The 72,089-nt window shown below is 36.9% G+C and overlaps 2 protein-coding genes across 3 annotated transcripts; both read right to left on the reverse strand.

Moving 5' to 3' along the window:
* Nucleotides 1-16,406: 16,406 nt before the first annotated feature.
* On the reverse strand, nucleotides 16,407-18,693 carry LOC143543842 (uncharacterized). The gene is made up of 3 exons (XM_077036071.1): nucleotides 18,559-18,693; nucleotides 18,314-18,477; nucleotides 16,407-16,607 (listed from the first exon to the last, which is right to left on the reverse strand). The coding sequence occupies exons 1-3, from the start codon at nucleotides 18,650-18,652 to the stop codon at nucleotides 16,524-16,526; spliced, it is 342 nt and encodes a 113-aa protein (XP_076892186.1). The 5' UTR covers nucleotides 18,653-18,693; the 3' UTR covers nucleotides 16,407-16,523.
* Nucleotides 18,694-21,377: 2,684 nt separating this feature from the next.
* On the reverse strand, nucleotides 21,378-24,543 carry LOC143543843 (histone-lysine N-methyltransferase ASHH3-like). Of its 2 annotated transcripts, XM_077036072.1 has the most exons (14): nucleotides 24,442-24,543; nucleotides 24,264-24,342; nucleotides 24,029-24,155; nucleotides 23,584-23,701; nucleotides 23,388-23,487; nucleotides 23,220-23,298; nucleotides 22,975-23,146; nucleotides 22,810-22,890; nucleotides 22,552-22,729; nucleotides 22,391-22,418; nucleotides 22,223-22,310; nucleotides 21,974-22,022; nucleotides 21,820-21,900; nucleotides 21,378-21,720 (listed from the first exon to the last, which is right to left on the reverse strand). In XM_077036072.1, exons 2-13 carry the CDS (start codon nucleotides 24,279-24,281, stop codon nucleotides 21,829-21,831), a joined length of 1,110 nt encoding a protein of 369 aa, XP_076892187.1. In that variant the 5' UTR covers nucleotides 24,282-24,342; nucleotides 24,442-24,543; the 3' UTR covers nucleotides 21,378-21,720; nucleotides 21,820-21,828. The 2 variants fall into 2 exon arrangements, with proteins under 2 accessions (XP_076892187.1, XP_076892188.1); XM_077036073.1 differs by lacking the exon at nucleotides 24,442-24,543 and having other exon boundaries at nucleotides 24,029-24,150; nucleotides 24,264-24,331.
* Nucleotides 24,544-72,089: the final 47,546 nt, after the last annotated feature.

Here is a 72,089-nt window from a genome sequence, read left to right on the forward strand (position 1 = left end):
ATTGATGATTTTCCTTTTTCTTAATAGTGTCTAGTTACTACTTACTAGAGTTGTAGTTGGTAACATTTCCTTCTGTTATTAAAATATCCAACACTCTTGCTTAGCTTATGGGCTTAAAATGAGCTTAAAAAATACTCAAGACATCAATTCGGTTGTTAGAAGTAGAAACAGGGGTGAGCAACTTAACCATTATAATCGTTAACCATAAACCATAACCGACATAACCGGATGGTCGGTTTAATGAATTTTCACAAACCGTCAAATGCGGGTTGGTTATGGTTAATGATAATTACAAACCTGCTAGAACCAAATCGACCCATTTATTTAACCGACAATTTGTTTGGGATTAACTTCCACCAAACATATTGTCGGATAATACCATTTTGATGTTTTTGGTTCAACATTTTTTATCGAATTAACTTGAATATCACTGTTGATTATATAATGCCATTTTTTTAAATATTTAGCACTAATAATATGGATTATATATTTTGTTGCAAAAAAATGTGGAAAATTTTACGCACCCGATTCGAACTCCACTTTAAGGCTTCACCTTTCAAAACACTGTCAAGCCGTGAAAACCAATTTGGCCCAGATTAAGTGCAACTTTTAACCAATAAAGCCTACATTTGGGTTTTCGACATCAACAACATTTGTGATAGATGCCAAAAAAATTTATTTAAGAAGGCTTGCTATTTGATTACTTTGACAACCCGCGTTTGACATAGTTGGTTTAAGAAATACTCCAAACTCAATATCAACACGTAAGTCGGACTACCGTAAGACGCCATTGTGTAAATATGTGGAGAAAAACTAAAAAAGAATTATTATAGGTTTTGAAAACTTAAAAACCAGTTATAACTTAAATACCAATGTTTAGTCGGCTCTACACGGTATACCGTTTTCGTATCTTTGCGTAACCACGCATTAGGTTAATCCCGACACGTGGCAAATGATGAAGTGTACGATTACGTTTGAGTTATTTAGTTATCCTCATACCGCCGAAAACTTTTTTTATATTTTAGATGGTGTTATACAAACTTATAAATTACAAGAAAAGCTTATTCCATATCTTTCGATAAAACATCAAAAAACAATGCCGCGGTTGAAAAACTAAAACTAAAATACCAACCAATGTGTGACATGTTTTTTTCATACTCGATGTATTGCACATATCATTAACTTGATTGTGCAAGACGGTTTAAAAGTTAAGCAAATAAAAAAAATTAACCGGTCGTTTTAGAATAATGTTAACAGAAGTTTTTAGAACTAGTAAGCAAAGATATACAAGATATTTGCGATTGTGTACCAAAACGAACTCCATCATTTTAGGTCTGCATTTTGACGTACCTACTAGGTGGGAATTCGAAGTGGAAAATGCTTGATAGCGCGCTAAGACAAAGACCAACTTTAAAATTATTCCAAGACAATCTTTCTCTTAAACGAAAAATTAAGGCATTTTCGTCAAACGGTTGGGAAACGATTAAAAAGTTAAGCGATTTACTTAGTGTTTTTAAAAATGCAACTGCTTATTTATCGGGAGTTTATTACCAGACGCCTCCTTTGGTTCTTCACCAAATTTGGTTAGTTTGTGTCAAACTAAATGATTTTGAATATGCCGATCTAATGTACGATTATATGATAGCTCCAATGAAATTAAAATTAAAAAATATTTTAAAGAATTGTAGGCGGATTTTATTGTGCCGCCGCGTTGAACCCAACTTTAACCATGACCGGGGTTGAAAGTTAATCGAAAAATTGTTTAGTTTTTGGATTTGCATTTAAATACCTTAAAAATGCATCCAAACAAGTAAAAAAAAAATTCTTACTTACAAAACATGTTTGAAGTTTATGCTCTTAAATATTATCCGATACCAAAAGTTTGACAATCAATGGGTTTTGGAGAAAGCTCGTCATCAAGTAACCTAAACATAAGTTTGTTTAATAATATAAGAAGCAGTGAAACTAAAAAAGCTTGTGGTGGCACCCCAATTAACGAGCTAAGCCGGTATGGTACAACCGATCTTTTATGTTCACGACCGATGATTTTGGAAACTTAGATATTTATGGTTGGTGGAAGCAAATGGAACCCCAATTCTGTGACATCTGACCCGATCCGACCCGACCCAGGTACCCGTTTTTCTGACCCGATCTCTTTCTTTTATAATTTAATATTTATTTATACTTATATTTTACTTTTAATAATAATAATATATTTTCCTTCCCGCCTCTTTCTCTCTCTTTCTTTCCGCCGTCCCGTCCCTCTTCTCTCTTTCCGTCTTCTTTTCCCTCTTGTCGCCGTCCCGCCCTTACGCCTTGTTTCCCTCTTTTTCTTCTAACTCTTTGCTTGTCCTTTGTTCCTTCCCGCCTAAGGTTGTCTGCGCAGCTCCACGCGCCAGACTCCTTACAAGGAATCCTGCGTGAAGACCACCTGTTACAGCGATACGCGAGACGAACTCTTCTCGCAGCGCGCTAAGAATTGTAATTCTTCTCGCAGCGCGCTAAGAACGGTAGTTCTTCTCGCAGCGCGCTAAGAATCGTAGTTCATCCCTCGACGCGCGAAGAATTATAGTTCTTCCCGCGGCGCGCTAGGAATTTTAGTTCCTCCCGCGGCGCGCTAAGAAATGTGATTCTTCCCGCGGCGCGCTAAGAAATGTGATTCTTCCCGCGACGCGTTAAGGTTGGTTCTGTCTGCCTTCGCGCTCGCGCACTTTTGCCTTCGCGCTCCAGCCTTCTCGCGCTATGTCTTGAGTCTTTTCTTCTGTTTAATCGAGCCGTTTGCTTTTGTGTTGTCTTATCTTTTGAGCCGTTGACCTAATCTGCTTTATGTCTGAAAAGTTACTTTCGGCGCAGCATGCGCACCAACCCCATTGGTTGGCAGAAAAAGTGACTGACATTATCTTTGGAGATCTGCTTTTGCCATGCTTGACCAGTACCTTTTTCTGATCCGCCCATGCTTTTTACTGTTCCCTGTCAGCTTTTCCTTGTCCCCTGCAGCTGCCATATCTTTCCATATCTTTTGCTTTTGGATTCTTATGCTTTTTGATATCTTTTGCTTGATCCTGTTAAAGATCTTTTCCCCTTTTTCTGGATTTATGTCTCCTAGGGTTTCCCTATAAATAATAGTATTATTTTTCCTAACACTACACACACAAGCACTTAATCTCTCCTGTCCTCCTTGCTCTCTCTGCCGCCTCCCTCTCTGCCTCCGTCTTCCTCCCTGTTCTGCCCTGTTTTCCGGTAATATATATTATATATAATAATTTACTTATTAATTATGCTAACTGGTAATCAAGACTTAAAACAAATCATTAAAACAATAATCTTATTTATAGGTTAACTTGTGCTTGTTTAAAAGTTGGTTCTTGCTTTATCTTTCACCGCATCTTTATCAAGTGAGTAATCTCGTACCTAATCCCTTTTTATTTTTAATGTTTTGGGATGTTCATGTGTTCATACAAACTTAGAGTCTTAAACTTGTTTATAAACTTTAGTCGCGCAGTATCCCATGTGTTGAGGACGTTTACTTGGCTATTTATTTGTATGTGTGTATCATTAACCGCTTTGTTCGGCCTATTCCGCAGTTTTCATGGATCCATTAGATGAACACGGGAGACCTATCGTTTACGGTTTTCTTTGTTTACACTTGCACAGATGTTTTCTCGTTTTTGTGCTCAATTGGGAGCACGGATTGAACTATGAACTATGAGCTATGATCTATTTAGGCTTGATCACAATCTGATTGCACCCTTGTTAAACACCAGACATACACGTGTTGCGCGCAGATTTATTGTTATCTATGTATTGTATTAAACTTGATTTCTCACCAACACGCAAGTGTTTGACGTTTATTTTAACACATGTTCAGGTTTGCAGTAGCTGTTTTGGAGCTTGTGGACACGTAGGAAGTTTTCTTTATTTTGGACCTAGATTAAAATGTATCAAGACAAGTTTTTGTTGTTCTAATATTTTGCCTTATAATATATTGATCTTGTGTTTACTTTGCGCGTGCGCGAATGAATGTATTTATTAAATATTGACACCCAATAGTGTCACGAGTAATGAAACAATATGTGGCGCCCCGATGTATAATCCGCCTTTGGTCGGGGTGTTACAGATTGGTATCAGAGCTCGTTGACTTTAGGATAGGTGGTTAGACGTAACGGCCTAGAATACCTAAGAGTCCCTTCTCGCGCATTAGAGAAATCTCATGTTTGCGCGCTTATTGTTAATTACTCGTTATTTATGAATATGCTCGCGCTTGCGCAGTATATGATCTTATGTTTTATTTCGCAATATTTCGATTTTTGATTGAATTTCGATTTTTATTGATTTTTCTTACATATTCGTTTGTTGGATTTGAAAATCCGAAAAGTCATGGTGATACATGAATAGTTGATTTTCAATTTCCATTTACGATTATGTTCTAAGGTTGGAGACTTGAAAAGTCATGGTGATACATGAATTGTCAACCTCCAATACTCATTTTCTTGTATATTTTATGTTGAAGATTGAAAAGTCATGGTGATACATGAATCGTCAATCTCCAATACTTGTTTGCTCGTATATTTTAAATTGGGAATTCGGAAAGTCATGGTGATACATGAATTGTCGATTCTTGATTCGAATTTGTTACCTTTATTAAGTCTGCATTTAGGGTCAATTATTTTACTTTAACTTTGGACAGTAACTGACTCCGTGAAACCAAGCTTTTCGAGGTTATACTTTGCGATAAAACCAAGATATTAACTAAAATTAAAATTTTTATAGAATGCCTCCGCTATCAGCTCGCCATCTCAAGAAGAAAGAAGCCGCGCGCAGACGTTCGCAGCAACGTTCCCAGGAAATGGCCGCCGCAATAGCCCAAGCTTTGAGCCAAAACAATACCAACACCTCTGGTTACAACATTAAGTCCTTTAACGCGGGTAACCCTCCAAAGTTCACAGGTCTTGAAGGAGCCACCGTGATGCTCCAGTGGCTTGAGAAAATAGAAAACACTTTCCTCCACACCCAATGCCCCTCAGACAGACGAACCCTGTATGCTTCCAGTGTCCTGGAATCTAGAGCGCTTACATGGTGGAATGGAGTAGCTCATGCGCGTGGCGCAGAAACTGCTTCTAACATGCCCTGGGAGGAATTCAAAGAAATTCTGACGCGAGAATTCTGCCCTCCCAACGAAGTTAAGCGCCTGGAGGAGGAATTTTGGAACTTGAAGCAATACAGCGGTGAAGCGCGCGAGTACGCGACGCGCTTCCATGAACTAAGCCTGCTTGTCCCTCACCTTGTTACCCCTTCCCGCCGAGCCATAGAGAAATTCCTTGGGGGTCTCCCCATGGAAATTCAAGATTCTGTATGGGCCAGGAACCCACTAACCCTCTCTGACGCCATCGAGTTGGCCGCTGTGCTCAGCGACAACCATGTCAGAGCAGGAACCCTGTTCCTGCGGGGAACTGAGAAGACCAAACCCACCAAAACTGTCCCTGAACCCGCAGAAACCAAACCTGAACCCTCAAACCATAACCAGAAACGTAGGCGCAGACAAGCTTACGCGCTTACCAACCCGCCCATAGTCCAGCAACCCGCCTACCAACCTCCAGTATACGCGCCTAACCCTCTGTCAGCCTACCCAACACCTCCTGTAGTCCATAACTATGCCTTAACCAATCCAGCACTCCCTGCCCCGCCACTTAAGAAACCTTACACAGGAAATCAACCCTTTTGCCCAACCTGTAGACTTCACCACCCAACCCAAACCCCGTGTCGACAATGTAACCGATGTGGCCGTATTGGTCACTCTGCCGAATACTGTAGAGTCCCTCTCGCCAACCCAATTGCGCCAACACCACCAGTCTACCCGCAGAACCCACAACCAACCTACCAAAACCCACGACCCAGGTCGTGCTATAACTGCGGTGATCCCAGTCATTTCCGGAACGCGTGCCCGAGACTACAAGTGCAAATCACACAAGCGAATCCGGTGAACCAAATTTCGAACCAAGTGACACGCGGACGAGCTTTTAACATAACCGCGCACCAAGCGCAAGCGAATAATGACGTAGTTAATGGTACATTTTTGCTTAACGGATTTTATGCTTCTGTACTTTTTGATACTGGCGCCAATCGAAGTTTTATCTCTCGCGCCTTCGAGCAGAAGCTTGCGCGACCGCGCGATAATTTAAAAGAAGATTTTTCAGTTGAATTGGCTAATGGCGAAACTGTTTTAATTAACTCTGTGATTAAAGATTGCACGCTTAACCTTAACGAAAATGATTTTCTGATCGACCTCATCCCCATGCCTCTTGGAAGCTTTGATGTTATCATTGGTATGGACTGGCTTACGCATAATCGCGCCGAAGTTATTTGCGCCAAGAAGATGATTCGCATACCTCGAGAAAATGGTGATCTTCATATCTACGGCGAAAAACCCTCCCGCGGTCTTAAACTTATGTCTTGCGCCGAAGCCCGAAGGCTCATGCGGAAAAGGTGTATTGCTTTTCTAGCCCATGTGGTTAAACCTGCTGAAGAAAAGAAGCTTCGCGATATCCCTGTTGTGCGTGATTTTCCTGAAGTTTTTCCTGATGATCTTCCTGGTATCCCTCCCGCTCGTGAAGTCGAGTTCCGTATTGATCTTGTCCCTGGTGCTTCCCCCGTAGCTAAATCTTCTTACCGTCTTGCGCCCGCTGAGATGCAAGAATTGGCAAGCCAACTTCAAGAGTTGACGGCTAAAGGATTCATTCGCCCTAGCTCTTCGCCCTGGGGTGCTCCGGTGTTGTTCGTTAAAAAGAAAGATGGATCGTTTCGCATGTGTATTGATTACCGCGAGTTGAACAAACTCACCATTAAGAACCGGTATCCCTTACCGCGTATTGACGACCTCTTTGATCAACTCCAAGGTGCCTCTTGTTTTTCCAAGATCGATCTCCGCTCTAGCTATCACCAGTTGCGCATCCGCGATGAAGATGTTCCGAAGACTGCTTTTCGAACTCGTTATGGCCATTTTGAATTCTTGGTCATGTCCTTCGGTTTAACCAACGCACCCGCCGTTTTCATGGATCTAATGAATCGGGTGTGTAGGCCTTTCTTGGATAAATTCGTGATTGTGTTTATCGATGACGTTCTGATTTATTCTAAGACCAAGGCCGAGCATGAGCAACATCTCCGATTGGTATTGCAAAAGCTTAGAGCCGAGCAGCTCTTTGCCAAGCTTTCCAAGTGTGAATTCTGGTCTGATGAAGTACAGTTTCTTGGCCATGTTGTGAACAAGATGGGTATTCATGTCGACCCATCCAAGATTGAAGCAATCAAGAACTGGATTACGCCATCTACTCCTTCTGAGATCCGTTCCTTTCTGGGCTTAGCTGGTTATTACCGGCGCTTCATTTCGAACTTCTCGAAGATCGCTTTGCCTTTAACAGCTCTAACGCACAAAGGTAAACCGTATATTTGGGACTCGAAGCAAGAAGAAGCCTTTCTAACGCTCAAGCGTTTGTTGTGTGAAGCTCCTGTCCTTGCGCTACCTGAGGGTAATGATGATTTTGTCGTGTACTGCGATGCCTCCAACCAAGGTCTCGGTTGTGTTCTTATGCAACGAGGCAAGGTTATCGCTTACGCATCAAGGCAACTTAAGGTTCATGAAAAGAATTATACAACTCACGACCTCGAACTTGGTGCAGTTGTTTTTGCCTTGAAGATCTGGAGACACTACCTTTATGGTACTAAGTGTATCCTCTACACTGACCATAAAAGCCTTCAGCATATCTTTGATCAAAAGGAACTTAACATGAGGCAACACCGATGGAACGAACTCATCAGCGATTACGATTGTGAGATCCGGTATCATCCTGGTAAGGCTAATGTGGTAGCCGATGCGCTCAGCCGAAAACCCTGCCAGCTTAACTGTATCTTGCCGCGCACCCAGCTTCACTTCGCGCCGATCCAAAGCAACCTTGAATCGCGCATTCGTGACGCGCAGCGCGCATCCATCAGTAATGGTAACCGTCGCGCCGAGTTGGCGTGTGGCGCGGAAGCGCATTTTGTGCCCAATCTGAGTGGAATTCTCTGCTATCTTAATCGCATCTGGATTCCCTTTGATGAGAATCTTCGCGCTGATATCCTGAGTGAAGCGCACAAATCTCGATATTCCGTTCATCCCGGCGCTGATAAGATGTACAAGGATTTGCGCATTACTTATTGGTGGCCCGGTATGAAGAAGGATATTGCTATGTTCGTAGCTAAATGCCTGACTTGTTCTAAGGTAAAAGCTGAACACCAACGCCCATCTGGTTTGCTCGAACAACCAGAAATTCCTACGTGGAAATGGGAATGTGTAGCGATGGACTTTATAGCCAAGTTACCTTTGACAGCAAGCAAACATGATAGCATTTGGGTAATAGTGGATCGTTTGACTAAGTCTGCTCACTTTCTGCCCATTCGTGAAAACTACCGTGTTGAGCAACTCGCGCAGCTTTATGTCAAGGAAATTGTCTGCCGTCATGGTACTCCTTTGAGCATCATATCCGATCGCGATGGCCGTTTTATATCTCGCTTTTGGAAATCTCTCCAATCTGCGCTAGGAACTCGCTTGGACATGAGTACGGCATATCATCCTCAGACTGACGGTCAGTCTGAGCGAACTATTCAAACTCTTGAGGATATGCTCCGATCTTGTGTTCTTGATTTTGGAGGTAATTGGGATTCACACCTGCCTTTGATTGAGTTCTCTTATAATAACAGCTATCATTCCAGTATCGGTATGGCCCCATTTGAAGCACTTTACGGTCGTAAGTGCCGCTCCCCGATTTGTTGGAGCGAAGTGGGAGAAGCTCAAATCACAGGACCCGAACTTGTTCAAGAGACAACCGATAAAATCGCCAAGATCCGTGATCATCTGCTGACTGCCAGAAGCCGACAGAAGAGTTACGCAGATCGTAGACGGAAGCCTCTCGAATTTCAAGTTGGTGATCTTGTTCTCCTCAAAGTGTCGCCCTGGAAGGGTGTTGTCCGCTTTGGGAAGAAAGGTAAGCTTGCTCCTCGATATGTTGGACCATTCAAGATTCTCGCGCGTGTGGGAAAAGTTGCCTACAGACTTGACCTGCCGCCCGCGCTCAGTAATGTGCATCCAACGTTCCATGTATCCAATCTCAAGAAGTGTTTAGCTGACGAGAACCTTCACATTCCACTTGATGAAGTTCAAGTTGATGAATCCATGCATTTCGTTGAGAAGCCTGTTGAGATTATGGATCGCGAGGTTAAGCAAACCAAGCGCAGTCGTATCCCTATCGTGAAAGTTCGCTGGGAGTCCAAGCGCGGAGCCGAGTTTACATGGGAAAGGGAAGATCAAATGAAGATCAAGTACCCACACCTGTTCTCTGCGCAACCTACTTCGAGATAAATTTCGGGACGAAATTTCTTAAAGTAGGGGAGACTGTGACATCTGACCCGATCCGACCCGACCCAGGTACCCGTTTTTCTGACCCGATCTCTTTCTTTTATAATTTAATATTTATTTATACTTATATTTTACTTTTAATAATAATAATATATTTTCCTTCCCGCCTCTTTCTCTCTCTTTCTTTCCGTCGTCCCGTCCCTCTTCTCTCTTTCCGTCTTCTTTTCCCTCTTGTCGCCGTCCCGCCCTTACGCCTTGTTTCCCTCTTTTTCTTCTAACTCTTTGCTTGTCCTTTGTTCCTTCCCGCCTAAGGTTGTCTGCGCAGCTCCACGCGCCAGACTCCTTACAAGGAATCCTGCGTGAAGACCACCTGTTACAGCGATACGCGAGACGAACTCTTCTCGCAGCGCGCTAAGAATTGTAATTCTTCTCGCAGCGCGCTAAGAACGGTAGTTCTTCTCGCAGCGCGCTAAGAAGCGTAGTTCATCCCTCGACGCGCGAAGAATTATAGTTCTTCCCGCGGCGCGCTAGGAATTTTAGTTCCTCCCGCGGCGCGCTAAGAAATGTGATTCTTCCCGCGGCGCGCTAAGAAATGTGATTCTTCCCGCGACGCGTTAAGGTTGGTTCTGTCTGCCTTCGCGCTCGCGCACTTTTGCCTTCGCGCTCCAGCCTTCTCGCGCTATGTCTTGAGTCTTTTCTTCTGTTTAATCTAGCCGTTTGCTTTTGTGTTGTCTTATCTTTTGAGCCGTTGACCTAATCTGCTTTATGTCTGAAAAGTTACTTTCGGCGCAGCATGCGCACCAACCCCATTGGTTGGCAGAAAAAGTGACTGACATTATCTTTGGAGATCTGCTTTTGCCATGCTTGACCAGTACCTTTTTCTGATCCGCCCATGCTTTTTACTGTTCCCTGTCAGCTTTTCCTTGTCCCCTGCAGCTGCCATATCTTTCCATATCTTTTGCTTTTGGATTCTTATGCTTTTTGATATCTTTTGCTTGATCCTGTTAAAGATCTTTTCCCCTTTTTCTGGATTTATGTCTCCTAGGGTTTCCCTATAAATAATAGTATTATTTTTCCTAACACTACACACACAAGCACTTAATCTCTCCTGTCCTCCTTGCTCTCTCTGCCGCCTCCCTCTCTGCCTCCGTCTTCCTCCCTGTTCTGCCCTGTTTTCCGGTAATATATATTATATATAATAATTTACTTATTAATTATGCTAACTGGTAATCAAGACTTAAAACAAATCATTAAAACAATAATCTTATTTATAGGTTAACTTGTGCTTGTTTAAAAGTTGGTTCTTGCTTTATCTTTCACCGCATCTTTATCAAGTGAGTAATCTCGTACCTAATCCCTTTTTATTTTTAATGTTTTGGGATGTTCATGTGTTCATACAAACTTAGAGTCTTAAACTTGTTTATAAACTTTAGTCGCGCAGTATCCCATGTGTTGAGGACGTTTACTTGGCTGTTTATTTGTATGTGTGTATCATTAACCGCTTTGTTCGGCCTATTCCGCAGTTTTCATGGATCCATTAGATGAACACGGGAGACCTATCGTTTACGGTTTTCTTTGTTTACACTTGCACAGATGTTTTCTCGTTTTTGTGCTCAATTGGGAGCACGGATTGAACTATGAACTATGAGCTATGATCTATTTAGGCTTGATCACAATCTGATTGCACCCTTGTTAAACACCAGACATACACGTGTTGCGCGCAGATTTATTGTTATCTATGTATTGTATTAAACTTGATTTCTCACCAACACGCAAGTGTTTGACGTTTATTTTAACACATGTTCAGGTTTGCAGTAGCTGTTTTGGAGCTTGTGGACACGTAGGAAGTTTTCTTTATTTTGGACCTAGATTAAAATGTATCAAGACAAGTTTTTGTTGTTCTAATATTTTGCCTTATAATATATTGATCTTGTGTTTACTTTGCGCGTGCGCGAATGAATGTATTTATTAAATATTGACACCCAATAGTGTCACGAGTAATGAAACAATATGTGGCGCCCCGATGTATAATCCGCCTTTGGTCGGGGTGTTACAAATTCTCCGTGTGTGCCGCCACGACCCGTGATTTACTAACCGCCCAAGCTTCTGCGGTAGCTTCGAAAAGTGCTTTTTTTAGTGGTAGGATATTACGGATACGAAGGACAAGGCTAACACCGGAATCGTTCGAAATGTTCATTTGCTTAAAAGACCACTTGGATGCGTCGGACCGTATCCATTATCTAGGAAATCTTGAAGGAGAGATCTACGTTGAATGAAAACTACACTAAGAAGTGGAAATGGGTGTCACACAACCACTAGTCGAGGAAGAACAAATTTATGATGAGCCAATGAATCAAAGTAGTCACGAACCAGAATTGCGAAGACCAGTTTAATGTAGACGACATGGAGAATGAAGAATAAAAACATTAAATGATGAAGCCAAAGCCCGAACAAAAGAATAAATAACAAACGAACGAAGTTCACGTCACGATGATTATAAACGTTTATTTTCAAGTTATTTATTTATGAAATATGTAAAAAAAAATCAATAAAAACCTAAGTGTTTTTGGTTTTCTTTAAACTTTTCTGAATTTTCCAGATTTTTTTATTTTTATGATTGTTTTTGAAAATTCTGATTTTTATAACATGATATCGGTTAACCAGTTCGGTTAATACCCGAACTCGGTTAGACCGGTTAGGGGTTTTTTCGTTGAATAATTGGGCACTAACTGACCCAATTAACATGTCTACTTGGTTATTATTCCGTGAGCTATTAACCGATTACCAAATTAACCAGTTATTGGTTGACCGACTAACCAGTATGTTCATGTCTAGTTGCACCAAGCCCAACCCAAAGGGAGGTCGAGGCTTCCCAGACCTACTCTCTCAAAAGCCCATAATTGAATATATATATATATATATATATATATATATATATATATATATATATTTCAGTTTTAAAACAAAAGCCTACTAAATTAATTCTTAGTGTAATGAAAATAGTGCTAGGGTGTGGAACCAAAGGTAAAATGATCAAATTCCCATTAGTGTTCTTCTTTTTTCCTTTTTTTTAAGATATAAACTTTCTTTTGTGTTTTACAAAGATTATCTTAATAAATTTACTACTATTAATATCTTTTTGCTTCGGTCCGTATTAGGCACCGGAATTCAACTCGACTGACATAATTGTCAAATTTGTTATTACGTAATTAAAAATTAAAAAGGTGATTACAGAGGTCTTTTCTTTACTCGTCCCATCTCCCAACCTCGAAATTTAAAGAAATTTTCAGAGACGACCCTGAGTTGCAACCCAAACAAATGTGACTTCGCAGCGAAGCCGAATAAAACCAATTCCTCAGCGACAATACATCAATGCACAAAACCCAATCGGGTGATAAACCACACTTCGCATTGTGGTTTGATTACCTAGACAAGACAATTTTTGGAATATAGACGGCTCAACCATTCATTTAATTACATATGGGGGTAATTTGTGCATGATCATCTCTAACTTGTGGAGCGGTAAAACCAAGGTATTTCATAAGATCTTCATTCTTAGGGTATCTTAATCCTCCGGTGGTCGAGTTTTGTGCTAGGCTTTCAAAACTAGTACTCATTACTCCAAGCGTGTTATAGACAATTTGGGCCAATTCCAAAATAACTTCTTGCATTTGTTGTTTGCAAAATGGAGTGCCGAGAGCATAATCCTCGGTATTGGGAGTGGGCCGTCCAAGGTAGGGGTTGTGCATGAGGTGGTTTTCGGGGTAAGAACACTCCCTCTCTTTCCACGGCCCCAATGATATCTTCAACAAACCCCGTTAATATATCTTACATATCAGCAAATTGAGTAGCGTATGTCACCAATAGCAGCCCCAAAATCATTATCAAAAACTCGGCTTCAGTATTAGCAAAACATACCATAGGGGGTTTTGATTTGGTTATCCCAGTCGTCACTCGAGAAAAACCGTAAATTGGGTAGCGTGCCACCACTACCATCGTCGCCCTGTCTGGCTTGTGTTCGTTTTCGTTTTCTGTTTCATCTTATTTTCCATTCTAAATAAAGTCGTTGTTTTAGTTCCATATTTGAGCCATTGATTATCAATATTTTTTTACAGACAACCTTACCTCTCACCACTGCCATTAGCCGAACTGCATCCCTCCAATTTTCCAGCAACCAAAAACTTCTGCAGAGCTTCCTTGCCACACACCACCTTAGTCCGGTGCGTGAGTTGTTTCACCTGCTTACGATTTGGTTTTCTTCTTTCGTCGTTGACATTTTGAGCAACATGTTTGTCTGCTTCCTTTAATACTTAAAAAAACCCCATAACACGAATGACCAAACTAGTAAACAAAAACCTAAATAAACCCCAGTAACACAAGGGACTCCAACTAGTAAAATACATAAATACTAAGCCAAACTAGAGATATATTGGTAGTTAATCCTATATATAAATCATGTGAGATGGTGAGAGTTGGCATACCCTCATCCATCTCACAGAAAATAGAAGTTTCCTAACATCGATTCATACGCCTTCATGAAATAAATAATGCCAAAATACACTTGAGTACCAAAATGGAGACGTTAGTTTTGTTTGATCTGTTGCGTTACTTGTAAAATAAAATGCGCATGGACGCAAGGCGACCAACGATGCTCTTCAACCGACCTAAGGCGAGGGTTGTTCAAGAAGCGACCCCATTTACACGCTCCGATCAATGGCGCAAATCAGGCACTTCTTGGACAAATCGAACCTACATGTTCTTATTGCTTCTTCTGAAACGAGAAAGTTTAGGGTCTTTGTTAGCTATAGAAAAGGATAAGGATGGTGCTATTCTGGTAGTAACTGTACAAAATAGTAAAACGCTGCAAAAAGGTGGTTTGTACAAAACAATAAAGCACTGCTAAAAACTAATTTGTACAAACTATAAAGTCACTAGGCACGTGAGATGTCACATCCCAACCGACAACGGATTATACGTCGAGACTGGGCAATTGTCCATAGCACATGACACTAATCAAAGTTCCAATATATTTAACCAAACCATATTCAGTTGCATAACAAATAATTCCAACAATAAAACATACCATAAAAATAATAATTGTCTTTGTTAATTAATCTAGATCCATAGCATATCTAGATGTAGCATCAAACTCTTCAAACAATCAAACTTGATTTCTTGTAACATGTATAAAAATAAAGTGTCGGCTATAAATAGTTAGTGAGTACACATAGTTTATAATATGTATAATTCATATGTTATTGGTTTAATTCCAATAAGTTATGAATAAACAAAATGTATGATCAAGCATTTGTTGACTTGTGTCCTTAACTTGAAAGTTAAGCTTAGAATGATATGTTTCAATCGTTCAATTGCCCTCTATAGGGTCAAAAAGAAGAATGGGCGTCACCCAATATATCTATCATTGTTATCGTATGCCTGTACAGTTAACGATCACACTTGACATTTGACTTTGATTAACTAACGCATAGTGTAACACATCATAGAATGACACAAAGATTTAGAATTGAATCGCAGTTTATTAAAATAGAGTTTGAATTTTTTTAAATAGGTAGACATGTCACACCTCAAAAATTGTAATAGTGTAAAAGGAGTTATGGATACTCACCTCATTAAAGAGGCGATAAACTAGACTTTGTATTGAGATTTACGTAGGCGGTAAATTTGTAATACTTAATTACTTATGTAAACATAATGTTGTTGCAATAACTCGTTAAGCTATCAAGATTAAAGTGTTGGGATGTATGTTAAATAAAATTTTCATTTTACCAGAAATGGTGGAGCGGCTAGAGATGATGGCCCGAAAATCCGAAATGGTGGAGTCCGGGGATGATGGCCGGAAATGCTGGGATATATATTTTCATTTTACCCGCTCAATTTGACATAATGACACTTTTTTGCTCCAAAACTAATTATGTTAGTGTTTGGTTAGTTTGTTAGTGATACAAGAAAACAAGTTTAAAGTATAACTAGGGTTATTAAATTCCAATAACCAATATTTCTCTATTATACTTTTGTAGTTTTGTGTTAAGTTTATTCTATTAGCAAACTATGCTTCTAATACTTTTTTTCTGGTTCATATTTGGTTTTTGAATCCGTGAGTCTTCTTGCAGGTAGTCTCTCTTATCTTTAGAATAGAAGTACGTTTTGTCTACATCTCACCCTTCCTATACGCTATCAATAGCTCAGTTACGAATGAAATTTTACCATGCACGGTTGTTATAAATGTCCTTGAAGCCAATCAGCAACAAAAGAAAATTAGCCACCATCTGCACAACTCAGAGATGAATGTGACAATACAATTTCTCAAGTTCAGTTTCCTTTTACTAGTCATTATTCATAATATTGTATCTGACTTGTATATGATTAATATATACATTGAAAATTTTCCTTTTTTTCTTACTAGTTACAGCTTACTAGAGTTGTAGTTGGTTAGATTTCCTTCTATTAAGATTATTTTAAATCTTTACTTATGATCCAACATTCCAACCCAGAATGGATCGGAATGGGCCGAAGCCTGTACTGTTAAAAAATCATATCATCAGAATCCAAAACCCTGGCTTTCGTTAATGGGCTTAAATTTTCTTCAAAATATTCAAGACAGCAATTTCGTTATAAGAAGTGCACGAAAAACACAGTTCCGGCCCCGCCCTGTCTTACTCGAACTGAGACTGGACCTGACCCTACCTGAACCGTGGGTACGAATTGATTCCAGTTCCTCAGAGAAACGGAACCGAAACCAGAACCACCGGAGCTGGTTCCAACTAGAACCTCTACCAAGTCAAAAAACCAAATCCGAACAGACCAAAAACCAATAAAACCTGGTGAAAAACCCAAACCTACCGGACCTGTTCCATTTCTACCATGTTCTTGACTTCGTTGACCAAACTGAAACTGGTTCTTAAAAAAGCCCGCTTTGTGCACCTCTAGTTATTTGTTAGTAGGGACTAGGAAGTAGGAATGGGTTTAATTGTTGGGCCCACTTTGGCCAGCAAAATCATTTTCAACAATGAATAATTATTATCTTCTTGTTTTGTAAATCCGACAAATGAAGCTTTCATGGGTCCAAACTAAAAGACAACATGCATAGTATCATAGGAGAATGTTTTAACATGTCTCATTTATTGGTTTTTGGAGGTTCAATTCGAGGCCTCCAAAGTCCAAGCCTGTACTTGTGCGCGTACTTCAATATCAGCTTCCTCTGTTCAATCAAATTCAAAAACTTGAAATCAGTGATAAAGAAGCGGACTCATTCACACACATGACCCTTTATGCTTAGCTAGTTTTAGTAAATGCAGCCCGTTTGCACGTTTGAGAAAGACGTAACCCTAATCGACCAGTTCATAACTAAATGAATAAAAGATGCAACCTCTAATATATTATCCCAACCTAATTTATGAAAGAAACACTCAACTTGTCATGCAACTACAACCAAGACATTGACAGGCAGTTCTATCTCTATCCCGTCGTGGGGTCCACTCAGGAGACAATTAAATTTAGAGACACAGGCTTAATATGCATATAACCTAACCTTAGCAGATCAGTCAAATATCATCTAACTTGTGGCATGTATTAATTCATGGTACAGTTGTGGCTGAAAGGTAGTAAGGTACACATCATGAGTACATAATTGAACCCTTGGGCCACAATACTACATCAATATTTCACAAAAAAAGGATTATGAATCGTTCTTCATTTAGAAAGAAAAAATATATGAATAATTTAAAATGAAGGATCTTTATTCTAAAATACTGGATCACAAAGAAGATCTCACCATACAAACTAACTCAATAATTTCTAACCAAACTTAAATGGCCCACTTAACTTGTAGTTCCTATTCAATATCATCTTTAAAGTTACTTTCTTTATCATATGATCAAGAAGATTCCTCCAAGCTTCAAGAGCTCATTGATTGATGAATAAAAGCTCTAAAATGGTGGATTAATCATCACTTATGTTTTGGGAAGCTTAATAGTTGATTCACCGATTAACTGTTAATAAAAGCAGTAATGCCTACGAGTGTAAACAAGCCAAGCCGCTCACGAGCTACTCGAGATCGGCTCACAAAAGGCTCAAATCAAGCTGAGCTTCAGCGAGCTTGAGTTCATGAGCCTAAATAAGCCCATGGATAATATAACTTGTATCTATTATACTTAATAGACATTTATACTATGTAGTTAATGCGGAAAAATATCGGATATAGGTCAAGGACCGATATTTGAGATGTCGGTTATCACGGTGGGACATCGGTAATGTTAATATCATGCAGAATGTATATATATTGCAATTTAACACTGCAATTTCAGTATACTCTAGTCTCCTACCGATAACAAATTCACATTTTGCAACTTACAAAACACTTTCAATTGTAGCAAGTAGGCACTGATTTAAGACTTAAAACACTAACATTAAACTCTGAAGATTGATAATTAAGACTTAAAAAACTGATATCCGGAAAATGGATGATATATCGGTCAGTATCACCGATATTATCGGATATTCTGAACGATATTGTGACAGATATTCCGCTAGTCCGGTAACTGCTATTGACTGCATAGCCCCTAAGAGCATAATAAACTCAAGCAAGCGTGCACCACGTGACTTGTATGATGAATATTATGATTCACATTCATCGACAAGTCAATCCGGTTACATTAAAATATCTAACGGGCTCGCTCAAAAGGTGGATTAATAATCACTTACATTCTAAGAAGTTTAATTCATGGAATAACTGGCAATAACGTCTAGTCCACTTAAGCAATCCTAATCAGAATACTGCTTTAGGTACTAAACCTCGATCGACTGGAACCTATTTACACATAAAAGATCATGGCATTGGCTCGCAAAACCCGATTCACACTCCAAATCCACCACTCCAATAACATAACTTCTTGAAAGTTAACTTACATGTTTGCAAACTTTAGGATCAGCTCCAACATTAAGTTTCTTAAGCTTCATAGAGCGAGCCACCAACAGATTCTGCAAATCCCCAAATTCGGCTTCGAGCTTTTCGGCATACGTCTCCACTCCGTTACCTATTCCGTTTAAAAACTCCGGTATTCCAACCTTCACTGTAACCAATAATAACAAATTGTCCATCAAAATTAACAATTAAAACCCTAAAATGAGAAATTAGCGAACTTGATGAATACCCGGGTACAGATTTGATTTGGATTTGGATGAATAATTAGCGACGAAAGTATTGAAACTGAATGAAAGCAGTGAAGGTGTTTTCCTCCAAGCCATTTCTTCAATTCCTTTGGGTATGAGTGAAACCCTAGACGACAGGGTTTATGGTTTTCCAAAACCCGACCCGTTTGGTTGATTCGGAGGTCCATTACCCATTGAAAAAATTTTATAAAAATGTGTATTTTTCTTTTAAATTCTTTGTTGGATACTATTTCACTATTAATAAAATTATTTTATAAACTTTAATCAAGGATTATTTACTTATCAATATTATCTTTTTTTGGATGGGTTTGTTTCGCGTTTCGCACAAAATTAGAAATAATTTTTTTTTGCTGAAATTAAAAGAATCCATGTTTCTTTTCACGTGGTTGAATGAATCGTTATATGTAATGTAGCCTCCTTATATTATGTGCTTGTAAAAAGTGTTTCACATGCATGCGTGTAACCTAAGGATCGATTTGGTTCATGGAATAGGTGGAAATAGAATTAGAAAATTTTACTTACAAAATTTTGTTTGGTTAGTCGATTAAGAAATTGAAATTTGAAAGTTTTCCTTAATGTGATGGAATTAACTTTGTTTATACTAGTGAAGGGATTCTCAACATTCCAATGGAAAGTTGGAAAATTATCAAAAACCCATTATATCTATATCTAGGGGTGAGCAAATTAATCGTCATAACCGTTAACCAAACCATAAGCGATATAATCGAACCGTTAACCAGTGGGTAGGTTTTGGTTAAAGATAAGCTAAAACCCACCATAACCGAACCGCCCCATGTATATACATACAAATGAATATTCAGAGGACATATTTTATTCACTGTTGTTTGGAATTACCATTTGCTATAAGATTATATTTACTTTTAAATATATATATATATATATACATATGTTTAAGTTCAAGAAAGAAATGAAATTACTGCAAGAAATGCGATAAATGAATATGAGCCACTAGTTTTATTTAAGGTTTTAAAAGTTTAAATATAAATGAAAAATATATAAATGCAACAATAAATGCACACTCTCTCTTCAATTAATACAGCTAATATAACCATAATAAATCTCTCTCTAATTAATATATCTACATAATTTAACTAAAATAATTAAAAAGATAAAACACTAATTTAGTTTTCATAAATAATAAAAAAAAATGTCATACAAATGTGTCCATTAAATATAAACAATAAATATACAACTTACACAAAATTATATAACCTATACTTATTTTGAGCAATAAAAACGTACAATATACAAAAAAACATATAACTTACATATTAAATTCGACATCAACAATTATATAAACTACACAAATATACAGATATCCTACACATGTGTAGGTTATATATTTTTCGTGTGTATGTTATGTTTTATTATTTTTAGAACAAGTGTGGGTTATATGTTATTGTGTAGGTTGTATATTTCACATTTAATGCAAAAATATGTAAGATTGGTTTTTGTATTATTTAAAATCGCAATGTAACTACGTGTTGATAAATATTGATAAGTTGAGTTGGAAGAAATTGGTTTTAAATAGAAATTTTTTTTAATGTATGAATAAATTGTATTTGTGTAGGATAAAGTTTTCATGTGTAGGTTATATGTTTTTGTGTGCGTGTGTATATATTGGCGATGAATTGTGTGTATGTTATATGTTTTCTTATTCTCAGAACAAGTATAAGTTATATATTTTTGTGTATGTTATATTTTTTTGTTGATATTTAATGCTAACACATGTAAAATAGTTTTTTTATATTATTCATCACAATTTAACTACGTGTTGATGGATATTTATATATTGAGTTGGAAGAAATTTGGATAGAAAGAAATTTTAATGTATGAATAAATTTGTATTTGTGTAGGATAAAAATTTGGATAGAAAATAAATGAATTCTTAATAATTTTCAATTATAGTAATTTGATTAGTTATATTAATTTAATAGATATATTAATTGAAGAGAAAGATGCATTTATAGTTTTTTAATTAATCTTGAAACTTTTAAAACCTAAAATAAAACTAATGGTCCATATTCATTTCTCGCAGTAATTTCATTTCTCTCTTGAACCATCCCCTATATATATATATATATAAACAAAACTTTTAAAAACTCTTTGATTGCTTCTTATATTCTTTCAAGCCATCAGATTGCTTTATTTTCACATGAAGGTTTCTCATTCATTTGACCTGAATTTGCGGGTTTAGGTCTCACCAAACCTAGATAGCCCTTAAACGGGTTATAACATCTCATTAAATTAAAAATCAATCTCATCAAATATTTGATATGAAAATTCTATAAAATAGAATAAAATAAAATTTAATATCTAATTTTTTTTAAAAAAAATATTTATAATTAAAAAACAATTTTATAGTAAAAAAAATAAACGGATCATGGGTCTCACTAAACCAAGATAACTTTTTAAACCAGGTAATAACATCTCATTTATTTGTGAAACTCTTTCATCATCAAACCTTAAGTATATTATTAACTTTCTTGCAATAAATAAAAATAAAATCCAAAAAAATATATAAATATTAGAAACCAATAATATAAAACAAACTCCACAATACAATGGATAAATGCTATATCAAATAATGAAAGCTCTCAAAAAACTAAAAATATGTGGATACATGTTTGGATTGCCTCTTTTGAGAGTCAAAAACATTTTCTTTATTTCCTCTCCTCCCTTGACATCCTTTAAAACGTTTTAACTAAAAGAAGAAAGTCTCCCTGCATATACGCCGCATCACCTCCCTCATTCAGGTGAGCGTAAAAGTGCCCAAGACCGAACATGGGACAAACACATAACATTGATGACAAGTTGACAACGATTTAAAGGGAAGTAAGTTCACTGTAACTGTCATCAAACTATATTCCAGGTATCGGAGACACAGAGTATAACCAAAGATAGATTCTTTTATCTATCAGATTTACAAAGAATTAAATCGGTTTTTAAAGAAGCTGCTACAAAACAAGATACACGAAGAGGACAGATCCAATGATTATGAATTCAACAGCGCACATCAGAACCTTCGCTCCCAGTCAGACCGTTTAGTCACTTATGAGTCCGATTAAAAGAATAATACCCTGGTGCACCAATGTTTCAGCACAGGCGTTCTCATTTTATACCTGCAATCAATGCATTGAGCAGTGATGAGAAAAATATAACATAATAATTTGGATAAAGTTAATAGGTTCATAAAACATAACCTAGATCAAATGACTTACCACCATAAGTTAACTATTACAAAGCTCCCAGTCAACTTGTGTCAAATCAAGAAGCTCAGAGCGACCGGTTTCAAACATGATCTGTCAGTACAAAACTTGGTCAATGGTCAAACAACCATAAACTAGCTAAAACATGATACAAAGCTTTACTAACCAAGTGTTTTCTTGAGTCAATGTTAAACCTCTTGATGATACCAAACGATCTAAAAAGAGCATCAACACAAAACTATTCAGCAACTTTGTTAACATCAAAATGGCATATTTCAACCCGACCCATTTTGACCCATTACCAACCTGTCCGACCCACCCAGCTTGCCCGCGGTTCAAGTTTGACCACAAGGTCAAACCACTCGATCAGGTCAAATCAACAGTTAAATTATAGTCAAACAAATTGAAGTGATACCTCTCTGACTCGGGGCGTGATATTACAAGAACATTTCCAATGCAATTATGAGGTATCCTTGTCTGATCAACAGAATGCCTTGAACATCCTACAAACATGATAATAGAAAATTGAAATTTAAAACCACTTGACTATTACAAATTAAACTAAATATCAAACAACTAATACCTGCTTGTCGAGCACCATTCTTGTAGGCCTATATAACAAACAATAGCTCAATTTAGTTTACATTTTACATGAATAACACAAATATTTGAAAAAATATTACATTTAATATTATATCACCATAACACTTATTGTTCAATCATCATGAGAAACGCCATACATACATCTTTACCAGAAAGAACCGCTTTTAGTTTTGGAGAATTTATAGCCACCTGACATGCAACCATCTTTAATGTTGCATCTGAAGATGGGGGCTTTGATTTGTTAGGCTTCACTCCCAGTTTCCGTCTACATCCAACTGCACCACAGTGACAATCTTGGTCTGCACCAAACTGCACAAACCTGCTAATTCTATTAATACCATTTCACAAAGTACATGCAGATATTCGAATATTCAAGAATGGTGTGTAATGTGCACATACTGGTAATCATAGGTCAGGTGGTCACCCTTCTTTATATCCTTGGTTGCAAAAATGCCAATTCTTGTTTCACCGTCAATCCTCCTGAAACAAATCATTTTTATAAGAAAATGGTGTTTGCTATAAGTTAATGAAATTCAGAATTTTAAATAGAATAACATGGACAACCATTTCTGCATCTCTGTATTTGGAGAACAACTATGATTTATATATCTTGATTTATTCCCTTTGAATGTAGCATCAATCACCATGTCTCGGTTAATCTCACACAAATAAAAGTTTGTTTCTCCTTGATGTTTCATTGTCCAAAGCCTTTCTTCACATTTTTTGTCATCAATGACTGCATTGCACATGCCGAAAATCAGATATGACGCGTTTGAGTGAAAATTTTACTTGCAGCTTAAAAACATCACCTTCTCCAACATATTCAATTATGAACTCCCCTCTCCTAATATCCTCTTCAGCAACAACTCCCGAGCCACATTTTTCGGTCTAACAAAGGCAAGTTAGTTTAATACTAGAAACTGGACAACTATTTAACATAGACCTCAAATAAATAGTGTTCAAGTATGATACAGTACCTGCACTATCTTCATCTTCTTCCTAGGTCGTTGGTGGAAAGGTTTATTAAGACATGATTCATCACATTTACAGTTATCCGAGCAGCTTGACAGTAGCATTCTGCAGCATAAAATTATCTTGTTATATATCTTATTAAAAATCCAACGTAACATAATAAACAACTGAACAATCACAGTTACGGTTGTTAGTTCTTACCCACAATGGCAATCTCTACCACAAACACCAGAAGAACCTGGTGTTGAGCTGCAAGTACAGAATATTCCATCATCCTCCTCACGGTCTCGCCTCTTAACCTTCTTTGTTAGATATATATCTTTATATGTATGTTAATTTCCACAAGCAAATTATAAGTATGCGCATATACAAAACACACACACACACATGAAGACAATGTTGTAGAACTCGCTAGGCGCTAGTCAGGCGGTGGGAAACCAATTAGAGATCAATCAAATTTGAATTTTATATGTAATTTTCCAAAATTATATATATATATACAAATTTTCAAATATTTCAAAATTCTTGACCAATTTTGACCGAAATTTAAACAATTTGGGCCAAATTAGCTGAAATTGCATCGCTCACACTGCGATTACCGATTAACAGGCGACTAATACCAAATCACAAGAATAATAAAGGATACTGCGCCGTATGGTCATATACGGTTGCTTCCAATTATTCAACGAATCGGGAAGTTCAAACTCAACCGGTTCCCCAATCCCATTGCCCAATTTCTCAAACATTTGCTCCATACCATCAGATTCACTGTTCTGGATCAACCAAATAACAAATTTATACCAATTATATATATCTAACAATACAATACGATACAATACAAAACCAATCTAATTATATAAAAAAAAAGTAACCAATTCAACCTGTTTCATTGCAGGCATCACTTCACTAGTATATAAGTATATACAACCCAAAATCTTCCAATCACAAAATTCTTCTAAACTACAATGAATTAAGCAATAATAAGATGAACCCACATCAAGATAGCTACGAATAATTCAGATCTGTAAACAATTGCTTATATCATTAAATCTTGAATACCCGAACCGGCTGAGAACGATGGCGGATTGGATTATGTTGGCTTCGGGATCTGGGTTTCAAAGAAAACGGTCTGACGATGGACCGGATTGGACTGATTGAACCGAACGAACGAACGAACGAACGAACGGGATAAGTAGGATAAAGGATTGGACCCTTACATGATAGGCTGGTCCGGTTAAAATCTACTAAAATGGAATTTTATTCAAAAGTATATTAAAATTGCCTCTTTCTTTTATATTTACTTTTTACTTTTTTTTTAACTTAGTATGTTTTATTTCGGGAAGATAAGATGACCATGGTTTCACAACCAAAAGCTAAAATAAACATGGGAAATTTTTGAATGACTAAATATGATGTTTTAAGAGTATTCACATCCTTTTATCTAAAAATAACTTATATAATAACTTTCTAGCTTTTTTCCCCGTAGTACATGGGTTGTTTTATATTGTTTGTTTCTAATATTTATTTATTTTTTGAATTTTTATTTTTTTTATTGTATGAAAGTTAATAATATACTTATGGGTTGATAATAAGTTGTTTCACAAATAAATGAGATGTTATAACCCAGTTTAAAAGCTATATGGGTTTGATGAGACCAAAGACCCGTTTATTTTTTTTACTACAAATTGGTTTTTTAATTATAAATAATATATATCTTTTTTTAAATAAATCATATATTGATTTTTAGTATATCCATATTTTATAGGATTATTTTATCAAATATTTGGTGAGATTAGTTTTTAATTTAATGAGATGTTATAACATGTTTAAGAAATATATGGGTTTGATAAGATCCATAGCCGTGAATTCGGGTCAAATGCATGAGAAGCCTCCATTTAAAAATCAAGCAAATCTGGTGACTCCAAAAAAGGGGGGGAGCGACCACATCGCGACACCTAGGATTTTTGGGTTTTCGTTTATATATATTATAGATAGATATGTAAGTTATAAGTATATTGGTTTTAAATAATTTTAATTATCCATCTTTTGGTCATAGTCGGTTCTAACTAATAAAATGGTTAGTGACAGTCTCATCTTTTAACATCTTTGCTTCCAATGGTCCATGACTAACGAAAGTGTAACTCTGTTGGTCTCTGGCCGCTGATAAAACGTATTTTGTAAAAAAAAACTCATTTTTGGCCGGAAACTCAACATGAAACCAACACCACCACTTGAACCTCACGGCTGACCACCACCACATGAACACCACCGCCACTTGGACACCACTACTAACCACCACCAACGGTTTCCACTAGAATAAGAAGTTTTCCAGTTGAAAACGTTTTTCAGGTGACCACCACCTAGGGTTCCAGTGAATCGGAGTTTTAACTAAAAAACGGTTCTTAAAGGTCCGATCTAAGGTTTCAAAGAAGTTTGGAACGAAAAGGTTGAGTTTTCCGACGAAAAAGAAGTTTACCGGCCGAAAACATTTTTCGGCGACCGGACACTAACGGAGTTACGCTTCCGTTAGTCATTGATCACTGGAAGCAAACATATTAAAAGATGGGACTGTCACCAACCATTTCATTAATTGGGACCAGTAATGACCAAAAGATGATAGTTGGATTCTATAAAACCAATATACCTAGATTATATAGTAAAAATTAACAAAAGCACGTAATGTGTCACACCCCAACCTACGGCGGAAATGTCGGGGCATGAGCTGATACCCACAGCTCTCAAGGTACTATCATGAAATTATAAAGCGACAATATCTATTTATTTATTATCAAACATTGAAATACAACAAAAATAAATAAAATTACAAATACAAAACCAACTAATTCTTGTATATGTTTATTATTCTAAAGTTATCTCTATGTGAGCTTCAGTTCGATAAACATCCAATCTATAACCTGCAAATGCGTACAAAATATATATTTGCCAACAACACATGTTGAGTGAGTAAAAACACCAGTTCAAGGCACAACAACAATAATATATAATAAATAAAGAAAGATGCAAACTGTTCCTGTGAGAATAAACAATTAAACCATAACACATAAACAAATCACACAAATATAAAGCAAGGGCTAACCGTTGCCATGCGAATGGGCATTGGTTACCAAAAAAATGAGATGTCGGTGAAACCATTGTCAATGCGTCGGACGCCAGCCACTACGACTGTCGTATGATCATACTAATATGCAAATAGGTTGGACCTCTCCAAAATGTATTCAAATAAAGCAAGTAAGTAAATAGCAAGTTAGACACAAAATGATATACACACAAGGATTAAACAGTTGCGGTTTTTAATACTAGATAATAGATAAATACTGTAAATACGCATATGTCCCCAAAAGGATTTAAATAAGTAAAAAAGGAAGTGATTACTCACCTGATTAGATGAACGGAATATAAGTGATGATGTGAGAGAGATGAACACTTCGGGATACACCGACATAGATTCCTGTTTAGACCTTGAATCGATGGTGAATGGTGAAACAGAAGAGACGGCCATAACACGATCAATAACAAAAACTAAGCGATGAAAATAAAATTTGTTTAAGGGCTTTTGATGGCGCTGCTATTAGGGTTGATCCAGTAGGTTTAATTGAGTTATTATGAACGGAATAGATATATTCTAGTTTAGGATTAGAACGGTTTACTTAATAGACTAATACGTATTTGATTTAGTTTTCTTAATTAACAAACACGGTGGAGCCGTAAATGGGATGTATAACAATCTACATGATTTTAATTCCAAGTTTATGCCGATAATTGAGGTCCAAGCTACAATATGGGTAAACGGGTTTTCTAAACGGGGTAGGATCTTGACTATGGGTTGTTTAAATGGGTAAACGGGTTAAAAGATGATGTTCATAATATAAGTTTTATATGATATACAATCTAGCCCCTGAAGTTATTGTGTGGAAACAAAAATGGATTAAACTAGAGTTTATGGGGTATTTTGTGTATATAAGTGCAAGTTATAATATGTTTTAAATAAATAATTAAATATAATATTATAACAATTACTTTAATTCGATAAATACGGTATTTTATTTGATAAAATAACCCGAACATAAAAGCGAGCCGGGTATAATATATGGAGAATCTGAGTATCTACATAATTTATATGGATATATAGGGGTAGGTTAACGTACAATAATCAGTAATCGTACTAGACATGTTCAAAACGGTTTGGGACTAGGAACCGGAACCGGTTCCTAACCGGTTCCTATATTCAAAACCCTCAATTAAACCGGTTCCAGGCTCGAACCGGTTAGGGAACCGAACCGGTTCTCCCACCCTCGGACCCCTAACCTATCTAACCGGTTCTTACCGGTTCCTAAACCGGTTCTTGTACCGTAACCGGTTCCAACCGGTTACAGTGTAAAATTTTTTTTTTTTTTTCGTTTTTCGTTTGCGATTTGGATTCTAAACTACGATTCGTATTTGTATAACATGAAAAATAAAAAAAACAATTAACATAAAAATAAATATAAAGTTGTGACATGTTTTAAAATCTTCAAAAACAAACTAACAAAACATTAAACTTATAAATATAAAGTTGTGACATATTATTTCTAGAAAAGCCTTCTTGTTCGTCGTAATTATTGAGCGGCGACTTCTTCCTCGGAATTACTTGTAGAAATGCCTTCTTGTTCGTCCTGCACTCGAACATCAAGTGGTGTTTCATCTTCGAGGATCGATTGAGTCCAAGTGATCCTTTAAGCAAATGCACATCTCCACCGACTCCGAATTTAGTCTTGTTCTTCTCACCGATATTACCCTGCCACTAAGAGAAAAAGCGGATTCCGAAGCTACCGTAGAAGCTTGGACGGTTAGTAAATCACGGGCCATGGTGGCAAGAATCGGAAACTCGGTTTCCTTTACCTTCCACCAAGCCAAAACATCAAAAGTGCCATATTCCTCTTCGGATAAACCGGTAGAGTAATCATTTGCACTATACCTTCTTAGTTCGCTTGAAGGGGTGTTACCCCTTTGTTTGTTAGCCGTTACGTTGCGAACGGTGTTCATAAGGCTAATCATGGGATCTCGTACTCTAGTAGCACTTGAACTTGATGAAGACCCCCCCGGCATAGGCATGTGTATGTTTGACCCATATTTATTTAAATAAAAGTCATACATAAATTTAAAATTCAAGTTAAAATAATTTGTTTGCCTCTGTTGTTAAGTTTGGGTCAACTTCATGTATATCTAAGGCTGAAAAAATTTCGTCTATCACACATTCAACCCCCGTAACATTTAACATTGGGTTTAAAGCGGCGACGCAAGTAAAAACCGGTGGCAATTCAAGAAAGTATTTTTTTTAATTTAAACTTCATTGGTAATATGATGTTTGAAAACATTGGACTTTTATTTTCAAATTCTTTAAGATTGTTAACGATTAAAAATAACTCCGAAAGAACCAAGGGACTTGTCGGATAATACGTTCCCGATAGTTTCGTAGTTGATGTTTTAAAAACTTCAAGAAAAGTCGATAAGTCATTGATTATTTCCCATTTCTCATTTGAAAAGGGGATTGCCAAATCATTCTCGGCAAGACTAGAATGAAACATTTGTAAATTTTCTATTTGTTTCAAAGCACTTTGAAACATTATGCAAGTGGAATTCCATCGATGAGGTACATCCCAATTAGCTCCCAAAGCTTTTCTTCCCGTATCTTTACAAAATTTTCTATATTCCATTTGTCTTTTTTTACTTTTCTTAAAAACTTCATGTATCATTAGTCTAAAATCGTTTATAACCGATGTAACCTCATCCGAAGCAAGTCCGTCTTGCACGATTAAATTAATGATATGTGCAACACACCTTGAGTGAAAAAATACACCATTGCAAATCGGCGTATATTTTAATTTTAATTTATCAACCGCCGATGTATTATTCGACGCGTTATCAAATGCCATTGAAAATATTTTATTTTCTAGTTTATAAGTTTTTATAACATAATCTAAAATTTCAAACAAATTATCTCCCGTATGTGGATACTCAAAGAGTTCGAAAGCAATGGTGCGTTTCATCATTTCCCACGATGACGGGTCTACCCAATGAGCGGTGACACAAAGATAAGATTCGGGTAGACCATGTGGAGCCGACCAAACATCACTAGTTAAGTTTATTCCCGTATTTATATTTTCAAAATATGCAATTAGTACCTCTTTGGCCTTCTTCCACAATTTTAAACAATAACGTTTAAGAGTATGACGACTTACGTGAGTGTATTGTGGTTGAAGCGTATTTCGAATCATGGCGGTTAAGCGAGGGTTGTCGAAGTGGCTAAACGGCAAAGCTTCTTGAATCACAAACTTCGCCATACGATCTTGAACTCGATCAATTTGGTATGTAAATATTCCGCATTCACTATCCATTTGCGTTTGTTGCGAATCGACGTTCTTTTTCAACGCCTTGTAATACGGTTTTTCGATGTGTTTCTTCAAATTTGAATTCGAAAGTGGGTTTAAATAAATCCCACAAAACTTGCACCGAGCCTTCAATGAATGGTCACTCAATTCAACCAAATCCCAATTGCACCAAATCTCTTGATTACGATTATGAGGTACAATACGAACGAAACTTGGTTCGGCGTTGGAACCTTGACCAACCGATGATTGTGAGGTAGCCATAACAACAAATATGAATATAGAATAAGAGAAAACAAGAGATTAGAGAACTCAAAACGTTGTAATAGCGTTTTTTTTGTATTTTTTTGCGTTCGGGTTTGCGTTTTGAGTGTTGTGATGAACCCATGACACCAAATACCTATTTATACTAGTAGTGGGGTGCTTGGGGGAGGCAAAAAACGGCTATTTTTGACCCCAACGGTCAAAAAACGGCCAAAAAAACGATTTCCAACGGCTATATTCGATCCAACGGCTAGAACCGGTTAGGAACCGGTTCCGGTTCGGTTCCGGTTCCTACCCGCCCACACTCAGAAATGCAAGAACCGGTCACGGATCATCGGGTTGAATCAGATAGGGTCCGATTCCTACAAAAATCGGGTAGGAACCGGTTCGGGTCCGGTTCGGGTCCACCGGTTCGGTTCCAGGAACCGGTTTCGTTGAACATCTCTAAATCGTACATTAGGTACGCAAGCTTTTTGAACGTTGATGTTAATTTCACGCGATGACAGTTTCGTAAATAACCCAAAACAGTAGTTCGCGATCAAATTCATCGAATTAAAATCGATTCCGATCCAAATTCTGAACTCCTTAATCTATCTCATCCAATTTCTAAACTCTAATCACAACTTACAGTATGAAATCTCAAAAGTCAAAAACCAAAATTGAAATAGAATGTCACTGAACATTAAAAATCTTCAAATTGATCAAAAATTGATGATTTAATCAATCGAAATGATGTGTAAGAGGCTTTAGAATCATCAATCGATTATGAAAATACAGATTAACACGCTTAATTGAGTTATGATTAGGGTTCATGATTAAACGTTCTGACCAAAATAAACACCAAAATGATGATATAATCAATCGAATTGATGTGTAGAAGCATTTAGATTCATCAATCGATTATGGAATTGCAGAAATAATGCACTCAATCGAGCTCTGATTAGGGTTCAAAATATTACGTTTAAACTTTCTGAAACAAAACTGAAGACCTTTAAACGTTCTGACCAAAAAAACATATCTTTAAACGTTCTAATACGTTCAATTTTGTTCAATACAAAAACTTTAGAAGTTCTAACAAAAAACTTTAAACATTCAAATACGTTCAGGCTTAAAACTTATAAGTTCTAACAAAAACTTTAAACGTTCAGTTAAAACCCATCACTCAAAACTCAAAATTGATCAATTGAAACTTCAAATTGATGATTAATTGGATCAATTTTAAAGTTTAATTGATCAATTAGTTCAGCAATTTCAATTTGATCAACTAACCTGTGAACAAGTCGTGAAGGAGGAAGATGGTGTATAGTGGACAGAATCGTTGGATGGTGGACGGTGGACATAGTCGTTGGATAGTGACGGATTGTTGAACGGCCATGGTGAAGGTGGACAGAATCGATCGGAGCAGTGGTGGACGAAGACTGGCTCGCCGTTGTTGTTACTCGCTATTCTGATCCTAGAAACCTAGATCGATCGAACGTTCCATAGCCTCGCGTACGTAATGTACAATAAAGGATTTTCGTATTCTATCCTTTATCTGGATATATATGGCTTATAATTTTCACCTCCATTGCTCTATTTCCAAAACTAAAATTACAACAAAAATCACTACATTTTTTTATTCTTTTCAATTAAACAAAACTTTTTATATCTTTACAATTACATGTTCCCTCTCCTCCACTCACAACCGCTTTTAAAAAATATTAAAAAATTAATTTCAAATAACAAAAAATCACTACATTTTATCTCTTATCCACAACATACTAAACTAGTCCTTACATATTAAAAAAAGTCACTCTCATAAAAAAATGGTGGATAGGATGTAAGTGCTCTAAGGGAAGTTAAACTTAGAGCATTCAGCTATTCAAATCTCATTCGCTCTCTCTATCTATATAATTTTTAACCCAAAAAAACATATTTTCTTAAAAATAATTTATATTTTAAAAACCGGTTACCTCACATTCTCTATCTCTATCTTTGTCATGCTCATATAAGCTTATTTTTTTTTCATACACTTACAATAGTTTTTCTCTCTTGAAGTAGAAAAGAAGCTTAACTTCTCTAAACCATATATCTATTTTAGATAATGGAGTGTGGGGGTAAATTAAGTGTTTTGTTGTATTTTTTTTTATATAATTTTTAGATAAATCAATTTTAAGGAACCGGATGTGTTTGCTTGTACTATCTTTTTATAGAGGTCCAACAAAATATTTATAAACTTTTGTTAGTGTATGGAAAAAAGAAAAATAATCTTATGTGTGTATGGTTGAGATAGAGATAGAAAATGAAATGTTTGAGGTTTTTAAGAAATAAACATTTTTTTAGAGAAAAATGCATTTTTTGTTCAATTATAATTATAGAGCATGAGATATGAGAGCATTCACATCTTTTTATGTCTCTATCCTTATAATTAAGGAGCATATTTTTCTTTAATTTTTATATATATTTTTGAAAAACCTTTTATTTCGCATTCTTTATCTCTATTTTTATCACCCTCACAATCACTAATTTTTATTAGTTTTTCTCCTTTTTTTATGCACTCGAAAAAAAATTATAGAAAGTGAATGGTAGCCTCTAAACATAAAGAATTAATGTATAATCAAACTCATCTGTAAAATAAAGAATGGGATAAAAATGTGAATTTGAATACTCTTTAATTTTTTTTATAAAATATAAAGAAATAGCATTTATGAAGCATGGAATGTGAATGCTCCGAGTGAAACGATAAATAATAATTTCAAGAATTTAAATGATTGTTTAGAAACATGATAATTTATTATTAAAACTAATTCATTTCTCAAAGATATTATGTTACAACTCACGTGGAATGTCATATTATCAAATATTATGTGGCATTAGAGGTGACACACATATTATCAAAACTAATTCATTTAAAAAAATTTAAGCACTCTTTGAAAAATAATCAGATCTGTGGACAAAATACTCAGATATGATATATCTGGACGGATTAAAGCAAGATCTATAATCAAAGAAAGGAACTTTAATATAGATCAGAGTAAGAAAATACTTTTAAGCCTCAACAATATTGTAGATCTTTGAAAAATGAAAAACAGGACAGTTGACGTCACAAACCAATGTAACAACTGTCAGCTGACGTTATTCTTCATCTTCAAAATCAGCAATATTCAGCAACAGTTCTTCACAAAAATAGCATAAACAAGCTCTGATACCACTTGTCGGTCCCTCTGGATAGCTACAGCTCACTCTATAGATCACACACTCAATGTCGTAACCCACACCTAAGTGTCGACAAGAAGGTTACGACCTACTATTTTGTGAAAGAACAATAGAATACTAAAGGCCGAATCAATAATATTCTAGATGTTGCACAACAGACACTAAAGTAACAAACACACACAATAACTCAAAAGATTTTCATTAATATTGTGAAATATACAATGAAAATCGATTATGGTATAAAGGTGGAATGTCAGGACTATGGCAGATTTCCGTACAGGAGTGAGTTTGTCGTCAAATGACTATATTCGCTCTGGTCCGTTGTTTCAGGTGTGTTTCAACGTGTGTCTTAGACGTGCCCTAAAATATTCCTTTTATGGGCCTGCACTGACACCTGACATTCCATTTTTAGAAACCCTAATGATTAATACAATCATATTCAAACGTATTACAATAAATGCTAAGTGTAAACAGGTTTTCGGGCAAGCTTTGCAGCATTTGTCTTTAGCGAGCAGATCTGGTAACCATTAAGTGTGCTGGAGAACAGTTCTCCGGACAAGCTTTACTTAGAATATTTTCCTTAGAAAATATTCATCTAGCAGACTTCAATCCTCTTGACTATATCAAACTTTGCTAGATAAAGTCCTACGAGCAAACTTGTTCTTCAGAGATCCCTTCAACCTTTTGTTAATCTTAACTTATTAAGCAAACCCAAGTGTTGTAACACCCCGACCGATGGCGGATTATACATCGGGGCGCCACGTATTGTTTCATTACTCGTGACACTATTTGGGTGTCACTATTTAATAAATACATTTTCATTGCGCACGCGCAGAACACAAATCGTAAAGTAACATAAATCATATCATAACTTAAAATATTCAAATAACATAATTTGTCTTGTTACATTTTAATCTAGGTCCAAAGAAAAGAAAACATCCTACGTGTCCTTGAGATTCCCAAAAAGCAGCTACAGCAAACCTGAACATGTGTTAAAATAAAACGTCAACACTTGCGTGTCGGTGAGAAATCAAGTTCAATAGATATAAATAGATAATAACAAACACTGTGCGCAACATGTGCTTAACTGGGGTTTAACATAGGGTGTAATCAGATTGTGATCAAGCCTAAATAGATCATAGCTCATAGTTCAATCCGTGCTCCCAATCGAGCACAAAAACAAATAATCATACGTGCATGTGTAAACAAAACAAGAAAACCGTAAACGATAGGTCTCCCGTGTTCATCTAATGGATCCATGAAAACTTCGGAATAGGCCGAACAAAGCGGTTAATGATTCACACATACAAATAAACAGCCAAGTAAACGTCCATAACACATGGGGTTTTGCGCACCTAAATTTTATAAACAAGTTTAAGACTCAAGTTGTACGAACACATGAACATCCCAAAACGTTAAAAATAAAAGGGGATTAAGTACGAGATTACTCACCTGTAAACGGTGCGTTGAAAGATAATGCAAGAATCCAATTTTTAAACAAGCACAAGTTAACCTATAAATAAGATGTTATTGGTTTAACGATTGGTTTTTATGTCTTGAATATATGCAGTAAGTATCGATTTTTGTTAGTTAAACAAATTAAAACAAAATATATATATTTATATTTACCGAGATTCTGGGCAGAACAGAAGAGAAGACGGAGGCAAAGAGAGGAGTGGCGTTGCAGAGGAACTACGGCAGAGAGCAAAAGGGAGAGAGATTTGGGGAGTGTTTAAGTGTAGTGTGTGTAGTGTTAATAAACAAGAAATTAGCTTAATTTATAGGAAAACCCAAGGGAACACAATCCCTTGAAAGGGGAAAAGATCTTATCAAATCAAGCAAATGATATTAAAAAGCACAAGAAACCAAAAGCAAAAGATATCAAAAGATATGCAGGTAGCTGCAGGGGATGGGGAAAAACTGACAGGTTACAGATCAAAGCATGGGAGGTGTCAGATAAAGCACTGTTCAAGACATGCAAAAGAAGATTTCAAAAGATTATGCCAGTCACTTTTTCTGTCAACCAATAGGATTGGTGCGCATGCTGCGCCGAAAGTGGCTTTTCGGACAGATGTCGGAACTGACCTACAGTGCTCATACAAAAGATAAGATATTTCAAAAGAATACAGGCTGGCTTAAGCTGGAGAAAAGACTTAAGGTCTAGCGCGAGAAGACTCGAGCGGCGCGAGGGCGAAGGCAGACAGAGAACAATCCTTAGCGCGCCGCGGTAAGAACTACAATCCTTAGCGCGTCGCGGGAAGAACTACAATTCTTAGCGCGCCGCGGGAAGAACTATAATCCTTAGCGCGCCGCGGAAAGAACTACCATTCTTAGCGCGCTGCGGGAACAGTTCGCCTCGCGTATCGCAGGAACAGTTGGTCTTCGCGCAGGCTTCCTTGCAAGGAGTCTGGCGCGTGGAGCTGTGCAGACATCCTTGGGCGGGAAGAACCAAAGGACAAGCAAAGAGTTAAGAGAAAAAGGGGTTCCAGGCTTAAGGGTTAAGCAGAGGGGCGGGACGGCGACAAGAGAGAAAAAAGGAGGCGGGACGGCGGAGAGAAGAAAGAAAGGGACGGGTCGGCGGAAAAGAAATTATTATTATTAGTAAGTAATATAAATATATATATATATATATATATATATATATATGATTTATTTAATGTTAAATTTACAAAGATTAATAATCAAATTTTAAATCATAAAAAGAATCGGATTCGAAAATGGGTACCTGGGTCGGGTCGGATTGGGCAGTTGTCACAGTCTCCCCTACTTTAAGAAATTTCGTCCCGAAATTTATCTCGAAGTAAGTTGCGCAGAGAAAAGGTGCGGGTACTTGATCTTCATCTGATCTTCCCTTTCCCAAGTGAACTCGGCTCCGCGCTTGGACTGCCAACGAACTTTGACAATAGGGATGCGACTGCGCTTGGTTTGCTTTACCTCGCGATCCATAATCTCAACAGGCTTCTCAACGAAATGCATAGACTCATCAACTTGAACTTCATCAAGTGGTATGTGGAGGTTCTTGTCAGCTAAACATTTCTTGAGATTGGATACATGGAAAGTTGGATGCACATTGCTGAGCGCGGGCGGCAGGTCCAGTTTGTAGGCAACTTTTCCCACCCTCGCAAGAATCTTGAACGGACCAACATAACGAGGTGCAAGCTTACCTTTCTTCCCAAAGCGGACAACACCCTTCCAGGGCGACACTTTGAGGAGAACAAGATCACCAACTAGAAATTCGAGAGGCTTCCGCCTGCGATCTGCGTAACTCTTCTGTCGGCTTCTGGCAGTCAGCAGATGATCACGGATCTTGGCGATTTTATCGGTTGTCTCTTGAATTAGTTCGGGTCCTGTGATTTGAACTTCACCCACTTCGTTCCAACAAATCGGCGAGCGACACTTTCGACCGTAAAGTGCTTCAAATGAGGCCATACCGATGCTGGAATGATAGCTGTTATTATAAGAGAACTCGATCAGAGGTAGGTGTGAATCCCAATTGCCACCAAAATCAAGAACACAAGATCGAAGCATATCCTCAAGGGTTTGGATGGTTCGCTCAGACTGTCCGTCAGTCTGAGGATGATATGCAGTACTCATGTCCAAACGAGTTCCTAACGCAGTTTGGAGAGATTTCCAAAAGCGAGATATAAAACGGCCATCGCGATCGGATATGATGCTCAAGGGAGTACCATGACGGCAGACAATTTCTTTGACATAAAGATGCGCAAGTTGTTCAACACGGTAGGTTTCACGAATGGGCCGAAAGTGGGCAGACTTGGTCAATCGATCCACTATTACCCAAATGCTATCATGTTTGCTTGCGGTCAAGGGTAACTTGGTGATAAAGTCCATTGCTATACTTTCCCATTTCCACGTAGGAATTTCAGGTTGTTCGAGCAAACCAGATGGGCGTTGATGTTCAGCTTTTACCTTAGAACAAGTTAGGCATTTAGCTACGAACACAGCAATATCCTTTTTCATACCAGGCCACCAATAAGAAAGGCGCAAATCTTTGTACATTTTGTCAGCACCAGGATGAACGGAATACCGAGTTTTGTGTGCTTCACTCAGTATGACAGAGCGAAGATTCTCATCATTGGGGATCCAGATGCGATTGAGATAACAGAGAATTCCATTCAGGTTAGGGACTAGATGCGCTTCTGCACCACACGCTAACTCGGCGCGTAGGTTGCCTTTGCTGATCGATGCGCGCTGCGCGTCGCGAATGCGCGATTCAAGATCGTTTTGGATCGGCGCGAAATGAAGCTGCGTGCGCGGCAAGATACAGTTGAGTTGACTGGGTTTGCGGCTGAGCGCATCGGCTACCACATTAGCCTTTCCAGGGTGATATCGGATCTCACAATCGTAATCGCTGATGAGTTCGTTCCATCGGCGTTGTCTCATGTTAAGTTCCTTTTGATCAAAAATGTGCTGAAGGCTTTTATGGTCTGTGTAAATGATGCACTTAGTCCCATAGAGGTAGTGTCTCCAGATTTTTAAGGCAAATACAACTGCACCAAGTTCGAGGTCGTGAGTCGTATAATTCTTTTCATGAATTTTGAGTTGCCTAGACGCGTAAGCGATAACCTTGCCTCGTTGCATAAGTACACAACCGAGACCTTGGTTGGAGGCATCACAATAAACGACAAAGTCGTCAGTACCCTCTGGTAACGTTAAAACAGGAGCTTCGCACAATTTTCGCTTGAGCGTTTGAAAGGCTTCTTCTTGCTTCGACCCCCAAATATACGGTTTGCCTTTGTGCGTTAATGCTGTTAAAGGCAAGGCGATTTTTGAGAAGTTCGAAATGAATCGCCGGTAGTAACCAGCTAAGCCCAAAAAGGAACGGATTTCGGTAGGAGTGGTCGGTGCAATCCAGTTCTTGATTGCTTCAATTTTGGATGGGTCGACATGAATACCCATCTTGTTTACAATATGACCCAGAAATTGTACTTCATCAGACCAAAACTCACACTTGGAGAGTTTGGCATAGAGTTGTTCGGTTCGAAGCTTTTGCAACACCAACTGAAGATGTTGTTCATGCTCGGCCTTGGTTTTGGAATATACCAGAACGTCATCGATAAACACGATCACGAATTGGTCCAAGAAAGGCCTACACACCCGGTTCATTAGATCCATGAAGACAGCGGGTGCGTTGGTTAAACCGAAGGGCATGACCAAGAATTCAAAATGACCGTAGCGGGTTCGAAAAGCAGTCGTGGGAATATCCCCTTCGCGGATACGCAACTGGTGATAGCCAGAACGGAGATCGATTTTGGAGAAACAAGAGGCACCTTGGAGTTGGTCAAAGAGGTCGTCAATACGCGGTAAGGGGTACCGGTTCTTAATGGTGAGCTTGTTCAGCTCGCGGTAATCGATACACATGCGAAACGATCCGTCTTTCTTTTTAAAGAACAACACCGGAGCACCCCAAGGCGAAGAGATAGGGCGAATGAATCCTTTACCGGTCAACTCTTGAAGTTGACTTGCTAATTCTTGCATTTCAGCGGGTGCAAGTCGATAAGGAGATTTGGCTACGGGGGATGCACCAGGGACAAGATCAACACGAAACTCGACTTCCCGAGCGGGAGGTAAACCAGAAAGATCATCGGGGAAGACTTCAGGAAAGTCAAGCACGATGGGGATTTCAGAAAGTTTCTTCTTTCCTTCATCGGGTTTGACCACATGAGCTAAGAACGCGACACATTTCTTCCGCAAATGTCTTCGGGCTTCAGAGCATGACATAAGTTTAAGACCGTTAGATGGTTTCTCGCCGTAGATATGAAGATCTTGACCATTTTCCCGAGGAATGCGAATCAATTTCTTGGCGCAGATTACTTCGGCGCGATTTTGCGAGAGCCAGTCCATACCAATAATAACATCAAAACTTCCAAGAGGCATGGGAATGAGGTCGATTAGAAAATCATGTTCATTAAGGTTAAGCGTGCAATCTTTGATCACGGAGTTTATTAAAATAGTTTCACCATTAGCCAATTCAACTGAAAAGTTTTCGTTTAAGTTTACTCGCGGTCGAGCAAGTTTTTGTTCAAATGCGCAAGAAATAAAACTCCTATCGGCGCCAGTATCAAAAAGTATAGATGCATATTGTCCGTTAAGTAAAAATGTACAATTAACCACGTCATTATTCGCTTGCGCTTGGTGCGCGGTTATATTAAAAGCTCGTCCGCGCGTCACTTGGTTTGAAATTTGGTTAACCGGATTAGCTTGCGTAATTTGTACTTGCAGTCTCGGGCACGCGTTCCGGAAATGACTGGGGTCACCGCAGTTATAGCACGACCTGGGTCGTGGATTAGGGTATGTTGGTTGTGGGTTTAGCGGGTAAGTTGGTGGTGTTTGCGCGATTGGGTTGGCGGGAAGGACTCTACAGTTCTCAGCAGTGTGACCAGTACGGCCACATCGGTTACATTGTCGACACGGGACTTGAGTTGGATGGTGAAGTCTACAGGTTGGGCAAAAGGGTTGGTTTCCTGTGTAAGGTTTCTTAGTTGACGGGGCAGGGGGCGCGGAATTGGTTAAGGCATAGTTATGGACTACAGGGGGTGTTGGGTAGGTTGACAGTGGGTTAGGAGCGTGTACTGGAGGTTGGTAGGCGGGTTGCTGGACAACGAGCGGGTTGGTAAGCGCGTAGGCTTGATGATTGGGTTTGCACCTGCGCTTGAGGTTGTTACGGTTTGAGGGTTCTGGCTTGGTTTCTGTTGGTTCTGGGATAGTCTTGGTGAGTTTGGTCTTCTCGGCTCCCCGCAGGAACAGGGTTCCTGCCCTGACATGGTTGTCGCTGAGCACAGCGGCCAACTCGATGGCGTCAGAGAGGGTTACTGGGTTCCTGGCCATACAGAATCTTGAATTTCCATGGGGAGACCCCCAAGAAACTTTTCGATGGCGCGGCGGGAAGGGGTAACTAGGTGCGGGACAAGCAAACTTAGTTCGTGGAAGCGCGTAGCGTACTCGCGCGCTTCGCCACTGTACTGCTTCAAGTTCCAAAATTCCTCCTCAAGGCGCTTTATTTCGTTGGGAGGGCAGAATTCTCTAGTCAAAAGTTCCTTGAATTCCTCCCAGAGCATGCTAGAAGCAGCCTCTGCGCCACGCGCGTGAGCTACTCCGTTCCACCAAGTAAGCGCCCTTGATTCTAGGACACTTGAGGCGTATAAGGTTCGTCGGTCTGGAGGGCATTGGGTATGGAGGAAGGTGTTCTCAATTTTCTCGAGCCATTGGAGCATTACGGTGGCTCCTTCAAGCCCTGTGAATTTCGGAGGGTTACCCGCATTAAAGGATTTAATATTGTATCCGGAGGGGTTCGTATTATTTTGGTTTAAGGCTTGGGCTATTGCGGCGGCCATTTCCTGGGAACGACGCTGCATACGTCTGCGCGAGGCTTCTCTCCTCTGATGACGGCGAGCTGATAGCGGAGGCATTCTATAAAAGTTTTAGTTTTTGTTAATATCTTGGTATGGGAAATCGTTTTAGCGCAAAGTATATCATTGTAAAGCTTGTTTCGCGGAGTTAAATGCTATCAAATTTTGAAGTAAAATATGAATTTAAATGTAAACTTAATATAGGTAATGAATTCGAATTGAAAATCGACAATTCATGCATCACCATGACCTTTCAAATCTTCAATTTAAAACATAAAGTTAATGGGGATTGAAAATCAACTATTCATGTATCACCATGACTTTTCGGATTTTCAATGCTAAATCCCAACAACAAACGAATATGTAAGTAAAGAAATAAATTTGAAATTTAACAATAAAAATCGAAAGATCGCGGATAAAACACGAAATCATGTGCTGCGTATGCGCAAGCATATTTTATAAATATCGAGTAATTAACAATTAGCGCGCAAACATGAGATATTTCTCATGCGCGAGAAGGGACTCTTAGGTATTCTAGGTCGTTACGTCTAACCACCTATCCTAAAGTCACGGAGCTCTGATACCAATCTGTAACACCCCGACCGATGGCGGATTATACATCGGGGCGCCACGTATTGTTTCATTACTCGTGACACTATTTGGGTGTCACTATTTAATAAATACATTTTCATTGCGCACGCGCAGAACACAAATCGTAAAGTAACATAAATCATATCATAACTTAAAATATTCAAATAACATAATTTGTCTTGTTACATTTTAATCTAGGTCCAAAGAAAAGAAAACATCCTACGTGTCCTTGAGATTCCCAAAAAGCAGCTACAGCAAACCTAAACATGTGTTAAAATAAAACGTCAACACTTGCGTGTCGGTGAGAAATCAAGTTTAATAGATATAAATAGATAATAACAAACACTGTGCGCAACATGTGCTTAACTGGGGTTTAACATAGGGTGTAATCAGATTGTGATCAAGCCTAAATAGATCATAGCTCATAGTTCAATCCGTGCTCCCAATCGAGCACAAAAACAAATAATCATACGTGCATGTGTAAACAAAACAAGAAAACCGTAAACGATAGGTCTCCCGTGTTCATCTAATGGATCCATGAAAACTTCGGAATAGGCCGAACAAAGCGGTTAATGATTCACACATACAAATAAACAGCCAAGTAAACGTCCATAACACATGGGGTTTTGCGCACCTAAATTTCATAAACAAGTTTAAGACTCAAGTTGTACGAACACATGAACATCCCAAAACGTTAAAAATAAAAGGGGATTAAGTACGAGATTACTCACCTGTAAACGGTGCGTTGAAAGATAATGCAAGAATCCAATTTTTAAACAAGCACAAGTTAACCTATAAATAAGAGGTTATTGGTTTAACGATTGGTTTTTATGTCTTGAATATATGCAGTAAGTATCGATTTTTGTTAGTTAAACAAATTAAAACAAAATATATATTTATATTTACCGAGATTCTGGGCAGAACAGAAGAGAAGACGGAGGCAAAGAGAGGAGTGGCGTTGCAAAGGAACTACGGCAGAGAGCAAAAGGGAGAGAGATTTGGGGAGTGTTTAAGTGTAGTGTGTGTAGTGTTAATAACAAGAAATTAGCTTAATTTATAGGAAAACCCAAAAGAACACAATCCCTTGAAAGGGGAAAAGATCTTATCAAATCAAGCAAATGATATTAAAAAGCACAAGAAACCAAAAGCAAAAGATATCAAAAGATATGCCGGTAGCTGCAGGGGATGGGGAAAAGCTGACAGGTTACAGATCAAAGCATGTGAGGTGTCAGATAAAGCACTGTTCAAGACATGCAAAAGAAGATTTCAAAAGATTATGCTAGTCACTTTTTCTGTCAACCAATAGGATTGGTGCGCATGCTGCGCCGAAAGTGGCTTTTCGGACAGATGTCGGAACTGACCTACAGTGCTCATACAAAAGATAAGATATTTCAAAAGAATACAGGCTGGCTTAAGCTGGAGAAAAGACTTAAGGTCTAGCGCGAGAAGACTCGAGCGCGCGCGAGGGCGAAGGCAGACAGAGAACAATCCTTAGCGCGCCGCGGGAAGAACTACAATCCTTAGCGCGTCGCGGGAAGAACTACAATTCTTAGCGCGCCGCGGGAAGAACTATAATCCTTAGCGCGCCGCGGAAAGAACTACCATTCTTAGCGCGCTGCGGGAACAGTTCGCCTCGCGTATCGCAGGAACAGTTGGTCTTCGCGCAGGCTTCCTTGCAAGGAGTCTGGCGCGTGGAGCTGCGCAGACATCCTTGGGCGGGAAGAACCAAAGGACAAGCAAAGAATTAAGAAAAAAAGGGGTTCCAGGCTTAAGGGTTAAGCAGAGGGGCGGGACGGCGACAAGAGAGAAAAAGGGAGGCGGGACAGCGGAGAGAAGAAAGAAAGGGACGGGTCGGCGGAAAAGAAATTATTATTATTAGTAAGTAATATAAAAATATATATATATATATATATGATTTATTTAATGTTAAATTTACAAAGATTAATAATCAAATTTTAAATCATAAAAAGAATCGGATTCGAAAATGGGTACCTGGGTCGGGTCGGATTGGGCAGTTGTCACAAGTGTGTTGGTAACAATGTAGCTTGCTCTGAGTTGAACCTTGCTCGTAAGAAGTCCTTAAGAAATTTCTTTATTAACTTCCTTCAAGCTTGCTGAGACCACTGTTTATTATAAATAAACCTTGCTAGATTTACCAAGAGACATGGTTTTAGCTTGGCTTAGTCAAGAGTTTGCTTTGAAACAAACCTTTCTTGACTTTGAAGAACAACCTTGCTAGACAAAGTTAACCATGCTCGGTTTATCACTTAAGAGGAATTCTAAAAGATAACCTTGCTGGAAAAGCAAAATACATTGCTAGATCAAGTAAAAGCTTGCTGGGAGGCCTAAGCTTGCTCGATTTCCATACTTAGCCGTTTTCAGAGAGGTTGAGAAGATTCCAATCTTTCTCCAGTCTTTTCTCATCCCAACATATTACTATATTTTCACCCAGTTCTAATTGATACGTTTTATCTCGTTTAAGTTTGTATTTCTATATTTTGGCCCGTTTCGTTAAATATTACTATATTTTCAACCGGTTCTAATTGAAACATTTTGACTCGTTTAAGTTTGTATTTCTATATTTTGGCCAGTTTCGTTTTATATTACTATGTTTCGACCCTGTTTCAATTTTTATTGCTACATTTTGACCCGTTTAAGTTTGTATTGCTATATTTTAGCCCGTTTCGTTTTATATTACTATATTTTGACCCGATCTAATTGATATATTTTGTTTTATACATTTTGATTTCTACGAGCGTATTTCAACAGGACAACCATTGCAACCTTTACTCTTTAAAAAGGTTTAACATAAACATACTACCATTAAAATATCAAAACTACTGTAAAGCAAAAGATCTAAAAATTACATCAGCAAGTTCATTTCGTACGCTACTCAAAGAAGTGCCACCATAGTAACTCTCCAAAACTATCAGCTCTCCAAGTCGATTCGCATATCATCCTTCTCTTTAGACTAACGACTCATCGTTCTGCAAAAAAACTAATGTAAGTGCCTATTTATTAGTAAATTCGTATTTACCTTCTTTTTTTTCGGGCATCCGGTGATGTAATGACCCGATTGCTTGCAGTAAGAACAAGTTTTCTTTTTTGGTGCTTCCAGGGAAGACTTGATTGTAGTTGCACTTTTGGGACGACCTTTATTATTTGTTTTAACTTGTAGATCACAAATAGAAATTTGAGGCATCAAGTTTACTTGCGAACTTCCCACATTAGAATTCTGTATAGCACATTCTAACTGTTTGGAATGTGTTCGAACACTTTATTCTTCTAAAAAAGTTTACTAAGATGAAATTTAGTTTTTTTATCTCACATGGGGAATCTCTTGCATGTTCAATCGCTTTTCTAAAGTTTGATTGAACACACCATAAAGTTAACGCACTGACTTCATTTCCACTATTTGTGTCTTTGAGCGCAATCGTGTGATTATCTGACTTATACCTAACATCAAGTGTCCACCCAGGTATGATATAATGATCAGGAATGGTTTCAATATTCCTCTTCTTCAACACATGTAATATGTGCTTGCATAATATCCCATTTGTTTCAAACTTTACACATGCATGCTCTCGCTTCTTCCACTTAATGTCATGCTAGCAAATAAACAATCTTTCAAGAAGACTTTAGCCCAATACTTGCGATGATTATACATATCTGTTATCCAACTCCCACTTTCAAATTGGTATTTACCACACAAAAAAAAATTCCACTGATTTTCAAATTCTTCAACAATATTACTCTTTATCCACTGCTTGTATGGCTCTTCAATGTCACTATAACAAACTGTAAGTGCTCGAAAATGTTCAATATGATGTTTCTTTATATGCCATGAATAGAAACAATGTCGGGTTTTTGGAAAAACTCTTTTAATTGCATTTCCAATAGCTTTGTTTTGATTGGTAATTATTGCCAATGGATGCTTATTAAACATGCACTTTAGGAAATTTGGAAATAATCATTCAAAAGTCTCTTGTTTCTCATTCTCGAATAGTGCACCGACAAAAAGCATGGACTGGCGGTGATGATTCACCCCGACAAATTGAGCAAATGGCATCGTAAACTTGTTGGTCATATATGTGACATCAAACACAACAATGTCCGCAAATTTTATATACGAGTCTCTTGGTCTCCCATCCGCCCAAAATATATTTCTAGGAGACCCGTAGTCAAATAAGTCCACAACAAAATAAAGGTCACGATCTTCTAGTGATTTATCTTGGAAATATTTAATAAGGCCATAAAACTCTTTATTCTTGTATTGTTTTTGCTGTTCACCTAATATATCAGCACCTTGTTTTGATGTAACATCATTTTCATTTGGATTTTTCATAGTATTTACGGCCTTTTTGATTTGACAAGGTCTCAACCCGGATTGACCAAGTTCCAACTTCAGAGATTTGCAAACCAGTGAACAGTGAAACTTGCCATGAGACATGTGTTTCATTACCTTGGTTGGAGTACCGGTTAGTTCATGGTTGTGTGCATTGTTAAATGCATCAACGAACCATTTCTCATCTTCACCTTTTGAAATTCGAAGAAACGCTTCACATCCGGTCCTTAAATTCCTACGACGTTTCTTAGCTTCTTCTGCAGAACCATCACGCTTCAAATCTTTAAAACCCTCTTTGTTGCAAACATATTTCTTTCTATAAGCCTCGTTTGTTGTCTTGTTTTTATGAGTCACACGTTTACGTATTCCAAAACCATGTAAAACACATAACCGTTATAGAATTCATATGTGTCATCAGGAGTATCGAAAACCTATCCAATTACTTCATTTTTTTACTTCTTTTTCAACCCCAAAATCCAAGTCCACAACTTCTGTTTCATCTACTTCAACGTTGGAATCGTTATTTGTGACCAAATACCCATTTATATCAATATGTTCAATAAATTTTGTTTCAAAAGCTTCATTCTATGATTGAATCGTTACTAAATCCATTATAGTGTGGATTTCTGCATCAATAAAAGAAAATTATTGGAACATGTAAACTGATAATCAACAAGTAAAGAAAGAATCATGACGTGGATTAGTACACAAATTTCCTATCAATTAATCAAGAAGCTTGAAATCTATAGGGTTGATCAAGAATCAAACATCAATATTCGTTTTCATTTAGGTTTAATCCTATCAATTAATCAAGAACCTGATCGATTTAAGAACGTACCAATCTTCATATGTCCTTGTTAATCGTCGATCATCTGTGAACTTCCTAGGGTTGTTGGGTTTGCAATGAAGCATAAGAGAGCAGAGGGCATAAAATAGAGTGTGGTTTTAATCCTATTTAGTTTTTAGGGTTATTTTTATCAAAATTGCGTAGTTTTAATGAGTTTTACGTGTAAGGTTACACGGTTCACAACACATTATTCACTTTCCCCAATATATAATTATTATTTTCTTAATTTTAATTTTGTACAAGTTAACAAAATTTTAAAAGATGGCGTTATTTTAATGATTATAAAAAGACCTTAATTGATTCAAATCATTTTAATTTTAGCATCTAAATGTTGTATACTATAGGGATCGAACTTGGACATTCTATTTTATGCCTAAATCACCTTACCATCAACCAAAATGGGAACAACTAATTCAAATCATTAAATAAATTATTAATTATTTTTATTAAAATCTGTAAATAAGGCAACATATATCAATTGGTTTTAAACCACCAAAACCATCTTTGAACAATTAAATTAACTCTCACATCTCTCATCCCACAATTTTATTACACTTGGTTAAGCGTACTGTTACGCTCAGTTGACTTGTATAGTTGGAATCATGTAGCTTCTCTTATCCCACCCGAGTAACACTCACCTTGACTCAACGTTGCGTTAGGTGGTACCACGTAACCGCGTGGGTGAAGCAATGTTTTTGTAGTACCGCGTTGCCATCTCAACCCTCATGAACACACTTCCCAAGTTCCCCTAGGAAAACGTTGCGTTAGGTGGTACCATATCTCATTTACATCTCAACCCTCATGAACACACATAGTCAAAATTTTGTTTCCCGTTTAACCTATTGTAATGATAAACTATATAACACGTGTTGTTCTCATATAAAAATATAAATATTGTAAGCCATGTAAGTATTTATGTTTAAAATACTTATCCATATTGGTTAAAAAAATTGATATGATGTCCAGATTCGATAAAGTGTGAACTTCAATACACGATAAAGAAAAAGTGAATGGTCAACACAATGAAAGTGATAAAAAGAAAACTGCTGTTTAAAAATAACGTTATTTGATTGTAAATTTAGTATACACTGACCGCATAAAAAAATATATTCCGAAAGCAATTATTATTTGAGTTTTTTGTATGTAGGTTAGATCAAGTTACAAATAAATGGGTTGTGTTGGGTTGGACCACATCAATCGAAATCGAAAAAATCAATCAAAACGAAACTAAAAGAATTCAAACCGAGCAAAAACAAAACTGAAAAAACGAACAAAAACGAGTCCGGAATCGACCAGAAAAAAAACAAAAGAAACCAAAACCGAACACGTCACGGGTGAAAACTCGTGTTGACTTGAAACCTGAACCGAACCCGTTCCGATGTGAAACCCGTTTCGTGTTGAAACCTGTCTTGTACGAAAACCCGTTCCGATCCGAAACCTGTCACATTTCCTTAGGACACTAACCCACATCAACCCACTTCTTTGAACTTGTCGACCCATTTTGACCCGAAAATAAAAGGATGGAATTTCAAATGACTCATTTATTTAAAACCTTTTACCCAAACCAACTCATTTAACTTTTAAAACAACTTAAATTGACTCATTTGAAAAGGTTTGGGTCTAGATTGTCACCCCTAATTTTAATCCAGTTTTATTTAATACAAGCAATCCAAAAACCCAATTCGAATTCAATGTTTTTGGTGATTACGATGGGGAGAATATTTTTATATGTTATCTTTATTTGATACTAAATTTTTATATAAGGTATGAAAAATACATCAACTCACCAACTATATTTGAAAAGTGACCCTTCAAACAAAAGATCATGGCTCTATGAATGGCTATATAGAATATCGTTTTAGAAACGATGACATATTTTTAAATATTTATCTTTTATAGACTTCGTGTAATTAATATATACTTTCATAGGAAAAAGGTTAAAATACAAATAAAAATAAAATGAGAAATGTAAAAAAGATTTGTAACCCAAAAAAATCTCTAAAAAATCCAAGAAAAATATTTAAAAAAAACTTAAAATTTAAAAAAAAAACTAAAATGTTTCCTTTGTCTTATCTTTTATAGACTTCGTATCATTTATATATACTTTTATAGGAAAAAGGTTAATACAAATAAAGATAAAAATAAGAAATGTGAAGATTTGTAACCTAAAAAATCTCTAAAAAAATCAGGAAAATTAATTAAAAAATCACAACTTAAAATAAAAAAAAAATTAAAATGTTTACTTCGTCTTTCTTGTTAAAAAAAAGACCAAAAAGACACAACATCGAGGAAAAAAATACACAATGACGAAATAAACAAAAAAAAGAATGAAAATAAAAAAAGATACAATATATCGCAAAATATAACACAATTCCGAGCAAAATTCAACACAATTTTGAGTAAATATAATATTAAGGAAAATAGACACAATGTTAAAGTATAAAAAAAACAATGAATGACGAAAATAAACCAAAAAAACACAATGATTTTTTTTCCCTCAACATTGTGTTTTTTTAACGAGAAAGACTGTGGAAACATTTTAGAGACACAATGTTAAAGTATAAAAAAACAATGAATGACGAAAATAAACCAAAAAAACACAATGACTTTTTTCCCTCAACATTGTGTTTTTTAATGAGAAAAACTGTGGAAACATTTTAGTATTTATTTTTTTTTGTATTTATATTTTGACTTATGACTTTTTATTATTTTTTTAATGTTTTTTAAGCCAAAAATCTTCTCAACCTTCTTATTTTTATTTTTGTCTCTCCTTGTAGAATAATTTGACCATACTTTTTTATACACTCTAATTGATTTCATTCCATCAACCAACGAAACATCATTTTTTGTGCCTCTGGTGGCCAGGTGGTGGTGGTGGTGGTGGTTGTCATGTGGTGTTGTCGAGAGTGTAGGGTTAAAAAAGAATGAAATGAAAAAAAAGGGAATGTAAACTGCAAAAGTATGGTTTTAATGAAAAGGGAGCGACGACGCAACTTGTTGCCCGCTTATCCACCTATCTATTGTAATTGGATCATTTTATTTAATATATGAATTATCTAAATGAAATGAGATTTTCTTGTGTAATAGTTAATTCAGTTCCATCGACCAACGAAACATTCTTTTTTCTCACTACCTCATAATAATTCATTCCACTCTCTTATCAGTCATGTATACTAAACACTACTTTAATGTGAAGATATAAGAAAGTCTCATATTCAAATCCTACATTTGAAAAAAAAAAAAAAAAAGGTTCCAATTTGAGAGAAAAATGTTTTCTTTGCGGTCAAAATAACCGTTAAAAGAAACAAAATTAAGTAATTACGTACGTTAACATTATTATAATAAGTACTGAAAATTGATAAGCATCGGAGGGAGGGACCCTCAATGTTTTGCGTGCAAACGCACGCGCAGGCCCACGTGCATTCCTGGTTTAACGCTGGATTCCAAAATAAAGCTCAACATTTGCTTGACCCAAAAGAACATGCCTCGTAATTGAGACATCTTTTTGTTAAATTCCAATTCGATTTTTGGAAGTTGCTTCCCTATTTTCATTATCTTAATTATTATACAAATTGCACCTAATTTTATATTACACGGATCTTGTTACATATAAAATATTAATATACATGTACTTGCTTATTTTACACACTAAAAAATCTATCTCAATTTCGTATATTAAAGTTTCATAACTATTTTTTTAAATACATGTGCTGTGATTATAAAGTTTTTTTTTTAAAATGACTTAATACCCTACAAATTACACGTTAAATGAAGTGATATTTGTAGGTGTAAAAAAAATGCTAGTGGCTTTCATAGTGGACATAACGTTTTTCTTTTTTCATTTGATATATTTTAACTTGATGTTCGTATTTTCGGTAGGATTAAGTCATATAAGTAATGATAATTTGTAGTTACAACCGATAAAACTAAGTGTTAGAATAAATTTTTGAGGCCGAAAAAGAATAGCCTAAATGCTCTTGGCAAGAAGCGGTACATGAGCTCGCATGAGCGGGGTTGATAAAAACATCACCACACTTATAGAAGTATCACTCAAAAACACAAACGAGTGTTGTTTCTCTGAAGGCCAAACCACAAGAATGTTTGTTTGTACTTTAACTTGCCTTTGAGTGACTCTTTTTAACTTTTTTATTAACATAAATAATCCACCACATTAATCATTTAACATCTTTATATTTTTCATAAAAATCTTAATTACTCGCTCTCAAATTTTTAGCTATATTTTAGACAACATCTTCATCATCTATTTCAAAGGTTATGCTTAATGGTGTCGTTTCATAATCAAAATCTGATAATGTGTCTTCATCAAGTATTACAAATGCATGTAACTATTACTTTTTCTCTATAGTTTCTTAAGCTATGTTACTTGAAGTTTAAGATATTGCAATAGCAAGTTATGTAAAAAGATATCGTGAAGGTGCACATGATCAGCTCGTGCAAAATTATTCCCTTGAAAGTCGAATATTTGGTGACGAGATGGTATGAAGAAGATTTCAGATATTAAAAAATTGTTTGTACGAATAGTTGATAATATGAACAAAATCTTCCAATATTTTCAATTAAGAAGGACGCTTTATTCATGGCCAGCCCAAACATAGGGCGAGCTGGACAACCAGCCGAGACACATGATTTTTTAAGTTATATAAGTGTCACTATGTTTTTTTACATAAACGGATTAGATTTTTTAATCTTGTGTTGCATCTTACTGAACTTAACTCGTGCCAACTGTAACATTTCAGGTCTTCTATACCTCATATTTGTAATCTTACCGAAATTAATTGATGATAACTATTAGAATTGTGCACTAATACCCCTCTAACTAAACTTTTACCCACTTTTTCACCCACCACATAAGTTCAAGGACCTAATTGCAAAAAACTAATCAATTGTTTTTCCTTTCCCTTCATCATCACCACCGTCACCGACGCGCACCCCCCTTTTCTTGAAACTTAAATCACGGGATAATCAATGCAAATGATCTCACTAAATTATTCCTTGATCACGAACGAATCCCACCGGCACTCTAATCATGGGAAACAGTTAACAATTGACTGCTAATATGATTAATGATGAACAACGACCTAACTCGTCCCTAAAACACTATATAAACTCAATCAAAATGCAATTAAAAGCTACCACACCATTCTCTCAACATCACAACACCAAACCCTAAACCAACTGCAAGCTACGAAGTTGTTAAGTCCCCTAATGATCTCAAGCTCAAGTCGTGAAGAATATTTGACCGTTAACCCTTGATTCGTGACCGTTTCTGGTAATTAAATCATGCATTTAGTTCATTTTTAATCTATTAACGTTAACCATAAATCAATTTCAATCATCAGTTACAAATTAATCTGATTGGAACTCTATGGTTTGGTTTGGGAAGAACAAGGACTCACTTGTAATGTATTTGAATTATCGGCTTCATCTTTTAAACAAGTTGAGGCGTTGGCCTGATGGCCAGCACATAATAATAATAATAATAATAATAATAATGATAGTTAAACTAATAATATGTTAATTTTATTTAAAACCCTGCTGAATCCCAAACCCATCATAGTCATGTTATTATAATTATTTCATTTATAATTAATGGATATTATCATTAACAATTAGGATCTTTTGTTGATGTATCTCGAGAAGCTTGACCGTTTCTATCCTGACTTTATCACATCACATCCTCATTAATCCACCTGATAATGTGAGTAATCACAACCCCCCCCCTTTACCGTTCTACCTTTTCGGGGCATGTCACACCCCGTCTTAGGGCCTAGGCATGTGACTAATAGTCGGTACCTGTTTTGTAAATATATAAGAGTTTAGCGGAAGTCTTTTAATTTATAATAAAATATTAATATAATTTTGAAACAACAATTTAATTGTAAAAGAAAATATTTAATTTATTTGGAAAGTCTCTCGAATAATAAGTACCCAAGTATTTTAATATATAAACTTTGGCTGAGTTTTATAAATCATATTTAAATATTGTTTATAAAATTTTAATGATTTAAAACTGAGCCATCTCTACCTTGCGAGCGTCTATCCTCTTGAATGGCTCTAGTCCCTTGCTACACGTTATTAACTTTATTTTCTGAAATGTTAGGAAAAACACGTCAGCGATATGCTGATGAATCGTTGACTCTAAAAACATTTTATAAATCTTTCTTTGACTGACAAGATAGTTTTCTTGAACACCCTCAGCAGAAACGTCTCTTATTTCTGGGAATGTGTCACTGCCAATACACACAATTACGGTTCTCCGGCAACTGACGCCCGTTGGAGAACTTTTATTATGATCTCTAGTCTTCGGCCACGTAGCCTTGACTGATGACTAGATTAATTATGTTTGGTTCTAGACACATGTGTACTCGGTCTGAGTTGCTTTTATTTTCTATCTTGTATTTTAATAGGGATCACGTAATCCCATAAATCTTTATTTAACTGTCTTTGTTTAAGATAAACAACTCGCTTATTTTGACTGATTGAAAAGGTTTAACGTATTCACCTATGACTGTCTGTTCTGAATGATGTGGTGATCTCGTTTGAAAATCTTTGTGAATGAATGATTTACCTTACGCGGGTATATGGAGTTTAAATGCCTAAACTTGTACGAGCAGCACTTCTACTCTATTGTCACATACTAGGGCTTTAATTGGCGGAACTTCGAAGCTTGGCACGCATAACGAGGTTGACACACATGACGAGGTCGTCACGCAAAATGTGGTGCGCCGGTATATGGCACGGTTTACGAGGATATAATTATCGGATCGAGGGCACGGAAACCGAGGTAGAGAGAGTAAATCTAGAGAGAGAAAGTGATTTGGTGTGTGAGAAAAGAGTTTTGAACCCCCTGTCTATAGGCTGGAATCTGGTCTCATCGCGATACGCGATGGACCCTTCCTTATGGTTATCGCGTATCGCGATAACTCATGATGCTCAGGGAGTTCCACGTGTCACCACGTGGCCTGACACATCTGCCACGTGTCACCCGGATGCAACACGTTTCGCAGAGTCATAACGGACCATCGCGTTACGCGATGGCCTTGTTCTTGGACTTATCACGTATCGTGATGGGTCTCCGGATAACATTTTTCATTGTTGGTCCCTTGGCTTTTGGTAGCTTGTTACGTCTGGGTCTAACTCCCATTGTCCAAAAATACTAAGGCGGCTCGCGGCGATGCGAGCGTGCAAAGTGCACTATCAAAGCGCCACATTGCGCCCAACACCCTTCGCCGTCGCCTTCGCCTCGCCCAAGCCCATGCGTGTGCGCGTCGAGTGCGAAGCACCCTCTGCTAGGACCACTTGATGCATGTTTGACATAAAAGAATATTATTATGAAAAATCTATTCCTTATAAAGAACTTATATTTCTTTACCACTTTCCATGTGAGATGAGTTTTCTTTTCCCATTTTCTTAATATGGGATGTTCTTCTTTATGGTGTATTTTTACTTTCCTTATTTCCTTTTTATTTCTTTATTTAGATTTTTCCATCACTTATTTTTAAGAATAAATTTGATTCTTCAACTTTCCTAAGTTGTCAAGTTTGGATCAAAATTTGGGGATGTTATAGGGGGTTACGCGTTCACTAACTAAATAGCATTATGGTTTCACTACAATTACACTGTTTGCGTAGATATGCAATTGCTCAATTAGTTTATACGTGCGAATGTGACTATGTGTTTATTTTGAAGTATGGTGGTTGGTATCTCATCATCATCCTCATTAGTATGATCATACGCCGTCGGAGTAACTCAACCCGTTGAGACGAGGGAAATGGCCCTTTTATTTGTTATTGTTATGCTAGTTGTAGTGATTCATGTTTATCGAAAGAAACTGTCATTTTCAATATTATTATATACAAAAATCGTGATTACTCGCTCAACTTTATATTGACAAACTATATATTTTCACGCATGACGCAGGTAGCTATTTGGGATGAAGCAAGTGATGAAGTTTAGAATATACCTTAGGTTGCATGATGAATAAATAACAAATTTACTTTTAAGTCATTGATTTGAGTTTTGAATATCTATTTGTAATGTATTTCCTTTGAGAACAATGTTATGCTCTTGTGTACTTCATCAATTTATGAAATAAATAATTTAGATATTGACACGTGTAATTCATTTAGTGTCTTTTAAGCTATGATACAAAGTATGTTGGCATGTTCCGTAGTAGGTTGGAGTGTGACACCAACCGAACCCTCATTAGTGTATCGCTGGAACACGACAGGTATATAAACACATGCGACCTGTTCGGCGCAACGTGCCGGGTTGATTCTAGTTTCTATATAAAACATATATATATTTCGGTCGTGTAAAGAACTCGCAAGGCATCGGAAAAACACTAGCGGCAGAGTTGTTGCACGGCAAATGGATTACCCCGCGTGGTTACCGAGACCACCCCTTTCCCCTTAGGCTATGTGTAATGGAGGACTACAAAATGGGGACGACTTCCGACATGTGACGCCATATCGGAAGAGGGATGATTTTCATTTTTGGGGGTGTAGTGGTTTTGTTGCCCTATCACATCTTATATATATTGCACATACTAATATAATAATATTAAACCAAAACCCACGACAAGGCCCCTCTCTCACATATCGCCCATTTGTTGCCCAGGGAGCGGTGTTCAACCTCATGTCGCCCTGTACACTTGAACTTTTAGAGATGGCCGAAATGAAAATACCCATATATATATAGATAAAAGGTGGACTTTGGTGGCACACAAGGTTTTTTCCTGAATACGAGTAACTTGACCTTTTAGGTGAATATTTTGGAGGTTTTAATAGTTATATGATGATAGTGTGATGGTTGGACTAATATTTGATAAAACATGTCCCCGGCTGCGGCTGATTTTGCCTAGGTTCTTTTCTCAAGTTGCATAATTTTTTATCTTTTTTTTTTTTTGGATGTTTAACTCCAATTTTCTTTTCCATGTGAAGTTTCTGACTTTCTGCCCTTTTATATTTCGTTTTTGTAGGCCTTTATTTGATTTTGTTTTTTAGTTCATTATTTTCATGAATGTTATTGCTTATGTTTTGCTCTGTTGAGCATGGTAGTATAGGTAATTTATTTGTTGTTTTTGTATGTAAGTTAACTTTTGCCATTCTGTCACATCGATAAAGCCTGAATATTGGTAAAACCTGAGTGTTATTGGTAATCCGGGTGTTGGTAAAACCCAAGCATTTTAAAACCATGACATTGATAAAACCCAAGCGTTGCGTTAGGCGGAGGGTTAACGTCAATTCAATCGATATCGGTTATGAACGGCCCTAACGACTGGCGTAATGCGCCGGGTTAAAAAGTAGTTATTTATAAAAGATGAGATGATTGGACTTTATATCTAAAAGAAAATATGCCTTTTTAAGTCTTTAAAGTGAGTTTGAGACGCAAATTTATGAACTTTGAACATAATTTGACTTTATTGTTAAAAATAGCTCATGCCAAAAACGTTTTCTTTATTTGACATTAAGTCAAGTTTAAAGGATAAAGCGATTTCAGGGAATTCCAAAGGAAAACAAATTAAAAAAAATTACTCTTTTAATATCTCCTTATAGCATTTTATATATTTCAAACGTTACATGAATTTATCTTTTTGAGATAACCTACATATAATATGTTAAATTATATTTTATATATGTATAAATTAATATTTACAATGTAGTTTATTAATATTCTATCATATTTCTACTAATATAATCATGAAAGATAAAATTACGAAATATATATAGGGAAAATTCACAAATAGCCCTATTTTGGGAAGGGGTTCCAAAAATGTCTCCCAAGTTTTAGAATTCCAAAAATGTCCCCTTCTAACACATCTCCAACGATGCGTTAGGAAGTCTATCTTTAACACATCGTCAAAGATGTGTTAGACTTCCTGTTAGACTTCCTAACACATCGTCGGAGATGTGTTAGACTTCCTAACGCATCGTTGGAGATGTGTTAGACTTCCTAACACATCGGAAAAGATGTGTTAGACTTCTTAACGCATCGTCAACAACTTGTTAGCCTCTTGTTTGTTATTTTTAATATTATATTAATATAACTATTTATACCTATATTTGTTTTTTATAACTTTTAATATATAAAGTTTTATATTATTTCGAATATACCGATAAAGCATGCTTATTTTTATCTACGGACCGACATATATTTACTTAAACCCGAGTCATGTCAAATTAATATCGAAATATTCAATAAAATTTGACCCTTACGGTTTTAAATAAAATTTATGCCAACATATAGATAAAAATAAACATTTTTTATCGGTATATTCGAAATTATATAAAACTTTACATATTAAAAGTTATAAAATCACAAAAACAAGTAGAATTAGTTATATCAATATAATATTAAAAAAACAAACAAGAGGCTAACGTGTCATTGACGATGCGTTAAGAAGTCTAACGCATATTCACCGATGTGTTAGGAAGGCTAACAAATCTCCGACGACGCGTTAGAAAGTCTAAGATGTGTTAAAGATAAACTTCCTGTTAGAGGGAGACATTTTTAGAATTCTAAAATTTAGGGGACATTTTGAAACCCCTTCCCAAAATAGGGCTAATTTAGGAATTTTCCCATATCTTAGATTGTAATATAGACCACAATTCACTGATTTTATGGGTGATGTGGCACTGAAGCAAGCCCCCCGCACCCCAAACACACACAAACCAAAAACCCCTCTTCTGTTGGGGCCAATCATCCTCAATATAGTTGCCTAAAATCTCCCAACTAATTCAACGTCTAATTCTTAATTTTCTCTCCTTGTTTTAATTGATTAGCACCTGAACTTATTTTTGGTAAAAAAAAAATCATTTGCTAATTTCAAGAAAAATCTATTTAGACAAGTTTCTATATACAATTTTTTTTCTGAACATCCCGACATAAGTTAACGAAAACTGATTTGTTTTGGGGAAAAGTAGTCTCGTAAACGAATTTGACACGTGTTTAGATCGGTAAATTTGACAAAAATATATTTACATTTTTGACCACCCGAAGACAAAGAGTGCTAAAAAGTTAACAGTTTTTTAGTTTTATGTTTATACTTATTTTTGATTATTAATAGTGTTTGTAATTATTATTAGTTGGTATGCTTTTTGTAGTATTAATTTTACTTAAGTATTAATTGGTGAATGACATGGCATAGTGGAAAAATTGATGAATTGACGAGTATATTCTTGATATAGTAGAGTGGAGTAGGGGTGTTCACGATTTGGTTTGAAACCGTGAAACCCTTTAAACCGGTCATCGATCCGGTTTCATGGTTGATTTTTTTTCTTAAGTTTTGGTTGGTCGGTTTCAAAAATTTCAAACCGTAGCGAACGGTTTGGTTTACGGTTTATACCAAAAACCAACCGTATAAAACCGGACCGTACTGTATAAGTTAATTATATTTAATTTATTAATATATCTAAGATTATATATGAATATATTTGTTAAACTAGAACTAGGAATGTATATAATATTTATTAACTGCATACTTGCAATGAATTAGAAAATGTGCTAAGCCAAACCGTTAACTTTTTGATATATTTTGTTAACTTTATGATATATTTTGGCATATTGAAGTTTGGTCACATAGTTATTTTGATGCATGTTTCAAACAACTTGTGTTTAAACCTAGGCCGTGAACATATTGTGTTTAAACATGTTTGATATTTGCAAATTATCGACAACTTTACTATAAATATATCATACCTTTGTTGAACAATTTATATAAAAATCCGTAAGGACCAAACCGTGCAACCAACCGAAACCAAACCAATAGTAAAGGTTTGGTTCGGTTCGGTTTAAAAGTTCTACGGTTTGGTTATGGTTTGCGAAAACTAAAACCGTTACTAACGGTTTGGTTCGCGGTTTGACCCAAAAACCACGAAAACCGGACCGTGAACACCCCTAGAGTGGAGTGAAGTGTAACATGACGTTAAGGTGCTGTAACACCCCCGCTAAAGCGGCATACGCCCGAGTGTAACGTACAGATTGCTCCAAACACATGTGACACTATTAAGTGACAATATTATCATTAATTAATTTAAACATCCAGTACACAAGTTTGAAACAAGAAATATAAGGGAAATACAAGAACAATTAACAATTTGTCCATTTATTAATATAACCTAAGTTCTAGTGTCCTCGTCACAGCAGCATTCTCTAAATAAGGTACCTGTAGCATATATATATATATATATATATATATATATATATATATATATATATAATGTCAACTAAATGAATAGTTGGTGAGTTCAAACAAGTTTTGATATAAGTACATAAAAATCTACAATTCCATGAACAATTGTAATGAGCAAGTAAAGTTCCCTTTCAGTTGAGATTGTGCACCAACGTACTTGGATAATAGCGCAAGTAAGTGTCCTTTCCGTTGGTAACAACCAAGGTACTCGGATCGAGGGTCCCTATTCCACTCATAACATCGAGGTCCTGAGTGCATAGGGGGGCGTATGATCATACTTAATGAGAAAACCATGAGCACGTACTCTTTGAGCAAGTAAGCATATAAACACACAAGTCCATGTAATGAATTGAAGTTTGTAAATAATGAATAAATGAAATTGTATTGTTGATAGGATATATATACTACCCCCCCCCCCAAATATATAAAAGCGTTAAAAAGGGGGTGTGAGAAATTCACCTTGAAGTTGAAGACTGATGGTTGGTTAATGTGTATATGTTTTAGTTCGTTTATTTATTAGTTTTAATCGTTTATTGTAGGAACTTTGGTACTTCATACGTGCTTTTGTATTTCAGGTCATTGATCGTTTAAGATGCTAAATTGGAGACTTGTACGAGCATGGAATGATATCTCGGGAAGATCGGAGCCACTACACAAGTGTTGGAAATGAAAATAAACAATTAGGAGAAGATAGAAGATGTAATTACGAGAACGTGGGCGAAAACGACGAAGAAAACGGAGTTGAAACGAGAAAGATATGAAGAAAACAAGATCTTGAGCAAGTGTCCCACCGTGGCCCACGGTCAAAACCGTGGCCCATGGTCAACCCAGCTCAAAATCAACAGTTTACACCGTACCGTGGGTTCTTGGACCACCCAGACCGTGGCCACGGTCCGGAGTTCGTAACAACATTTTTAAAAGGGTTTTTAGCTGCATTTTGACCTAGCTTTCATTCCATATCATTCTTGGCGGCTGGAGGCGACTTCTAGCAGCTCCAAGAGGCGATTTCCACCACCATAGCTCGTGCCAAGACCCTACATATGATTCATATCATCCGTATTGAAGATCCAATGATGTCAAGGCTCGGCTAATCTCCAAGAATCGCACCCGGGATGTATAGTTTGTAATATTTATAGTTTTTCTCATGTGACTAAGAATATCATTGTGTTATTATTGATGATTGATATATGATTATTGATGTTTGGTATTTCTGAGTGTTCGGACGGTTTAGGTTTTTGTTAGTCTGAACGACTGGTTACCAGTTGCTAGATAATTGATCACATGACTGTTTGGTTAGATTGAATACAATAAAACATACAATTACCCTTAACTGAGTCACACTGGCAAGGACTGTTTGATAACCAGTGCCTTGTGTAAAGTGATTGTTGATGTCTAAGGTTTTGTCTGATTAATCAGTCTTTAGTTAATCGTTTATAATTAATCTGATAGGTTGCATGAGATAACTATTGGTTGCTTACTTGAATTCCCGGGTGTGATTTGTTTGTTAACTGCTTAATACTCGTTTACTTGTTCGTTGCTTAGTTATTTAAATTCACACTATAGCTTGTGTAATCAGCACTAAAAAATCATTCACTTCATAATTAGAAATATGTTACACGAATACATTGACCACGTACTCCTTGTGATACGATACCTTACTTGCTCTAACTATTTAGCATAATTAGGTTTTTGATTGACTCAAACAACGGTCATCAAAATGGCGTCGTTGCCGGGGAGTTAGTGCGCTTAGTGTCTTTCGTGTTAATTGATTTTTGTGTTTATTTTCGTTTTAATTTTAGTTTTTATTTATCTGTATTTTACGCGGGTTGTGTTAGTTGTGCAGATTACAGGTCTATGCGCACCCGCCATTCGGGCCAACAGTCTCCGTTAGTTTACGAGCCCGAAATCGAGAGGTTAGCTCGGCAGAACCGAGTACAAAAGAGAAATTATGAGATGGAAGACCAAAACCAAAATCAGAACCAAAACGAAAACCAGAACCAAAACCAAGACCCACTCCCACAGAATAACCAGTTTCACCCAGATAACATACTTCCACCACTCAATTTCAATAACCAAAACGAGCAAAATAACCAAAACGCCCAAAATAACTCAGCTCGTGCATCCAGAACCCGAAATCAAAACCGAAACCGAAACCTTAACCGAAACTTAAACCTCAACTTTGACCAAGCCGGACCATCCATAGTTATTTTGGCATATTGAAGTTTGGTCACATAGTTATTTTGATGCATGTTTCAAACAACTTGTGTTTAAACCTAGGCCGTGAACATATTGTGTTTAAACATGTTTGATATTTGCAAATTATCGACAACTTTACTATAAATATATCATACCTTTGTTGAACAATTTATATAAAAATCCGTAAGGACCAAACCGTGCAACCAACCGAAACCAAACCAATAGTAAAGGTTTGGTTCGGTTCGGTTTAAAAGTTCTACGGTTTGGTTATGGTTTGCGAAAACTAAAACCGTTACTAACGGTTTGGTTCGCGGTTTGACCCAAAAACCACGAAAACCGGACCGTGAACACCCCTAGAGTGGAGTGAAGTGTAACATGACGTTAAGGTGCTGTAACACCCCCGCTAAAGCGGCATACGCCCGAGTGTAACGTACAGATTGCTCCAAACACATGTGACACTATTAAGTGACAATATTATCATTAATTAATTTAAACATCCAGTACACAAGTTTGAAACAAGAAATATAAGGGAAATACAAGAACAATTAACAATTTGTCCATTTATTAATATAACCTAAGTTCTAGTGTCCTCGTCACAGCAGCATTCTCTAAATAAGGTACCTGTAGCATATATATATATATATATATATATATATATATATATATATATAATGTCAACTAAATGAATAGTTGGTGAGTTCAAACAAGTTTTGATATAAGTACATAAAAATCTACAATTCCATGAACAATTGTAATGAGCAAGTAAAGTTCCCTTTCAGTTGAGATTGTGCACCAACGTACTTGGATAATAGCGCAAGTAAGTGTCCTTTCCGTTGGTAACAACCAAGGTACTCGGATCGAGGGTCCCTATTCCACTCATAACATCGAGGTCCTGAGTGCATAGGGGGGCGTATGATCATACTTAATGAGAAAACCATGAGCACGTACTCTTTGAGCAAGTAAGCATATAAACACACAAGTCCATGTAATGAATTGAAGTTTGTAAATAATGAATAAATGAAATTGTATTGTTGATAGGATATATATACTACCCCCCCCCCCAAATATATAAAAGCGTTAAAAAGGGGGTGTGAGAAATTCACCTTGAAGTTGAAGACTGATGGTTGGTTAATGTGTATATGTTTTAGTTCGTTTATTTATTAGTTTTAATCGTTTATTGTAGGAACTTTGGTACTTCATACGTGCTTTTGTATTTCAGGTCATTGATCGTTTAAGATGCTAAATTGGAGACTTGTACGAGCATGGAATGATATCTCGGGAAGATCGGAGCCACTACACAAGTGTTGGAAATGAAAATAAACAATTAGGAGAAGATAGAAGATGTAATTACGAGAACGTGGGCGAAAACGACGAAGAAAACGGAGTTGAAACGAGAAAGATATGAAGAAAACAAGATCTTGAGCAAGTGTCCCACCGTGGCCCACGGTCAAAACCGTGGCCCATGGTCAACCCAGCTCAAAATCAACAGTTTACACCGTACCGTGGGTTCTTGGACCACCCAGACCGTGGCCACGGTCCGGAGTTCGTAACAACATTTTTAAAAGGGTTTTTAGCTGCATTTTGACCTAGCTTTCATTCCATATCATTCTTGGCGGCTGGAGGCGACTTCTAGCAGCTCCAAGAGGCGATTTCCACCACCATAGCTCGTGCCAAGACCCTACATATGATTCATATCATCCGTATTGAAGATCCAATGATGTCAAGGCTCGGCTAATCTCCAAGAATCGCACCCGGGATGTATAGTTTGTAATATTTATAGTTTTTCTCATGTGACTAAGAATATCATTGTGTTATTATTGATGATTGATATATGATTATTGATGTTTGGTATTTCTGAGTGTTCGGACGGTTTAGGTTTTTGTTAGTCTGAACGACTGGTTACCAGTTGCTAGATAATTGATCACATGACTGTTTGGTTAGATTGAATACAATAAAACATACAATTACCCTTAACTGAGTCACACTGGCAAGGACTGTTTGATAACCAGTGCCTTGTGTAAAGTGATTGTTGATGTCTAAGGTTTTGTCTGATTAATCAGTCTTTAGTTAATCGTTTATAATTAATCTGATAGGTTGCATGAGATAACTATTGGTTGCTTACTTGAATTCCCGGGTGTGATTTGTTTGTTAACTGCTTAATACTCGTTTACTTGTTCGTTGCTTAGTTATTTAAATTCACACTATAGCTTGTGTAATCAGCACTAAAAAATCATTCACTTCATAATTAGAAATATGTTACACGAATACATTGACCACGTACTCCTTGTGATACGATACCTTACTTGCTCTAACTATTTAGCATAATTAGGTTTTTGATTGACTCAAACAACGGTCATCAAAATGGCGTCGTTGCCGGGGAGTTAGTGCGCTTAGTGTCTTTCGTGTTAATTGATTTTTGTGTTTATTTTCGTTTTAATTTTAGTTTTTATTTATCTGTATTTTACGCGGGTTGTGTTAGTTGTGCAGATTACAGGTCTATGCGCACCCGCCATTCGGGCCAACAGTCTCCGTTAGTTTACGAGCCCGAAATCGAGAGGTTAGCTCGGCAGAACCGAGTACAAAAGAGAAATTATGAGATGGAAGACCAAAACCAAAATCAGAACCAAAACGAAAACCAGAACCAAAACCAAGACCCACTCCCACAGAATAACCAGTTTCACCCAGATAACATACTTCCACCACTCAATTTCAATAACCAAAACGAGCAAAATAACCAAAACGCCCAAAATAACTCAGCTCGTGCATCCAGAACCCGAAATCAAAACCGAAACCGAAACCTTAACCGAAACTTAAACCTCAACTTTGACCAAGCCGGACCATCCACTCCAAACAATAACCCCAACCGCCGAGTTCGTATAAATATTGATGATGTTCAACCGAGTGGTCCGACTGAAGATGAGGATGAGGGGAAGATAATAATGGAAACGAAGGTTTTCGGGCAGCCGATGATGAAGTAGATCGATGGGTTAGAAGGAATCGGGCGGTTTAGCCTGAGAACGAGGTTGGTGAACCAGAGATTGAGGGTGATAATAGTTATGAAGATGAGGTGGAGGAGCCGGTTAATCAAAGACGGGCTGAACCCGTTAACAGAAACGGAAGGGATCGAGAAAGGGTGAATCGGGCGGAACGGCCCGAAAGAGTTTGTGGTATTCCGGTTAACCGGGGCAGTATGGGAAACCCCGAGGGGCTGAGGAGAAATTACATAGCCCCGGATCATGGTGTTAACAGTCAGTTCAGACCGGTCATCTCAGACGGAGCATCCCCGTTGGTTTCACAGGAACGAGTGCAGGGACAGCAAACTTTCAAGTCCCGACCATCCTACATCAACATTGTTCCTCACTTCAACAGGATGGCTTCGGAAGACCCGTATTCACAGTTAACTGATTTTTCGGCTATTTGCGGGTCTATTGGTGACGGTACGTTTGATCAAGATGAAGTCCGGTTGCGATTATTCCAATTTTCCCTAAAAGACAAAGCGAAACTTTGGTTTAACTCGCTACCGATGCACAGTATCAGAAACTGGGCCGAGATGCAACAAGTTTTTCTAAACGAGTTTTATTCACAGTCGAAGACTACCGATGCCCTTTCCGACATTCATCACTTTTCACAGTTACCTGGTGAGTTATTTCACGAAGCCTTTACTAGATATAAAGGCATGATCAGGAAATGCCCGCATCACCAGATCGAACTGTGGGAACTGGTAAGGTGCTTTGTTGATGGGTTGACATACGAGGACCGAAAGCATCTTAAGGCCTCGTGTAATGGTCTGTTGCTGAATCATCATGAGGAAGATGATTGGGATTTTTTGGAATTTATGTGTGAAGATTCCAAGGTAGAAGCAGCAGCTGAAAGACGAAGACGTGATAATTCCTCCAGGTCAGTTAAGTCAGTCACGAGTGAATCTGAAAGAATTGCTGAGTTAGAACGTGAACTGGCTGGGTATAGAAAGGGTAAGAAGAAAGAAGTAGGGAAAGTTGGTGTTAAATTCCGGGTTTGTGAAGATTGTGGTGAACTCGGGCATAAGGCAGAAAGTTGCCCCGAGTATTATGATGATGAGGAGGATGACACCGAGGAAGTTAATTACACTCACGGGGATTCCAAAGGCCAAGGGTTCAATTCGAACACATATCACCCGGGCCTGAGCAATCACCCGAACTTTCGTTACGGGAACGCGTCTTCTCATTTGAACCCGAACTTTCAAGGATCAAGCCAGAACAGATCGTAGAGTAATTACCGCCAAAGCGGTTATCAGCAGGGCTCGAGTAATCAGAATCGGGGGTATAACAGAGACGGTAACCGGGGTCAAAATTTTTCGGGTAATCAGGATCAGCAGAAACGGTCCTCGGGTAATTCTGACGAGTCAGTACACTCGAAGTTGGATGCGTTATTGAAAGTTATGACTGATCAAAAGGCTGAGACGAAACAACAGTTCGAGTTACGGGATAAATCGTGGGAGGCAATGTGAAGCAAATTGGTCAGCTCGTTTCAAACATGACGAAATTACAGAAGAATGCGGGCCAACTCCTGAGTGACACCACAGTCAACCCGAACCATTACTGCTCAAGCTCTAAGAAGGGAAACAATGTGCACATCAATGCGGTAAGTCTTTTACCTAATTTTGAAATTTCTAGTGTTGAAGTTAATTCACCACCACAGTTTATTGAAGGGGTGGTGGAAGATGTTAGTGATGAGAGTTATTGTGTTGGTCAAAATGAAACGATTTTCCAAAATGGCTCAAAATTAAAAGCAAATGAAACATCTTTTTGTGAAAATTGTTCTTGTGATAAATGTTTTAATGAAAAATTGACCAACACAAGGGATGAAGGGGTGGAGAATAATACCACCTCAAGTAAACTTCAAGACCCGGGAGTGCCGCTTTTATCAATTCAAATTGGGAAATTTAAAATTGATCGGGCACTTCTAGATCTTGGAGCATGTTTTAGTATCATACCTGGTAGTTTATATGATCAGTATGAATTTGGCCCATTAGAATGGGTAAACACCACCGTGGTGTTGGCGGACCAAACTCATACACTTCCCCGGGGTATGGTGACTAATGTAATGGTTCAGGTAGAGGAATTTTTCTACCCAGTTGACTTTCTTGTACTTGACTATGCTAAAGGTGTGAATAATACACAACCACAAGTCATATTGGGTAGGTCATTCCTTGCCACATCACATGCGGTGATTAATTGTGCTAATGGGATATTGGAAATTACGTGGGGAGACCGTGATAAACGGTTATTATTGTTTGAAAATGTTATTAACCCTCTTGTTGACAAGTGTGTATCCTTGGACAAGGATCACACAAAAGAGGAATGTTTTGTGATTGACAAGATAAATAAGAGGAGATTTGAGAAACAACATAGTGAGAAGGTGGAAGAGAAAGGTAGCCGACCAAGGAAGAAGAAAGTGAAACATCCACCCAAAAAAAATGATCGAGAGTCGAGATTGAGGATGTTCGGGCCAGATCCTGGCTTATCGGAAGACTGCAACAAATGATTGAAGAAAAACGTGCTTATAATGAGAAAATTGCATGGGAGCGGGCCAGACGCCCACCTTAAATGGCATACAAATTTCAAAAGGGTGGTAATTGTACATTTTGTATATTTTTAGTTTCTATTCTGTTTTAGTTTTTATATTACTAATTGTATTTTAAGCGTACTATCATAGCAAAAGCTAAGTGTGGGGATACCGCACGAGAAAAGTTGGGATTTTGATGCGTTCGGTAAAGTTTTTTTTTCCCGACAACGAGGTTACAGTTAAACTACCCAGAGTGCTTTCATGTTCATTTTGCTGTGGTTAATCCAGGTACGTGTATATTTTGTTGTATTTGGAATTTTGTGGGTGTAGTTCACTATAAACCCTCACGAGACCCCACTCGTCCTCCAGGGCTACCGGGAGGTTTACAAGGCTTGTTGCATATGCTAAATGCAATCTTGATTCCTACGAAAGTGAGTTAGGTCTTTTATCGTTTTTAACTTGTTTAACAAAATTTATTATGAAACGACTTAATTTGGCTCGGTAATTGTTTTAATAAAATTAACAGAAAATCATTTTCATAACTCGTAAAAGACCTATGTCTTACACTTATGAGAAGCTTGCTTCTACACGTCTCGAGATTTTGCAGGTTCGGTTGTCAGTTTGGTACTTGGTCGAGACGAGAGTATACGAGTGTTTATGAGAGTTCGCGAGCCGACTGGTCCTTTTCCAATCTTGCTAATATCAGGTGATTTCAGTTTCATAATTTATTTTGTCTTATTAGTTTAAATGTTAAAAGTGTAATTGTATATTTGCTAGTAGAACCGTCGCATTTGAGCCCCGAATTTTTAAGATTGCTTAACAGTCAAAAAGTCAATTTCAACCCCGTCCCTCAAATGTTCATTAATTGTTTAAATATTTTAACATTGAGGACAATGTAAACCTCAAGTGTGGGGATGAGGGAAATTTGAAAATTTTAGCCCGATAGTACCTCGAATAGTGTTCAGAAACCAAAGTTATTAACTGTTAATTATTGTCATTAATGCCAAGTTATAGGTTTCTGGTCATGGTTGGTTTTTCAGCTTCTCGATAGTTTTACTCACGAATGTTTTCAAAAAGAGAAGTTGAAAATGGGGTTGTTTAGGCGGGGATAACGAGTCAAGGGGAAGGGTATACATGTTTCATATCGGCAGCCCATTATTCCAGACATATTGTGAGATGCCCCCTATTCTTAATACACATACTATATAATAGATATAAAACATGTCTTACACCATTGATTGAGGGAAACCAGTATGATTTACAGAGTTAGAACTTGCTTGTCACATGCTTATCGAGATCTTAATACCACCACCTGTATGGAGATTAGGACTTTAGAAAACCTTTACATACACTTTTCCTCCACTAAATAAATTTCCTTACCCCGATAATATCCCCCTATGAGCCCATTTGGACCTCATTCTTGTTTATTTGCTAAACCAGACATTAAACACCATTTCAGCCTTGGCCTTCATTATATTTTAACCCTGTATGATGAAATCCAGTTCGTTATCGAGTTGTATTTAGTCAGTTGTTGAGCATAGTACATAATGTATGTATGTCAAAGTTGAGTTATTTATATGTTTGTCAGAGTTGTATAATTATTTGCTTCAGTGTATTGTCTATCAGTTTGGAAAAAAAAACCCCCGCAAAAAGTCAAAAAGAAAGTAAGTTATTTTTAGGTTATGTAATTAGCAATTTGTTTATTTTTGATTAGTTGTTTGTGTATTTGTAAACTGGGTTTCATCCACCTTAGTCACTAAATATGCCTATTCCACACCCAACCTAAGCCTCAGCAAAACCTTAGTCCGAGTATTTATGCAACCGGTGGGTAATGGGTGGAGATAAGACTGGCCTGCAAGCTTATTAAGTTGTAACTCATATTTGGTATTTGAGGGCAGAGACATATACTGACACATCTTTTGCTAGTCCAGATATTAAACCGAGAGGAGTGTTGATAGTGTGAGGGATATGAACATGTATGCCTTAACCGGAAACAAAGTACACTCGTCTGGGGGGCTCTATTGTTTTTATTATAGCACTTAACCTTATTTGTGGGATGTCAATTTATAAAAAGTGTCAGTCTGGGAAACCGGGTATGACCTTAAACCTTACTAGTATTAATGGCGATAATCTACATACCTATGATGGAGGTTGATGTTTACTTTAGAGTTTGCTTGAGGGCAAGCAAAAGATAAGCGCGAGGATGTGATGGTTGGTTAATGTGTATATGTTTTAGTTCATTTATTTATTAGTGTTAATCGTTTATTGTAGGAACTTTGGTACTTCATATGTGTTTTTGTATTTCAGGTCATTGATCGTTAAATATGCTAAATTGGAGACTTGTAAGAGCATGGAATGATATCTCGGGAAGATCGGAGCCACTACACAAGTGTTGGAAATGAAATTAAACAATTAGGAGAAGATGAGGATGTAATTACGAGAACGTGGGCGAAAATGGCGAAGAAAACGGAGATGAAACGAGAAAGATATGAAGAAAACAAGATCTTGAGCAAGTGTCCCACCGTGGCCCACGGTCAACCCAGCTCAAAATCAACAGTTTACACCGTACCGTGGGTTCTTGGACCACCGTGGGCCACGGTCCGGAGTTCGTAACAACATTTTTAAAAGGGTTTTTGGCTGCATTTTGACCTAGCTTTCATTCCATATCATTCTTGGCGGCTGGAGGCGACTTCTAGCAGCTCCAAGAGGCGATTTCCACCACCATAGCTCGTGCCAAGACCCTTCATATGATTCATATCATCCGTATTGAAGATCCAATGATGTCAAGGCTCCTCAAATCTCCAAGAATCGCACCCGGGATGTATAGTTTGTAATATTTATAGTTTTTCTCATGTGAGTAATAATATCATTGTGTTATTATTGATGATTGATATATGATTATTGATGTTTGGTATTTCTGAGTGTTCGGTCGGTTTAGGTTTACGTTAGTCTGAACGATCTGTTACCTGTTGCTAGATAATTGATCAGATGACTGTTTGGTTAGATTGAATACAATAAAACATACAATTACCCTTAACTGAGTCACACTGGCAAGGACTATTTGATAACCAGTGCCGTGTGTAAAGTGATTGTTGATGTCTAAGGTTTTGTCTGATTAATCAGTCTTTAGTTAATCGTTTATAATTAATCTGATAGGTTGCATGAGATAACTATTGGTTGCTTACTTGAATTCCCGGGTGTGATTTGTTTGTTAACTGCTTAATACTCGTTTACTTGTTCGTTGCTTACTTAAATTCCCGGGTGTGATTTTTTTGTCCATTGGAACATTCGGTGTTTAAAATCGAGTTATTTTATTTTAAGTTATATCCGGTGGGTGTCGATTTAATACGAGTTAATTTGTTAGTTAACGACGAAATAAATCATGTATTAATGCTTAAGATTAATGGAGAAGTCGTTTGGAATGTTTTACCGGATCGAACGACATTTAAATATGGTGTTTGGTTTACTCAGGCACCGATTTCCGGCCGCTGGAGGTCTCGTCGGAAAGCCGTAAGTATAGGGAGGGAGACGGGCTGCTGCTGCATCTTTTTTATTATTATTATATTATACATAATTTACATATTCAGCCCCTGTACTTTCAATTAAACTGAATTTAAAGAATGTTTACAAATTGAACCTTGTACTTTCTTATAAATGAAATAAAAGGTTATGAAGTTAGATATTTTTCGTATTATACTTGGGATAGTTCGGGTCTCGTTAAAGTACAACATTAAATTCCGTAGTTTTATAAATAAAATGAAATGAATATAAAACGATTGATTAATTACTTGAATTTTCAAGAATATTATATAAATAATAAACGAAAATTACGATGGCATCAAAACGTCATAAGGTGTCGGTTTAACGAATGTAAATAAAAATACATTAGACGAAACTTGAAATATATATATTTATATTTATTTATAAATAAACCAAAAATTTTAAACGGGTCGGATTTTTGGGTTTGAAAAGTAACGAATGTTACAGGACTTACAACTTTTAGAAATTCCGTCCCGAAATTAGAAATAAAAAATAAAATTTTAAAAGAGAACAACTAATATACGGAGTTGTTAGAAGTTTAAAGAATTTTATACATACATAATAACAAAAATAAAATAACGCCGATCTTTTAATGAACCAAGAGAACGCCACAAATAGAAAATATGACAAGGACACTTATATATAGGATGTACCAGCGGCGTATCCACCATGCTCTTATCATATAGTATTTGTCCCGTTCCCCAAATCATTCCAAGTTCCGAGTTATTTCACACAACTAGACTTATTATATTTTCCATGCGAGGACTTTGATAATTACGTGTCGACCCATAATTACCTCTATCGTCAGATGGTCCATATAACTTGCTCTATTGTGTGGTTTTAAGACATAGATATTAGATAAATAAATAAAGATCTCATATAGAACGTTGAAAATCAAAAATAATGAATTAAAAGGGTAAAAACATTACGAAACACATTGATAGACCATTCAGGCCAAGGACAACGCGAAAACACTAAGTCAAGTAAATAAAATCATCATGTCTAAAACCAAGTAAATGATGTTAAAAACGAAATAAACGAGGTAATGAAGTTAATGAATGAAACATTTAGAATTATGAACATCGTAACATGTAATTGAAATAATGAGGTCGAGAATAACGTGGTAAGTAAACGTAGCATTTAACCAACGAAATATGAACATGTAAATTGATAACGCATTGGGTTCGAGAATAGCTTAGATAAATGAAACATTTAATTATCAAAATATCATGATGTTTAACAAATGAAAATCTCTGAATGAATTGTAGCGCAATTAACAGTAACATTGAGATCATTACAACATATAAAATTAATAATTTGAAATAAAATGGATAAACGAAATTCTATTATCACAATATTAAGATTCATTAAGTTTGTGAGAGAAGAGTTCCAATGGCAACCTTGAGTTTATCAAAGTAAGTAGTTGAATCCTCGAAAATAAAATAAAGCATTTGTTCCAGATTGATGAAATCAAGTACAACAAAAATGGTTTAAATAAAACATCGAGTGAAAGAGAAGTACAAGAACAAACAAAACAATTTGTGTAAAAACATAAACTCGGCATGTACATGGGACACAGTCCCGGTTCTAAGTAAACGATTTCGTTTGGAGAGAACCGGTCACCGATAGTAAAATGTAGAAATAAAATGAAAATACGGTTTCTATTAGGTAACTATGTACACATAAATGCTCATAATCCCAATTTCCACTTAACGGTTACGTTGATGGGTAATTGGTCATAGATTCCGAGGTAACAAACGTAAACCGATTCACAAAATGCGACTAAGGATGATGTACGAATTTGCGTTTCGTAAAAATACAAACGAATATGGATCAATGATCAATGATCAATGAACAATCGAAATAAACTTTGTAAACAATATTATAAAGAAATGGATATAAAAGTCACTTTGGGTACGTCCGGAAAATATACCTGAAGGAGAAGTTAAAGAAAAAATGCAGCTTGTGACGTTTGTCTACTCGAGTGTTGTTTTGTGGTATGAAAGTTGACGTTGGAGGTGGTGCCATGATTTCTTAGCCGAAACTCATTGGCGTTAACGAATGGGAAAGAAAGGAAGGGATACAACATATATTTTAATTTACAAAAATCGGTTGTAAATCGTGGTGTTTTATATCCCATAATATAATAAAATTTATTCTATTTTATTTAGGCAAAAAGTCTTTAGTTATTGCTAAAACTTGCAAATTTTTATGAAAT

This window comes from Bidens hawaiensis, unplaced genomic scaffold (assembly GCF_021521415.1).
Source record: "Bidens hawaiensis isolate Kalapana, Puna unplaced genomic scaffold, B.hawaiensis_p1.1 tig00013327_1, whole genome shotgun sequence".
NCBI classification, from domain to species: Eukaryota; Viridiplantae; Streptophyta; class Magnoliopsida; order Asterales; family Asteraceae; genus Bidens; species Bidens hawaiensis.

Excerpts from the sequence above, each read along its gene's own strand:
- LOC143543842 (XM_077036071.1), bottom strand. The coding sequence starts at position 18,652 with ATGGCTTGGAGGAAAACACCTTCACTGCTTTCATTCAGTTTCAATACT. Across the intron at positions 18,478-18,558 it reads CAAATCAAATCTGTACCCGG|TGAAGGTTGGAATACCGGAG; the intron begins GTATTCATCAAG and ends TATTGGTTACAG. Across the intron at positions 16,608-18,313 it reads ATCCTAAAGTTTGCAAACAT|AGGAAGCTGATATTGAAGTA; the intron begins GTAAGTTAACTT and ends TTGATTGAACAG.
- LOC143543843 (XM_077036072.1), bottom strand. Across the intron at positions 22,023-22,222 it reads TCACGCCCCGAGTCAGAGAG|ATCGTTTGGTATCATCAAGA; the intron begins GTATCACTTCAA and ends TGCTCTTTTTAG. Across the intron at positions 21,901-21,973 it reads TTGACTCAAGAAAACACTTG|ATCATGTTTGAAACCGGTCG; the intron begins GTTAGTAAAGCT and ends TTGTACTGACAG.